The 72,089-nt window shown below is 41.5% G+C and overlaps 1 long non-coding RNA gene across 1 annotated transcript; it reads left to right on the top strand.

Annotated features, from left to right (window-relative positions):
• The first annotated feature begins 29,455 nt into the window (after positions 1-29,455).
• On the top strand, positions 29,456-58,769 carry LOC309551483. Its single transcript, XR_014225087.1, has 3 exons — positions 29,456-29,553; positions 38,913-38,993; positions 58,702-58,769. It is a non-coding gene; the product is annotated as an uncharacterized lncRNA (long non-coding RNA).
• Positions 58,770-72,089: the final 13,320 nt, after the last annotated feature.

Here is a 72,089-nt window from a genome sequence, read left to right as displayed (position 1 = left end):
CTTTTTAAGGGACCAAAAGTATTGGGACAGATTAACAATCATAAATCAAACTTTCACTTTTTAACCGCTTGCTGACCGCCGCAAGTAGATATACTGCGGCGGTCAGCCCCTCACAGGCAAAGTGACGTATATATACGTCACTAGCCTGTGAGGCTCTGGGGAGCGAGCGCGCGCTGCCGGCGCCGTGCTCCCGCTCCCGCGCGGTCACGGACCCCCCCGCGCGTGTGACCGGCGGACCCGATGTCCGCCGGTCACTCTGCGATCGTCGGGGGAGAGGGAGAAAGGCAGGCAGCTTGTGTAAACAAGCTGCCTGTCATTCTCCCCTGTGTAGAAACACTGATCATACGGTTCTACTATGTAGGACCGTTGATCAGTGCTCCTACAGCTCAAGCCACAGCCAATCACAGTTATAATCACGCCCCTAGGGACACACACAGCCCCTCCCTCTCAAATAAAGTTAACCCCTTCGCTGCCAGTGTAATTTTACAGTAAAAGTGCATATATATAGCACTGATTACTGTAGAAATGTCACTGGTAACCCCAGAAGTGTCAAAAATGTCAGTAAAGGGTCCGATCTGTCCGCCCCAAAGTCGCAGTACCGCAAAAAATCGCAGATCGCCGCCATTATGCGTTAAAAAAAAAACAACAAAAATTACAAAAATCTTTCCCTTTGTTAGTAAACACGATAACTTTTGTGCAAACCAATCAAAATACGCTTTTTGCGATTTTTTTTACCAAACATATGTAGCATAAAACAAATTGGCCGAAAATGTTAATAAATTTAGATTTTTACTTTTTTTTGGGGAATTTAAAAAAATTTGAAAAATATTGTTATTTTTGCAAAATTGACGCTCTTTTTTTGTTTATAGCGCGTGATCAAAAAATCGCACAGGTGATCAAATACCACCAAAAGAAAGCTCTGTTTGTGGGAAAAAAAGGACGTCAAATTCGTTTAGGTACAGCGTCGCACGACCACGCAATTGTCCGTTAAAGTCACGCAGTGCCGAATCGCAAAATACCCCCTGGTCTTTTAGCAGCCAAATCCTCCGGGCTTAAGTGGTTAATACTTGGTTGCAAATCCTTTGCAGTCAATTACAGCCTGAAGTCTGGAATGCATAGATATCACCAGACGCTTGGTTTCATCCCTGGTGATGCTCTGCCAGTCCTCTACTGCAACTGTCTTCAGTTCCTGCTTGTTCTTTGGGCATTTTCCCTTCAGTTTTGTCTTCAGCAAGTGAAATGCATGCTCAATCGGATTCAGGTCAGGTGATTGATTTGGCCATTGCATAACATTCCACTTCTTTCCCTTAAAAAACTCTTTAGTTGCTTTCGCAGTATTCTTCGGGTTATTGTCCATCTGCACTGTGAAGCGCCGTCCGAAGAGTTCTGAAGCATTTGGCTGAATATGAGCATATAATATTGCCCGAAACACTTCAGAATTCATCCTGCTGCTTTTGTCAGCAGTCACATCATCAATAAATACAAGAGAACCAGTTCCATTGGCAGCCATACATGCCCACGCCATGACACTACCACCACCATGCTTCACTGATGAGGTGGTATGCTTTGGATCATGAGCAGTTCCTTTCCCTATCCATACTCTTCTCTTCCCATCACTTTGGTACAAGTTGATCTTGGTCTCATCTGTCCATAGGATGTTGTTCCAGAACTGTGAAGGCTTTTTTAGATGTTGTTTGGCAAACTCTAATCTGGCCTTCCTGTTTTTGAGGCTCACCAATGGTTTACATCTTGGGGTAAACCCTCTGTATTCACTCTGGTGAAGTCTTCTCTTAATTGTTGACTTTGACACATATACACCTACCTCCTGGAGAGTGTTCTTGATCTGGCCAACTGTTGTGAAAGGTGTTTTCTTCACCAGGGAAAGAATTCTTCGGTGATCCACCACAGTTGTTTTCCGTGGTCTTCCAGGACTTTTGGTGTTGCTGAGCTCACCGGTGCGTTCTTTCTTTTTAAGGATGTTCCAAACAGTTGATTTGGCCACACCTAATGTTTTTGCTATCTCTCTGATGGGTTTGTTTTGTTTTTTCAGCCTAATGATGGCTTGCTTCGCTGATAGTGACAGCTCTTTGGATCTCATATTGAGAGTTGTCAGCAATAGATACCAAATGCAAATAGCACACTTGAAATGAACTCTGGACCTTTTATTTGCTCCTTGTAAATGGGATAATGAGGGAATAACACACGCCTAGCCATGAAACAGCTGAGCAGCCAATTGTCCCACTACTTTTGGTCCCTTAAAAAGTTGGAGGCACATATACAAACTGTTGTAATTCCTACAGTGTTCACCTGATTTAGATGTAAATACCATCAAATTAAAGCTGAAAGTCTGCAGTTAAAGCTCATCTTGTTTGTTTAATTTCAAATCCATTGTGGTGGTGTATAGAGCCAAAAAGATTACAATTGTGCCGATGTCCCAATATTTATGGACCTGACTGTATACATATATATATATATATATATATATATTTAATAATGCTGATCATAAAATAAATAATCAAGAAATGAATAATCATAATGTGCAAATAAAATCATGGTATAGTAAATTCAGATGAAAAGACATATCGTAAATTGTCCAATGACCCCCCTAGAGGACTATGTGTTGAAATTGAAATCCCTGTTGGACAAAGCTATTTGCACAAGGATTACTAATAAGAGGAAATTTGAGTTTCTTTTTAGTGATTTGTTCAAAAATCCTTATGTCTAATATTTGTCTAAGGTTCACAAGGACCCCACCCATCCTGGTAGGCCTATTATCGCTGCCCCAATATGTGGACTACTTTCCACAACTTCCTTGCAATTACTTGGTACGTTGGATAGTTACCCCTGGGAAAATACCTATCTTTAGCTGTCTCTAGATGTGAAACCCCTTTACACTTCTATCCCTCACGATGTGGGCCTTGCTGCTCTTGGTCATTTCTTACCCAAAGAATCCAATATACATGACCTCCAATCACAATTAATCCTAGACAGTACAAAGTTTTGTCTTGAACATAACTACTGTACCTTTCTCAATATTATTACATCCAAGTACAGGGCACTGCAATGGGGACATTCTTTGCAATATATATACAGTAACTTTGTCCTTTTACTATTTAATGCAGAATTTTATTTTATGAGAGAGAACTTAGAGCACAAAAATAGGACAGGTATTCTTGCAGTAGTAGGCCTTGTTATTTGGCCCTGGGACAGCAGCCAGACAGATCTAATATAGGTAACCACAGTATTTCTTCATTTTTAGCAGATCTCTATAACTAATCTCTCTATTGAACCATTGATAGCAGTCAAAATAAACAATTAATCAGAGCAGGGAAAGGAGGGGTTGGTGTGCAAATGTGAGCACAGAAGGAATCTGGGATGCAAAGGTAAACAGATAGGGGTTGGGATAAGGTGCAGTGGTAAGCAAACAGTGGTGTTTTGGGTATAAAGGTGAACAGGGAGGTGTAGAGTAAAGCGGATGGTTTGGGGTACAAAACTTAACAGAGGGTATATCAGGTGCAAAGGTGAGCAGAGAGGGGGAAATTGGAATGCAGAATAGCAGAGAGGGTGGGGCTGGGGTTGGGGTGCAGATGTGAGTAGAGGGGGATTTAATAATCACTCTAAATAACCCTATCACATATCTGGTCAGGGTAATTGTCTCCATTACATTGATGATCAGTGTAAACACCCCTGTTAAATTCATGGTCAATATAAATCTTCTCATTACTTTGGTGGTCAGTGTAAAGTTCCCCATTGTACACTGCTCAAAAAAAATTAAAGGAACACTTTGAAAACACATCAGATCTCAATGGGGGAAAAATATCATGCTAGATATCTACACTGATACAGACTGGGTAATGTGTTAGAAATAAAAGGATACCACATCGTGATGGAAATGAAAATTATCAACCTACAGAGGGCTGAATTCAGAGACAACCCGAAAATCAAAGTGAAAAAATGATGCGGCAGGCTAGTCCATTTTGCTGAAATTTTATTGCAGCAACTCAAAATGGGTACTCAGTAGTTTGTATGGACCCCATGTGCTTGTATGCATGCCTGACAATGATGGGACATGCTCCTAAGGAGACAATGTGTCGTGGGGTATTTCCTCTCAGATGTGGACCAGGGCATCACTGAGCTCCTGAACAGACTAACCTGGCGGCGTCGGATGGATTGAAACATAATGTCCCAGAGGTTTTCTATTGGATTTAGGTCAGGTGGGTGTGGGGGCCATTCTATGGTATCAATTTCTTCATCCTCCAGGAACTTCCCCATGGCTTGTCCAGACCATTTCACATCTGTCACATGTGCTCAGGGTGAACCTGCTCTCATCTGTGAAAACACAGGGCACCAGTAGTGGACTTGCAAGTTCTGGTGTTCAATGGCAAATGCCAATCGAGCTCCAGGGTGCCAGGCAGTAAACACAGGGCCCACTAGAGGATGTCGGAGTCCTAAGGCCATCCTCATGAAGTCTGTTTCTGATTGTTTGGTGAGAGACATTCACACCAGTGGCCTGCTGGAGGTAATTTTGTAGGGCTCTGGCAGTGCTCATCCTGTTCCTCCTTGTACAAGGGAGCAGATACCAGTCCTGTTGATGGGTTAAGGACCTTCTACAGCCCTGTCCAGCTCTTCTAAAGTAACTGTCTATCTCCTGGAATCTTCTCCATGCTCTTGAGACTGTGCTGGGAGACACAGCAAACCTTCTGGCAATGGCACATATTGATGTGCCATCCTTGAGCAGTTGGACTGCCTGTTCAACTTCTAAAGTGTCCAGGTATCGCTTCATGCTACCTACCAGTAGTGACATTGACCCTAGCCAAATGCAAACTAGTGAAAAACAGTCAGAAAAGATTAGTAGGGAAAAAATCTTAGTGGTCTTCACCTGTAAAACCATTCCTATTTTGGAGACGGTCTCATTGTTTCCCATCTAGTGCACCTGTTGTTAATTTCATTAACACCAAAGCAGCTGAAACTGATTAACAACCCCCTCTGCTACTTAACTGACCAGGTCAATATCCCAGGAGTTTAATTGACTTGATGTTATACTCTTGATTAAAAAGTTTTCCTTTAATTTTTTGAGCAGTGTATTATAGCGCTGGGTAGTACCCTTGTTACATTAGTGGTCACGGTACCAGCCCTATTTAATTGGTGGTCATTTTGAATGCTCCTGTTACATTGTTAGGGTCCTTTCACTTGGGCTTTCTACCTGGCCTACTCTGTTTTGCTCAGCGGCGTTCGATGGTTTGATCCACCGATCCCTGCTGAGCAGGCGGATGATAGATCTGTCTCCGTTTACTTTGCAGAGATGGTCCTGTCAGATCCCTGCTCCCCTCTATGGAAGATCTGATGAAAATGGACCGCCTGTCCGTTTTCATCCAATCCTATCTGATCTGATCCTCCAGACGGATGGAAAATAGGGTTTCCAATCATTTGGATTTCATGGACAGGATCGGATAGCAGCGGGTGTCAGTAGACATGTCACCGCTGACATCCGCCGCTCCATAGGGGTGCATGGAGCGTCTGATCAGGTCTGCCTGAAAAACTGACAGGCGGACCTGATTGGAAAGCCCATCTGCAAGGGCCCTAAGTCAATGTAAATTTCACCTTACATTGGTGGTCAATGATACATTCACCCTTACATTTGTGGTAAGGGTGGAATCATCCTAATGTTGGTGGTCAGTGTAAATGCTCCATCATATTGAAGGTCAGCGTAAAATTCCCACTTATATCTGTGGTCAGTAAAATGGCTCCTTACATTGGTGGTTAGGGTAAAATCCCCCTTTACATTGGTGGTCAATGTAAAGCCCCCATTATATTGGTGGCCAGTGTAGAGATCCCTATTACATTTATGGTCAGTGTAAAGCCCCCCATTACAGTGGTGGTCAATGTTAAACTGTCCTTACATTAGTGTCAATGTAAATTTCCTATTATATTTGTTACTAGCGAAAAATCCCCCGTACATTGGTAGTCAATGTAGAAATCTGGCTTACACTGGTGATCATTGTAAATTCCCCATTACATTAGTAACCAGTTACATGCAAAAGATTTACAGATACGCTCTTATTTTTTTTAAATCCGCTGCATTATAATGCCTCCTAACAAGTTTTTTTTTTTTATACAAGATTTTGTCACCTGCAAAAATCTTCAATCCATTAGCAACCACAACATGTATCCCAGCTGTTGGGTTGCTGCACTTGAAATAAACTGCACAGAGCAAAAGTGATAGCTAGCTTGACAAATACATAAAATCTTTTACTAATGAACAATACCTCCCTGGCAGTGACCTTATTACTGACTTTATTAAGATAAATCTTCCTGTACCTACAATATTTTAAAATTAATGTGGTTGTAAAGCCTTAAGGATTTTTATCATAATGCATTCTATGCATTAGGGTGCAAAACCTTCTGTGCTGCAACTCCCTCCAGACCCCCCCTCCCGTGAGCCCATCTAATCCAGCGATGTGCAAGAGCGCAGCGGCTCCAGCAGCTGCTGCTTTCCCCAATGGACAGATTGATAGCAGCAGGAGCCATTGGCACCTGCTGCTGTCAATCAAAAGCTATGACATGGAAACGGGGCCGGGCTTGAATCCTGCTGTCTTTGTCACTGGACGCAGCATCGGGACTCTGAAGCGAGCCCGCACAGGTGCCCCAATGGAAAGCAGCTTTCCATGGAGGGCACTCGATGTAGAGGAGGGGCATTGAGCACTGGCGGAGGACCCCAGAAGAAGAGGATCAGGGCTGCTCTGTGCAAAACCATTGCACAGAGCAGGTAATATAGGCATGTTTGTAATTTTTTCTTTTTTAAACAAACGTTTATAATCACTTTATTATATAATAGGCTAACGAACGATATGTCTCCTGCAGAACCACACCAATTTTAAAAGAATGCTCAGCTACTACTTAAAATCTATTTTTCACCTATAATGGCTTGCTGGATGCACAGCAAAAAAAGCGTCCTTAGAAAGTTTTTTTTAAATGTTGGCAACCATGTGGCGTGCAAGAATTATCCTGAAAAATCGAAATCTTAACTCAGGACAAGCTAAAACAATTAGGTTACTGTAGAACAATCCTACATGAGCTACTAGGGGCTAGCAGCAGATTGTCAGACCAAGAATCATACTTCAAGGTCCAGATTCATCTCACTTTCCCAACAGAATCATTTTGATTTTGCTTTACACTCAAGACTCACCTGCTTTGCTTTAAATAAAAGAAGAGAAAAACAAGTAAAATTCGTCTTGAAATCATTTTCTGCTGTAGCTTAGAAAATGAAAGTAAGCATCTTAGAAGTTGCTATGTACTACAGTTCCACTTTTCTCTATTTTCAGTACATTAGACCCAGTCATATTTTTAAAAGACTGTTAGATTTGAAAGAAATAATTGTGTCAAGGTTGTACAAATAACTGAAAAGCAGTAAAATAAAGATGAAAAACGTAAGAACAGTATACAGATTGTGCTTTAAATTGAACACACATGCTTAAGCAGACAATTCTGTAAGTGCTCTTTGGAAGTGCACATTTTGTATTATGAAGTCAGGGAAAGCAATAAAAAGAAAAAAGGGAATTGCAAGTTTGTAGCTCAACTTTTCAAACAGGACTTGCTTTTAAAATTATAGGCTTGTGCCAATGAAAACTGCTGAAAGAAAAGCTAATATGGCTCGAGAATCAATTTTTATTCATCAAGGTACCAGAGAGGTAACATTTTCGGGAATATTAATTGTAAGGATAACCTTGGCATCTACATTTATCTTCTGTTATTTTAAATATTTTCTGTTCAATCGTTACCTAAAAATTTCCCAACGAGTATTAGACAAGAACAAGCTTTAACCTTTTTATCACCCTTTCGGCAGGTGACAACCAAAATCATTTATTAACTCTTATAATACTTTAAGAGGTTTATTGACATAGGCTTATAGGAAAGTCATTGAGAGCTTGTTCTAAGGTTCTTACAGATCACTTCTATGGAAGATAATCATACCTGCTTTCCTTTATTGGTTATGCTACTAAGCAGTGGGTAAGCACTAAGCACACACCAGATGAAGCTGAGACATGTCCTGCTACATTACAAATAAAGATAGATGTGTTTGTGTGTCTTTGGACTCTTGGTTGTTTTCTTCACCTGCTCACTGCCCACAGACATGCATGGGAGTTCTGTAGTTTTCATCCAGTGGTAATGAATACAATATTTTTTGCTTAATAACTTTTTAATAAAAATTTTCAATAAATTAAAAAAAAAAAACAATTATAAAGTTCTTTTGTGTACACTTAGAACAAAAGAAATGGCACAACATAATGTACAACATATACGACAAGATGAAATCACATGCTAGATGCAACCACAGTTGCAGCCATAGGAGTTGAATTAAACTTTTCAACTAAACATAACAATAACACTATCCCTTAAATACTGATATGTGTTTATCGAAAGAGAAAGGGGGAAAATAAAGAAGAAAAGATAGAGGACAGGGGAGAGGGGGTGTTCCGAAACTTATGGCACCTAAAACAAATACCTAAGTAGTAGGATTAGCCCCTGGTTGTTGTTCATGGAGGAGTGAACCTGCAATAATATATAAATACAAAGAACCTTGAATCAATGGCCCATACCTTGATGGCCTGGGGAGGAGCAGAAGACATAGCTATGTTATTGTGATAAGCTTTTCTAGGTGTGCCTACTAACATAAATGTTCATAGTAGCCCATCATACTTTTTTGTCTCTGTACAGGCATGAGCTCTTTACCAAGAACACAAAAGATTATTAACTTAGTCAACAAACTGTCTTAGCATATATATTATATTCATATTTAGAATGTGAATTCAGATGACCAGGGGGTATTCCCATGTTTATGGCCTGCATAACCTAACACGGACATATATATGTCCCGGGGTCACCTGAGCCAACCCAAAACCCAAACCTGCCTTTGTCCCTCAAATAAGTGAGAGCACACCAAGGCTGAATTTGATTTGGTGACCAAATAACATTTTTATAAACAAAACTAAACTACCAAAGTTAGTTTAAAGATCTTTGAAGGTCATCTTAAAAATAAATCAACTAGTATCTACACACTAGGCCCCCAGCTGCACAACATTACAATCATTCTGCAGATACCAAATGGTTCTTGACATGAACTGTTGCCACAGGGATGCCATACATGAAACGGCTCCCCAATCTCAGTAGATTGTTAATTGCAAATCCTGTCCTTTAAAGACCCTAATACCGTGCCTGGTTGCAGTGACAATAGGAGCACAATATACCGCCTACAATAAGTGCAAAAATGACCATCCTAAAAGAAGAATCTAAAAGGGCGTGAGGGTGAAAAGGCTGACCCGAAATGCCATCTGAAGCTGAAACCTTCTTTCTCAGGGCCCTTCTACAGCTCCTCCTCGCTTTTCTTTTTTCCATCAATCAGTTGGGTACATAAGTATTGTGAGGGATTAGCTCGGTGGCGGGTGTGGATGACCCCTTGGGGGGTGCGTTTTCCCAGAGAGGTAGCCGACAAGTGCTTGCAAACAAACAGTGTGGTTTATTAAATGGTGTTTTCTTCACCAGGCTGTATGCAGCAAAACATCCAAAATAAAATAAAACAGAAAATAAATCCTTGCCTCTGTGGGTGGCTACCTTCTCACAACTGGAACCTGCCTAAGTGTCTGTCTCCAACCTACCGTCGGGCAGACTTCCTTGTCCTACAGCGGACACTCAATAGTCCTTTTATAATAGCTTCGCAGGGCAACACAGTCCTTTATTTCTTTCACATCAACAGTTCGTCTTCTCACCTTTGAGACGTATTCACCCTTGGTTACCGTCCCGGGCACACATCACTCCGGGGGGTCTTCTCCCAGGCCCACACATCCTGTCGGGAGGCACACGCTGACTGTCCTCCTGCTCCCAGCCCACATGGCTTCAGGATGCAGCTTCTGGAGGCAGCAAACAATAGGAATTTCTCTGAACAAATTATAGAGCCTTAACTCCCTCATTCTGAACAGGTGAAGGCCTTTCAACTTCCTGCTGGCTAGCTCTGTAGCCAACACCCTAAATTAATTAATGGACTTTCTAAATCAGGTAGAAATGTATCTCCTTCCTGTGACTACATTCCCAGATTTAGCTGACTTCCTGTTACATACCCCCCCCTCTTGTTTCAACCCTAGGGTTGGGACACAGATTTCCAGGCACGCATGTGTCAAGCACTGCTGACTCACTGATAAGCCTCCTATTATCCTCAAACTTCCGGATGAAACTGTTTTGTCATCTTCATTGACGGATTTCTCATAAATGCCACACAGTTTGTCTCTCATCTCATATACACATTCTTCAACTGCATTTTTGGCATCATTTCGCTCCTTCTCGTTTCTGTCATCTTCATTGACAGCTTTCTCATAAATGTCAGACAGCTTGTCCCTCATAACCGTCTGTCCAATCCACCATGGAGGACCGTGATCCATAGGCAACTCAATTGGGCTAGTCTTAATGTCTTCAACATTCTTAAGACGCCTCTCTCTGCAATCCATAAATGTTTTCCACAAAACTTTGAGAACCTTTGCTTCACTAAGCTTTGTTCCAAGTAGGGACTCTTGACATCCCTCTGTGACTTGAGTTGCCTCTCCATACAGCTGTACACAATCATTGACTTTTTGTTGTAAAAGGGAATGATCTTCCTTCTTGAGCTTTGCTTGCTCTAAGATGCTGTGCAGAGGATTTTCCAATTGAGACAACAGGCTGTCACACATTTCTTCAAAGTGACCCCTGTTCCTTTTCCCAGAGATATCAATATCATTCAAACATTTCATATTCATAGGCAGATCTGAAGCATTTGCACTCATCAACTTCTTAAACTTTTCGCCCTCCTGAGCGAGTCGCAGTAAAGGCCTACTATTTGATTTGATATTCAGTTTATATTTCTTGCCAAACTCTTCACAGAAGAAGCCAACCAGAACATCATCAACTTTCCTTCCACCAACATAGGGGTCAAAGGCAACAACACAGTTGAACCCAGCGATCTGGGTGGTATCCATTATAGACCTCCTCTCTGCATCAGTGAAGAAGCATGGAACTGCAACACATTCTTTTACAGGTTTCTTCAATGCACTTTCTGCTGAACTATTTGACCGCTCAAGGTCACCTAGTTCTTTTTCTCTATCTGAATTCCACATGGAATGCATCTCAAGATCACGATCAAACTTCTGCCACCCGTCTTTCACCAGTTCCATTTTGGAAACACTCCCTGAAAGGCACTTATTCATTTGCTTCACGTTTTCACCAACAGCCTTAGTTTTCTCCACTAGGTTTTCAGCCTGAACTGAGAAATCACCACATTTCTTACTCAGCTCCTTTGTTTGCTGAAGTTCTAATGATACATTTTCCAATGCTTGAAGTTTTTGAAGGAACGGTTTATTCCAAAGGGGTGATTCAAGCCACATGTCGTCACATTTCTGAGGCTCACTCAGGACAGACCCCAAAACACTGATCCTTTTAAAAACTGCATCAGGCACACTATCCCCTCTTTGGGACAGATCCTCTGTTGCCTGGAATTCCTCTTCCAGTTCCTGCAACGGAATCTTCATCTCTTCTACTTGCTGTTCTAAGGCTCGCTTAGACTTTTCTAGCTCCTGAACGCTTTTCACAACATCATCCTTGGAGCTGACCAATTCTTCCATTTCTGTACGCAGCTGTTTAACACTTTCTAGTTCAGCCTTACACTCTAGAGCTTCCTCCAAAGAGCGAGCCAAGAACAGGGCTTTGCTCTCGTTATCACGCACCTCCGTTTCTGCACGTGCGCGTTCTTCTGCATATTTTGCAGACACCTTCTTCTCTTCACCAAGCATCTGATCAAACTTCTTTTTCACATCTTCAACACACTGTAATGAACCAACGCTTTCTTCCATGCGTTTTTTCATAACCGCCATCTGAGCTTGCAATGTTGCGACTTGCTCTGATAGGTTTTTCTTTGCTTCCGCCTCCTCTTTTAATTGTTCCAGGAAGCCATTTTTCTCATCTTCCATTTGTTTGAGCTTTGTGCTAAAACTCAGCCTTTGACACCTCTCTTCCTGTAAGAGTTCCTGCGTGTCTTGCAGCTGCGATTTCAAGATAGAAAAATCTTCCGCAATTTCTCTAGATTTGCTGTCTGCTTGAGAAAGCTGATTTGTAACATTGTCCAACTCAACCTGCAGTCGGTTTGCCTTCTCTGACAGCTTAGCACACAATCGGTCACCTTCTGACACCTTGACTTGCGATTCCAGAAGCTGTGCCTCTACTTTTTCCCTCTTATGTTCACAATCTTCTTTTCCCTGCATAAGAGCCTTCACCTCATTGGCTAGCATCTGGGAATAAGAATGTAATTCTGCCACACAGGCTTCTTTCTCCTTTAACTGCTGCTGGACACGTTGGGCTTCCCCTTTCCAACTTTCACAGTCCGCACGCCATTCATCTACCACATTGCTTAAAGTAGTGAGCTCATACACAGTACTCAGTAATTTAGCCTCTCTTTCACTTTTCTCTTTGTCGCTGAGAGACAATGTCGCTTCCAGAGCAACATTCTGTTCCTGCGACTCCTGCAGGTCTATTTTTGTAGCTCCCAAAGACTGAAGACTTTTTTCCAGCTGATTACGCAACTCCAACATATCAGCCATACTTTGCTTCTGCAAAGTCTGAATTTCACTTTCCTTTTCCATGAGGATGGTATCTTTCTCCATTATAGTCTCTCTGCGTTTTTGCAACTCGACCAAAAGAAGAGCAGTGGATTCTTCCCACTGTGACACATGAGACTTGAGTAGTTCATTTGTTTCCTGCAAGTTTCTATGCTCCATTTTAAGCAATTCCAAGGCTTGTTCCTTTTCTTCCATTTTCCGTTGCAAGGCATCCAACTCAGCCCTGCACACATACTCGGTTTCCTCCAAACCGATGGCCTCCATTGGCTGCTGGCGTCTCTGTTTCCAGCCTGCCATGCTCTCTTGATGAGCCTTTTGTTGAGCTGCAAAGCTCTGCTGAAAATCTGCATTTGCCTGCTGTTGAGCTGCATTTGCTTGCTGTTGAGCTGCATTTGATATAATCAGATGTTTCAACATCTCCTCCATTTTGAGTTTACTTTTCATCTGAGCACACTGCGTCTCCATAGCGGTTTCATCAGTGTTGCTAGGGACAACAACCTTCCTCTTTAGTAGACTCTCTTTAGGCATGGATGGGGCTGGTTCAGACGGCAACATCCCCTCCATCCATAGAATCCGGTCTCTCATTTCATCTATCTTTGCATTCTTCAGGCGTTTTGAACGCCCCATCTTCAATAACTCCACAAACAAATTTTTCACAGTCCAGCAAAAATTTTTCAGACCACTGTCTCTTTAACACATGTAGTTTTTCTCTCTCTCTTGCAAGATCTCTTTTCCTGCACACACAGTTTGTGCAGTCACTTGCACCAGACACAACAAAGTTCATCAAATAATTTTGAGACCGCTGTCTCTTTAAAACACTTTTTTTTTCTGTCAGGATCTTCTCTCCTGCACACATAGATTGTGCAATCTCATGCACCAGATAAAGTTCAACAAACATTTGCACTTCCTTGCAGGGATCTCTGCTTATGCCCGCATCCTCCACCATATGTGAGGGATTAGCTCGGTGGCGGGTGTGGATGACCCCTTGGGGGGTGCGTTTTCCCAGAGAGGTAGCCGACAAGTGCTTGCAAACAAACAGTGTGGTTTATTAAATGGTGTTTTCTTCACCAGGCTGTATGCAGCAAAACATCCAAAATAAAATAAAACAGAAAATAAATCCTTGCCTCTGTGGGTGGCTACCTTCTCACAACTGGAACCTGCCTAAGTGTCTGTCTCCAACCTACCGTCGGGCAGACTTCCTTGTCCTACAGCGGACACTCAATAGTCCTTTTATAATAGCTTCGCAGGGCAACACAGTCCTTTATTTCTTTCACATCAACAGTTCGTCTTCTCACCTTTGAGACGTATTCACCCTTGGTTACCGTCCCGGGCACACATCACTCCGGGGGGTCTTCTCCCAGGCCCACACATCCTGTCGGGAGGCACACGCTGACTGTCCTCCTGCTCCCAGCCCACATGGCTTCAGGATGCAGCTTCTGGAGGCAGCAAACAATAGGAATTTCTCTGAACAAATTATAGAGCCTTAACTCCCTCATTCTGAACAGGTGAAGGCCTTTCAACTTCCTGCTGGCTAGCTCTGTAGCCAACACCCTAAATTAATTAATGGACTTTCTAAATCAGGTAGAAATGTATCTCCTTCCTGTGACTACATTCCCAGATTTAGCTGACTTCCTGTTACAGTATGTAAATGGGAAAGCTGCGCTACAACAATTGATATACTGTGAATTAAATCAGCAATGACACAGAAAAAAATGTTGGACTACAATCCAAACACATAGCACAGATTTAACATGTATAATGGTTTAGGACAGTCCAAAGAAAGAGGATTCCAAGGTGCAGATGCAAGGATGGTAAATCCGCCACCAAAAGGTCACTCCAAATAGCCACGGTGAAGCATGCTAAGGGTGTACGCTTACCAGAAGGAGAAGGGTTAAGGGCCTTGTAAAGCCTCAAGATGACCAGCTACAGGGGAACACCTCTCTTTACCAGGTCCTATTAGGTCCAGGGATCCTCCACATCGAACCAATGCAAACCACCAGCCTCCTCATCCAACTCAGTGGATAGTCACACGTGTAAAAGAGAGGATACCACAATAGTGCAGATGGTTTTGATATTTTATTAGATATCGTAAAAATAGAATAACACTCACAATTTTGATGTGAATAAGCGCTTTGTCAAGAAGTATTCAAAAACACCGCCGCCGCCCGACTTCCGGATGCAGAGTAGTGACGTCAGCACGCCTGTCCCGACGTACGTTTCGTTACAACTAACGTCTTCCAGGGGAGTACATGCCTAACTTCACTTTCTTTCCTTTACATAATTTAACTCCCGCTACACCTTACCTCTCTAAACCCAGTGATGCATGCCTTACACAGATACCTCTATCTACTCTTTCAGGCCTGGCTGGATGAGGAAAAGAACTAGGGCTGCTAAAATGTTAACTTCAAATTAGAGTATTAGCACAGATATATAAACGGTGCCTATTCAACAGGGTAGGTCACATACAGCAAAGGGTGTAATTTACCTTGTGATTCTTTTTGAACTTGTACATGCAGTGCAGTAGGAACATAATAATATATCAATAATATACTGCCTACCCTGATACCAGTAATATCTCATGATAATATCAGGAGACCTCATCATGCTTTATGAAGGCTGAAGAACATGTATTGGCAATTGTTATAAATATCTAGTGGGGTTATAACATCAGTCTTCTTAAGTAATCATACTTATTTAATGTACCCTGTCCAAAGTAGCCTTACCGCACAGTGGCTGTTGAATAGATAATGTGTAAAATAATTTATGAGCAGGTCTTAATTAGCAGTAAAACAGCTAAATTAGGGCTTAACTCCAGCAAAAACTTATTTTAGTATTTTGGATATGTAGCAGAATTCCCAACCGTTTTGCTGGATATGGGTATGCCAGGGTTACCGCTAAGAACAGCAGCACAGTTAGGCATATTTTCCAAGTGTGAGCACTGAGACAAGAATCAGTCCAGTATTTTTGGGTTTTTAGGTTTATTGAGAACTTGGATGGGAGAAGGGATGAGTGGGATACTCTTCTGGCTCAACTATGCACAATATTAGGGGGACAACTGAAAAATGCCTGCTGACGCTGACTTGACGCTGGCTGAATGCCTGTCAACGCCGGTTGGCGCTAATGAACGCTGACTTGCGGTCTGTTAGCACTGAACTGACTCCTGTCACTTTCTTGTGGCACAAAGTCCTTGTAGAAGCTCCCTTCAACACTTTCCTTTGAGGTAGCTACTTGTACATCTGCTGCAATGCTTAACACTTCAGGGCCCGCAAAGGTGCCCTCTTTACACACACACACTTCTCTTCAGGGCTTAGACTTTGGCACCCCCTTCTAAGCTTCCTCCTGGTTAGCTGGCTCCTGGATCCCTCTGACCTTCCCGGAGTGGTCCCCTATCCTAGGCAGACCCCTGGGCAATTTACAGTACTCATGACACTGCCGCTTTCCTGGAAACTTCTGCCCCAGCAGCTCCACTCGGTCCACAGCACACTGGACAGTGGCGGCCTGTGCATAGGGGGCCGCCCCCCCCCCCCCCCTAAAAAAAAGGAAAGAAAAAAAAGATTACAAAAAGAGAAATAAAGTTAAAAAAAAAAAAAACCCGGTCGCCGGTCTATGTGGTGGCTATGGGAATGGTGAGGTTTTTGACCCAGCAGAGGCGCCGATTGGCTGCCTTCTGGGGCGTAACCTGGGTGCAGGTCATAGCGCTAGGACACCCCCACTTTCGTGATATCCTGGCTGTGATTGGTCCAGTCTCCAGCCTGGACCAATCATAATCCAGGACATCCGATTGCTGACCCCGCTGACGTCGCAATGGGGGCGGTGCGTGCGTCAGTCACGCACCGTCACCGCCCGATCTCCTTCCTGCCGGACAGATCAGAAGACAGAAGAGGACGAGAGGAGCAGCGCCGTGGACGATTCCCGCTGGTCCGGTTCCGCGAATCCCGCCGCAGTCAGAAGAAGAGGACTCGAGGAGAGGAGCAGCGCCGTGGACGTCTCGCAGGCAGCCCAGGAGAGCAGGTAAGTGATTGAAGCCGACCTGTGACCTGACCTTAACATGACCTGTGCCATGCATATACCATCACCTGTGCCATGCCGATACCATCACCTATACCATCACCTGTGCCATCACCTATACCATCACCTGTGCCATCACCTATACCATCACCTGTGCCATCACCTGTGCCATGCCTATACCATCACCTGTGCCATGCCTATACCATCACCTGTGCCATGCCTGTACCATCACCTGTGCCATGCCTGTACCATCACCTGTGCCATGCCTATACCATGCCTATACCATCACCTGTGCCATGCCTGTACCATCACCTGTGCCATGCCTGTACCATCACCTGTGCCATGCCTATACCATGCCTGTAATAATAAAAAAAAACATTATAAATACCTTTTTTCTCTTTTTTATAAGTGATCACATCCCCTCTGTTCTCAGCTGCACAGGGGGGGGAAGCAGCAGGACAATGTGCTTCCCAGTGAATGGTTTTGCAGCGGGGGCGTGTCAGGACAAGTCTGATGATTGGAGATGAGTACACTGAGTTCCCAGCATAGCTAGAGAACTGACCACGATGTGTTCTCCTGCTTAGTTTGGTCAGTTTTTATTAGGAAAGCAAGGGGACTGACAGGAACACCACAGATTTCACATAAAGGAAGCAATACAAAGAGAAGAGGGTGCTTTATCGTAAGTAAGTATAGTATAAGTATAGAGTACAGCAGGCACGTATCGGGAATATGAAGCATCATAAGGTATTGGTTTGGTGCATACTTTAGATAAAATGGCTAACACACAAAATATCCAAATAATTGTGCCAAATTAGTAAACATATTTTAAATGCTCATAGTGCGCCTTGACAAAAATAAATAAACCCCTAGTAGAATACATAATACAGTAAGTGGTGGTTTTGGCATTCTGAGTTACTCACTTTGAAATGTACTCTTACGAGCCGTGTAAGCTCATGTGTAAGCAATTTGTTATGTAGTCCTTGCTTACACTACATTGGCAGATGGTATTTACTAGCTGGCTGACACTTACAGTATCATGAAAGACGAGATAATTGTCTAAAAATCCCATCTTCTCGATGTGTTACGTGAGCTTCCTCTACACTTCCGAGACCATGTTTGCAGCTATTGCATCTGTTGCATCTTTGCCACATTCCTGTATGTTTACGTGTATCAAGGCCACAGGGAGGACCATGTGACAGGACGTGTGTGTTACTAACTGGTTCAAAGCCAAAAGAAGGGAAGAAACAGGCAAAAACAATGCTTTAAATAACATCTGAGATTTCCAAATATGGACAAGCTTTGTAGTATTTGTGTGTATGGGTTGCTAAAGCATCTTGTTTTGTCATGCATGTCTTCCTCCAGACATAAACAACTTCCAGAAGCAATAATGGAAGCACACACGTAGAGCTGCTTTTTTTGATGTATGTATTTGTCTTCAAGGAGCATTGTCATACAAAATAATATGAGTCTATTAAAGAGCAAACTAATTTAAAAGAAAATCAAATGTGGCACAAGCAAATACATACTTGATTTCAATTGTAAAATAAAGAAATTGTGTAATGACCATCCATATTTGTAAACCAATAGGAGTTGCTTGCAATTCAAAATATAAAATGTGAAGTGGCATATGGATCAGAAAAAAAAAAAGTTAATAGTATAATTAAATTAAGCAGCCCTATATACCTCATATAACGCAATACCCATGTGAAGGGTTCTCCAAGTAGTGTTCTCCAGGGACGGCCAATAATGTATAGATGTCACTTCACTGCCATATTTTGAATTCAAGTCATTCAGTTATTGCATGACAGCGCTGTCCACCCATTAATATGGGACATATTTCTCTAAAGCACTAAAACCTGATCAGCCTAACCACTACCAGCCCAAGGACGTCATATGATGTCCTGGAATTTGAGTGGGGATATCTAAATGATGACTGCAGGCATCATTCAAATATCATCTTTGCATCTGGCGATTCCCTTCACCATAAGAACAATCATATCGGCAGTTCAGCCGCTTGATCATTCTTACAGGCAGCGGGAGGGAACGCCCCCCCCCCCTTCCCACTGGCCTCCAATGCTTCTACCGGCTCGCCTGTGCGATCGGCAAGCCGGAAAAGAAATCCGCCTGCGGTGGAAGTTCACCATAGAGGATGCCGAGGACCAGATGGTCCTCAGCAGTCTCTATGACTCTCGGAGGCCTGGGTGCGAAGTTATGATGTCATGTCCTGCCTGGCAGCTGTAAAAAGTCTTTCCTGCCTAGAGAAGAAATGTGGGGACTTATAGACCCCCACATCTCTCCATAAAGAGGACCTGCCATGCCCTATTCTTATTACAAGAGATGTTTACATTCATTGTAATAAGAATAAACTAAAAAAAAAAAAAAATTTAAAGGAAAGTGTAAAAATATGAAAATAAAAATAAAATAAACAATAAAAAAAAAAAAAGCATACGTTCGTCACGCCCACATATGTAAATGGTGTTTAAACCACACATGTGAGGTATCGTCGAGATTGCCTATGGAGATTTTTAAGTACCGAAGTTTGGCGCCATTCCACAAATGTGCACAATTTTAAAAGATGACATGTTAGGTATCAATTTACTCGGCGTAACATCATCTTTCACATTGTACCAAATATTCATGAAAAATTGTTGCGCAAATACCGTGTGACAAAAAAAGTTCCAACAACTGCCATTTTATTCCCTAGGGTCTCTGCTAAAAAAAACCAAAACATATATAATGTTTGGGGGTTCTGAGTAATTTTCTAGCAAAAAAAATTATGATTTTTACATGTCGGAGAGGTGTGCCAAAATAGGCCCGGTATGAAATTGGTTAAGGGGATTTCAAAAAAGTAATTCTCACCTAAAGTGAGCATGTAACCAGATGGGTAATTGGTTAAATTAGTAACTGTAACAGGTAGTTTACCATACAGGTGAAAAGTTAGAATCAGTAATGCAAAATAGAAAAAGATGGCAAAGAACATGCCTACACAGCAAAATAATACATGTATCACCCTCTAGTGTGCTATTACCTTAGTGCAGGCAAATTTATGTATTGTATTATAATTTGTAAGTGTGAGTCTGGAATCCAGGTCAGGGTATACTGCAGGTCAGGCTGGATGACTCACAGAGGCAGGTCTCTGGTGCCTCTCCCTGGTTCTGTAAATTTAAAAAAAATAATAGAAGTTAGTGGGCAGAGGCCAGGAGGGTTAATCTGCATATTTAGGGGAACCTGGCCAATCCCCAGGCATATTGTCCTGGCAGGGTGGCTAAGCCAGCCCTTAAAGGAGTTGGAAAGTCAGAAGGTTTTTTTTTCTTAATGCATTCTTTGCATTAAGATAAAAAGCCTTCTGTGTGTGGCAGCCCCACTCAGCCCCTCTAATACTTACCTGAGCCCCATCTCTGTCCATCAATGTCCAAAAGTCCCTTGACCGTTCCAGGACTCTGCCTCCTGACTTGCTGAGACATAGCCACGGTGCCATTGGCTCCCACGGCTGTCAATCAAAGTCAGTTAGCCAATCAGGAGAGAGAGAGGGGGGGCTGAAACGCAGCTCTATGTCTGAATGAACACATGGAGCTTCAGCTCAGCTTAGGTGCCCCCACAGCAAGCTGCTTGCTGTGGGGGCACTTGACAGGAGGGGGGGCCAGGAGCAGGAACGAGGGACCTGAGAAGAGGAGGAACCAGGCTGCCATGTGCAAAACCAACTGCACAGAGCAGGTAAGTATAACTTGTTTGTTATTTAAAAAAAAAAAACGAGACTTTACAATCTCTTTAAATATGAATGAGTCATGCTAGCAAATCGGGTGGAAGATGGAGTGCTGAGGAGACTGTCGGCGGCCTAGGAGGGGTCTCCTAGACCTAGTGGAGACCTCAGCTCCAGGCTCTGGCTCAGGCTGGCTCAGGAGGATCCATTCAGCAGAGCGGTTTGACTTGGAATCGTGGATGAATTGCTTGAATAAACATGTGAGTCAATTAAAAACAACATCTTAGAAACCAAAAGATGCTATAAATGCAAAAATGTAAGCACCATTCACAAGTTTGACATACAATTACTCCTGAGTCATTCTATAGCTTCAAAATACAAACTTTATTTGGTTTATCTAAGAAAAAAAATAAAATTGGCCCAGAGTTTTCACAAAGTTTTTTTTAATCGTATCAACTTTTCTGTGGAGAAAGTTATTTCCTTGGTTAAACAGTCTAGACAGATACTACCTCATCTAAAAATACATTTAGGTCCCACAGAGAAAAGTAGCTAAATGGCAAATTTCAATGTGCTACTAAAGGGTATATACTGTAGAAACATAGACACAATTGATTATACCCTTACAGCTCATTGAAACAATGCTTCATTCCCTCGAAAGAGTTATAGCAAGAAAGGCTGATTGCTCACGTATGCCTGCATGCCTTGTCTTTGATATGTCATAGATTAAAGCAAAGAAAGTGTTAAAGGAGATATATTATCACTTTTTCTACAAAGATGTTCTAAAATGGCCTTTCCAGATTTGTTGGTACCCCTAGAAAAAAATATATCATTGGATCATTGTGATATTTCACACTAACAATTTTCTGTTTTCCATTTTTCAAAGAAAAAACAAAGTTTACATCGGTTTTTCATCCGTTTGTCATCAGTTTTTCACCGTTTTTTTTTTTTTTTTACATCTGCCAACTAGAGTCCTTAACTGCTTGCCGACCAGCCGCCGTAGTTTTACTGCGGCAGGTCAGCTCTGTCCCGCGAAACTATGTACCTGTACGTCGCTTCGCGGGACTGATAGTGGGGGCGCGGGCCTGCCCCGATTGGCCACAGGGGGAGCCAATCAGCAGGTCCAGTGGCCACGATGTCCTCCGGGTACCCGCGATCACTCCCCGTGGAGACAGAATGGCAATCTTCCGTTGTAAACACTGCAGACCACTGTTCTATCAGTTATAAACGCAGGGATCCTGTGTTCCTCCTTTTTAGGAACACAGGTCTCTGTGTTCATTCAGCAAGCCCATCCCCCATACAGTTAGAAAGCACCCCCTAGGGACACATTTAACTCTTTGATCGCCGCTGGTGTTAACCCCTTCCCTGCCAGAGTCAAAAGTACAGCAACAGTGCATATTTTTTAGCACTGATTACTGTGGTAATGTCACTGGTCCCCCTCAAAAGTGTAAAAAATGTCAATTAGGTGTACGATCTGTATGCCACAATATCGGAGTCCCGCAAAACATCGCTAATCGCCACTATTACTAGTAAAAAATAAATACATCAATAAAAATGACATAAATCTTTCCCCTAGTTTGTAGACGCAATAACTTTTGCGCAAACCAATAAATATACACTTATTGGGATGTTTTTTTTACCAAAAATATGCAGCAGAATACATATTGGCCTAAAATTATGAAAAAATTTGATTTTTTAACTTTTTTAATGGGAATGTTTTATAGCAGAAAGTAAAAAATATTGTTTTTTTTTTCATAATTGTCGCTGTTTATTTGTTTATAGCGCAAAAACTAAAATTGCACAGGTGATCAAATACCACCAAGAGAAAGCTCTATTTGTGGGAAAAAAGGACATCAAATTTATTTGGGTACAGTGTCGCATGACCGTGCAATTGTCAGTTAAAGTAACGTAGTGCCGTATCACAAAAAATGGCCTGATCATTAAGAGGGTAAAACCTTCCGGTCCAGCAGTGTGAAATCACTTGAGTCCCGGAGCCATTTTTTCATGCAAAAATGGATTGTTTGTCCGTTTACATCCATTTTTTGTCCGATCCTTTTTTTAACAGATGAAAAATAGAGCTTTCATCCGTTCATAAAAAACGGATGTTCACCGAAGCATATAATCATCCACTTACATCTGTTTTTCAATAGGAATGCATTGATGTCCGTATGAACAGTCCGTATGTGTGAAAGGGGCCTAACAGTTATAAAAAAGAAATAAACATTTTTCGCACACGCCAAATATGATTGCACAGAATGTGAATATTTGATCTTGATAATCAGGTAAAGAAAATAGGGACAACAGATATTAGAATTAAGATTAAAACAAATGTATTGAATTCCATGTTGTCACTTGAATATGAATAGTTACGTTTTTAGTTACTTTACTGTTACAGTTAAATTGAATGTGCACTCCTGCTAGTTACATATAGCAAGTATTTTGTTCTGAAGGTGCCCATTGTGTGGGATGATAATCACCCAGAGCATGCTGTTTTTAACCTTCAAGAAGTGCATAGTGCAGAAATAAGTTTTCAATTTTCTGAAACTATAATCTGCTTGGCCAATAGATATATGATTTTATTTTCATGTTATTAAATATATCTCCTAATTTGCAAGTAATTAGCCTGAATATAGTTCAAAGATGACAGTCCTATCTTAATAAAATCCATTTGATCATCAAAGGAGTGAAGACTAGGTATGATTTTATGACAGAGGCGAAACTACAGGGGTTGCAGTGGTTGCAATTGCAACCAGGCCCCATGCTCCAGGGGGCTTGTGCAGCTCCCCTGTACACCTGGATAGGAGGGGCGGAAGGGGCAGCATATAGAGTAATCACTGTCCTCCTTTTTCCTCCTGTAGCTGCAGGAGGAAAATGGAGGAGATTGGTTCCTCTGAAAGCTGCCCCCCCACTCCTCCTATCATAGGCATGCGCCCAGGCACACCCTAATCACCCTTGTGCCCTGCGGTCCTTCCTTGCATGCTCCGCCATGGCCGCCGGCCCACCGTTGAGTCTGCTCTGCCCCTGGGCTGGCTCATTGTTCGGCTTGGCGCCGCTCAGCTCTAGACCGAATCCGAGTCGGCGCCGCCCACTGTGGAGTGGTGGAGGAGACAGGCGTGCGGTGCCGAGAGGGACTGTCTGGGGGAGGGACTGCCTGTGCAGCGGCCGCCCAGCGCAGCCAGCATGGGAGAGAACCAGGCAGGAGGAGGCAGCAGAGAACTAGCAAGACGGCGCAGTGAGTAGGACCAGACAGTCAGCAATTCTGCATCAGCATTCAGCAAGAAGGAGGGGGAGAGCCCGGAGAGGCCAGAGAGAGAGCCTGAAGTGTGGTGACGTCACGTGACGGTCTGTGGTGCTGGCAGCAGGAAAACATTGCCTGGGGAGTCGGACAGGTGATAAAAAAGGTAAGTAGAGTAGTAGTACTAGTGTGTAATGAAAACGGAAATGTTTTATTTAAGAATTTTACAATTTCACTATCATTTTGTTGAGAGGGCAAGAACCAGGGAAGGCAAAATATAGGCAGGTTACATTTTATGGTCCCAACTTGCTATGGTACATAATGCAGTGACACCTTTCCCCCATCAATAGGCTCCTGTAAAAAAAAAAAAAAAAAAAGATTCCAGCTACAAGCAGCCTTGTTTCGGGTCCCGCTGCATCCTACAACTGACCAGAAATAATTCCTCAGCACAAGCCACCTGTCGGTGCAGTTTTTCTACACCATGGATGCAGAGCAGTGTTCCCAAGGTTTTTGTGTGGGTTATACACTTTGCCATACACTTTGCCATACACTTCTATTATGTCCCATGTTTTGATGCCCTTTTTGAAAGTGCACCAAAACTGCCCTTTCAGTTTTTGTTTTCAGAAAGCGCACCAAAACTGCAGGATTTAATAGAAGTCTATAGCAAAGTGCAACAAACCCATACGAAAACTGTAGGTACGCTGCACTGGATCCATGTAAACCATATGGCATCAGTGTGAATGCACCCTACTACGGGGAGGGAAGACCAAAAGCAAATTTTATGGGTACAGAAAGACTTTTGGTTTATTTAACCACGTCATCTAGGCCCCTCCCACTGAAAACAGAAAATTATCACACCCACCATTCACCTCGGCTTTGGGGTGCACACCCTAATGCAATGGGCTGCGCACACCTATGCCTCCTATCCAGTTCACTTGTGTTCTGCTGTCTCTGGGCCCCTTTGTGCTCCCCTGGTCCCCCTCCCCCCTCCCTCCCTGCGCTCCCTTCCCTCTCCTGCCGGCTGCACAGGTGTCACAATAGAGAACCAGGAAGGGGTCAGTAAATATGTAATTTACCAGCTTCTACCTTTTCTGAATGGACAGAGTCATAGTGAGTGACATTGTAAAACAAATAAAATAAAATGATAATACAATTAAAATACCAAAAAATAAAATCTACTGACACCAGTGGGTGAACTTCCAGGATCGCAAAGGTCACACTTGCGACTGGACCCTGGCATTCCACCACCGTGGGGAGGCCCCAAGATGGCAGGAAGGGGGCCCACTGCAGAATTTGTGAAAGGGTCCCACCGTGGGACCATAATAAAGGGCCCCGCAACGAGAGTAAAGGTCCCAGGCTGAAGGGAAGGGCCCCAGACAGGGGTCCAGGGGGCCCTTCATGGTTTCTTTCACTGAAGGTTCTAGTTATGCCTTTGTTTTATGATGATCTTTTTCAATAATTTATATACACACATTTCTTTTGTCTCTCAAACCATCTAAACTGGTTTAGATCCACATCTTTTTTATTTCATGTTCTGTAGTCTCTTTTATTTTTATTATTATTTTTACTCAATATACTTCGGTCTCTGAAAGTTATGTGATAATGCTAAAACTCCTCCATCTGGCTAATGCAGCATAATAATAATATGTAATATTTCACCTAAAATGTATTTTTTATTTTATTTTTCATTCCTGACTATAACAAATAAAGTAAGACAATTTATATAAAAGGCTACTTGTCTAATAAATAAACCACACTACTCCTTATTTGGATAAATCATGGCCGTGACTTTATTATTGGTTTTAACCAAAATTACAATTAAAACATTTAAACATACTATTGAATACTTTATTTATTCACCTCAAAATACCGATTCTCATATACCGCAACTCCTTGCATGGGAGAAGTTTGCTAGCTGCAGATTCCTCTTCTCCCATGCAAGGAGTTGCGGTATATGAGAATCCATCCCCAGCGATAAGGAGTTATACAAGTGGATATTCTGAAGTGTATTGGAGGTGCCGTTGTATCCTGGTTATTGGCTGAAATTGCCATTGGTGTCCTGTCTCTGCTTGAATTGACCCCCTGTAATTTAAGGGGTCCATTCCATCTGGTAAGCCTTGAGTGCACACCAGGTGATCCTGTTATTTTGGTGGAGGTGTTGAAGTTAATTAAGTGCTGAATTTATCATCACCAATCATCTATTCAGATATATTCATATTGGACATTTATTTTGTTCTTTATTCATTAGGATCCATTGTGGACTGTCCATTTTTTGCAATTTATTTATTATTTATTATTTATTATTTATTATTTATCCAACCTACATTTGCACTTGTATTTTCTGTATGTACTGCCAAGTGATTGCACAGTCATATATTATTGTTTGCATTTGCACCTTTGACAATTGCACTTTAATTAACTATAATTTATTTACATATGCACTTTATCACAAGTTTTGTGGTTTTCACAAGTGTAATTTGGTTGAGCGCAACCTTTATTTAGTAATATTTACCTATTTTTCACCTTTATGGTTGCCAGGAACCCTTGCTGTTTCATGTGATACAGGAGAAAGGTATGCTTTTTTTTATATGGCTTCATTTGATCCATTGATTTGAACCATCATTTTAATAACATGGTATTAAAATCTCTAAATCACAATATATGAAGAGAAAGGGAGGTAAATGGAAGAAAAGGAATGACAGCCAGTCAGGATACAGATGTTATTTTCTAGTGCTAGATAGAAGAGCATGTTCTCTTCTAGTACAGTACTATGGCAACATTACTTTTTCCTTCCCCCAGCTTTACACACTCTATTTCTAATACAAATTTTCTTGCTTTTTTGTGTGTCCTATGATGGTGCTTGAATGTTTAAGGGGTATCTTAGGTAAAGTCACTAAAGTACACAATAAAAAATTCAACGTTAAAAAAAGAAAAAAGTGCAACGTAGGGCAAACACATGTGTGTTAACATCAATTCCTCCACACGTCAGGTATCTTCATGAGCATCGAAATCAGAGTAATAGTTCTGGGGCCATAATTCATGATTACCTCCAAACCAATGTGTTTCCATAGGCGTGCACAATTTTAAGACTTGCCATGTTTGGTATCTATTTATTCTACTCAACCCAATCTTTTATAGTTTACCCCAAAAATTTTGTATAATATTGTGTTTGTTTGCACTAAATTTCATTTTAGTGTTTTATTTCCCTAAATATATGTGTTTGATAAATAATTGTGCAACGATCATGTAACATAAAAAAATTGCAACTACAATTTTATTCTCTCTGCTCAAAAAACATACACTTTTTCGGGGTTTACAATCATTTCTAGCAAAAAAATCTGATTTTTACATGTGTGCAAACATTTTTTTTTTTTTAATTGTCCTGATAGGCAGGTGCTTGTCCAGTAATATTTGTGTATCAATTCTTCATGATCCAGGTTCTTTGGTGCCTCATAGGGTGTGTCCTATTGCCTTTTGTTTCACTTGACCCTCCCTTCTAGATTGTAAGCTCTAACGAGAAAGGCCCTCTAGTTCCTCCTGTATTGAATTGTATTGTAACTGTATTGTCTTCCTTCACATTGTAAAGCACTGCGCAAACTGTTGGCGCTATATAAATCCTGTATAATAATAATAATAATAACAGCATACTAAATGTGTCCTTCTTTCTCATCTCCAAAAGTTGGGAGGTATGGCTACTGTTCAACTGTGCAAAACAACAAGGAAGAGAAAAGACAAATGGTTTAATGTTTCCTGAACTATAAAGAGTCTGCTGACTCCTTTTAAAAACGACTGAGCTCCTTTCCCCCTACAGTTGTTTTACTGAATTTAGCCACAAACGTGACCAGAAGAAAGAAACAAAGTAAGTAAAAAGGTTATCACATGTTGTAAATTCTCTGGATGGATCCTGCCACCTTTAACCCTTAGAAGTTTCCTATGACAAATATACTGTACTGTAGTCTTGACTGCACAAATAGGTGCTCCTAGTTTAAAGCCCCTCTCCGGCATAAAGATATTCCCCCTAACACCCACCCGCTAACTGATTGCTGTAATAAAAATGTGCTATCTAAGTGCCCCATTATACTCACCTTAAAGTGGTTGTAAACCTCAGACATGAAAAATGAACAAAGTGGGTACTAGCCTGAATTTAAAGTACTGAGTGTGGTTGCTCTCTTGTCTCTTCTCTCTCTGCTATCTGCAGGAGTCACTGAAAAGACTCTAAGCTGACACAACTGCCTGCGTGATGTTGCCCCCTATTTTTGGATGTCCAGCTGCGGGGGTCTTCCCAAGATCCAGATAAGGGCTGATGTCAGCAGAGGGGAGTTGAAGGTACCAGAGGATTTTGGGCACCATGTTAACATTGGATTAGCAGTCCCCTCCACTCAGAAACCGGGGAGGCAGGTAAGGACATGGACAGGGGATGTAGATGAGTATAGCCAGCTTCAGGTAAGGGAAAAAAAACCTGGTAAGAAGAGTGGTAGGGAGCACTGGTAGAAAGTTACTTTTTAACCAGAATGTGGCTTCAAAGCAGTACTTATCTGTTTTTGGCCCTGTGCCATAATGCATACACAGCATACTCGCACTTATGGCAGACTTAAAGTGGAAGTCCAGGCTGTTCCTAAATATGCTTAAACCTGTTACAACCCCCCTTCTAAATCCTATACTAATTACTCTGTGAAAGAAATATGCACATACTTACCTATTCTGAGGGCGCTCTGGTCCGGACATGTGATTAGCTCCCAGGGGTGGCTTCAGGGCAGATGTAGGACAGCGGATAATGGATGTCCCATAGTAAGCCTATGGGTGACATCACCACACAGTCATTTCAGCCACTGTCGGCCATATCTCCTTTTCCCTGAAGCCAGCCACTTGGGAGATAATGTGGCTTGATTGGAGCACTCAGAGTAGGTAGGTATACTCTTCTTCCTTTCATAGGATAATGAGAAAAGGAATTAAAAGGGGGCTGGGAGCAGGTTTAAGTTTAGTTAGAAATAGCATGAACTTTCACTCCTTTTAACTCCTAGTGTGCCCTTCTTCAACGATGCAAGGTCTGCAATCCCCCTCATTGCTCCATCACTGCCACTGCCATCTTCCTTTGGTATTCCTCTGGATCCAGAGTCTTCTGTCTCAGCCATTGGTTGGCCAGGGATGATGTAATTCCTGTACATGTTTATGGAAGCTGCATCATCCCAGCGCCCAGGTCTAAGTCCCGAGTCCCAGCCTCTGTACTGAACATGCACCACAGTCATTTTACTCTTTTTAAAAAATTGTTAGGAAAAAAGAAGAGGCATACAGAGGATGCGCCAACATATTTTCATATTGTACATTTAGTTCTGCTTTAAAAGAGGCCTCATAAAGGAGAACCACTGTTCTACAGACAGTCCAGAGTAGGGATGATCAAAGACAGGAGCCTGATTGGCTGAACAGCCTACAGCAATGAGCGATTATATAGAAGTTGAACTGCCAATAGGTTTATAGACATGGCTGAAGCTGTGATCTCCAAGCCATCAGAGAAAATGTAGACTCTTACAAAGCATAGACATATTTCATCCTAGACAACACATGTAACAAACACCTGCACCACAGTATTTTATGTTTGTGTTCTCTTGCATGAGGGTGAGGTAACAAATAAGATTATCCCTGGATAGCAAGACAGTCTGTTACAGCGCTGTCACCATTGTTCTCCTTTATGATGACAGTGTCATGCAAAAACAGGAAAATAGTTAAGAAAGCTGTACAAGCACCTTTTTCCTTTGTGGCTGTTTTTCAGTGAGGAGAAAATGACAGTCTTGATTGTGTTTGCTCGGCATACATTACACAGTTCCTCCTTGTGTCATGCATCCTATGATTGTGATTTATTCTCATGAGTCATTGTTATGTCAAAGACGTCTTCCATGCAGACATCTGTTTTTGTGCAAAGCATGTAGTAAGATTCAGGTACTACACAGCGGCTTCCAGAGATTTCTTTTGGTATCTTTATTGTGGTATGTTTATTTTCCACCCACTTCTACTGTCCAAAGACAATAGCTTATTTGTTTCCTGTGCTTTTTGATTCTCACTAGGGATACTGATACTTATGTAAATGAACAAAACCCATTCATGAAATTATTGCTTTGGTGCAGATACATCCTGTCTGTATTATGTCGTATTTTTCCACTCAGGTGCCGTAGAAGAACAGATCCATAACCTTTTTGCCCTGTTAATGATTGCTGTGCACTCACCCCATACACGGTTTCTTCTATCTGGCCAATTTTTTTTGACAAGTGTTCAGTGCAATGATTTTTCCTTTTTACATGGGGTAAACAATTTCTAATTAGCTGCAGAAATGTATGCACCAGACAGAACTTTGGTAATTCTGTATGCACCAGGACAAGATCCAAGACAAACAAGGCTTAAATATAAGGGGCTAGAATAAATGGCAACTTTATATTGCTGTCTGGTTCCCATATGAGGACATCGAACCTCATCACATGTCCCAGGGGACAGAGTATAGCTGGCCATACATTGATATCATTTTGTGTGAAAATTTTCGTTTTTGATATTTGTTACATTTTCTGATGGTTAGTGGGCTTAAATAGACCTTTATTTTCAACTGTAGTAGCAAGAAAATTCAAAGGAGCAGGATATTCGCAAAGGGAAAATAGCAGGAAACTAGCAAAATTCGAATTGTGAATATGGTTTTCATTTGGAAAAAATTGTACGGATTGTAGTAAAAACGATTTAATACATCTGGGATTTTGTTCAAATAGCAGGTCTTAACAAAACTTTAAAAGCTTATCTCCAGCTTTAGTTTCCGTTTACATAGTTAATTCGGTCCAAGTTGGCCCAAATTAACTATTTCCCTCACTAATGTACAGTCGCTGGATGTGCTGTATAAGCTGTATGTAGCCTTAGCTACATACAGTATACCTTACTGTGTTCTAGGTGTGAGACGAGACCTTCCTGTCTCACACCCAGAACAAAATAGCAGCTGTCTGAGTGGCACTCAGCTATTTATAGGCAGATTTGTATTCGATCAGTGATTACAAAGTTTCCTCTAATTGGCTCTGACTTCAATTAATGGATCATGCGTGCATTGAGGGTAAATTGGTATCTTCTACAATAACTGTGAAATATTTGCTCTTTACATTGGGGTTGCTTTCATTCTATATTAAGCTGGCTGTGGCAAGTGATAATTGGCAGTGTCACGTGACTATGGGGAGGTGGGATTCACCCTAAGGGTGGGAGGTGTGAAGAATTCTCATGCCAAGTTTAGTTGCATATAAAATGCTAAGCTGTAAGGATCTGAATGGTTTGGCTCTGAGGAAAAGGGTACTATCTTTGAAATGCGTAAGCCAGTTGGGTTCCAGGTGGTGTCCTAACCAAGCCCAGGAGCATGTGAAGTGAACTGACTAACTGTGATATTTTGATAAGCTTTATCTGATTTGGTGTCTTTGAGTAGATTTATTTTTATCTTAGAATACATGTTACATTAGGATAATGCACTAAACTGATATGCTCTGGTCTTTCTTTTGTGTTTTCACAATGTTTGGGCTCCCCCAGTCCTAAGAGGTCAGCAATGCATGGTGTGTCCATATTTACAGTTGAGAAGTGGATGTATTTGAAGAACTGGTGCCGGACCACCACCTCACTTATGCATAGGAAGTGTTTTGTCTTGTTATTGTCAGCTTCCGCCTGCTGATGGAGAATGTATCTGACAACAGTGTAAGAGGATCCAATAATAAATATTATAAACAACTATGTCTTTCTGGTCAACCATTACTAGAGAGTTTATTGCCAATGAGGCATGCTGGGGTGGACATAGATATTTGGATTGACTTTCCAGAGGCTCTCTTGCCTCCCAGGCTCTGTTCTCTTCAGGGAAACCTCTCCTGCCTTCAGCTAATAACCAAATCTTTTATTTCTCAAATCAGTTCATCGCTCTCAGTTATTCCCTTTTGTTCCACCAGCCCCTCCCTATTAGATTGTAAGCTCCTAGGAGCAGGGCCATCCTAACCCTCTTGTTTTGAATTGTATTGTTGCTGTATTGTCTCCCTTTATATTATAAAGTGCTGCACAAACTGTTGGCGCTATATCAATTCTTTATATAATAATAATAATGTGTGATGCTGTTTCTAACCTCCTGGACCTGCTGCCTGGAGAGGCCACATGTGCAATGGTATAAGGAGCACAGCCTATGTCTGAGGCCTAAGCTTGCATTGGCTTAATGTAGGTGTTTTTTTCCAGAAAGTATGGAGCTGATTCTGTGAAGCATTGTCAGGAATAAACTTTGGCTGCTATAGGTGCCTGGGAAGGTTGGAACTTGGCTTAGACCTTGTAGGTAGTCTAGTGTCTCGCCTGGGCAGTTCTTGTTGCATCTGCACTAAAATCATTTTTCAAGAATAACAGGGCATTGGTCTGACTTAAATATCTTTTACCTATGAAGACTGTAAGCCCAATGACTGATGCCCATCCTTCCAAAAGTCCACTATAAGTCAAGGACTCAACCCTGAGATGAAATGTCAGCCCATCTGATCTCTGGGGGTCTTTAATAGGATCCAGAGGATAAGGCAGGATGCTTGACATGGTTACTAACATGCTTCTCCAATGCTAGTTGTTTGGTTGTTATACAGAACCATTAGCTCTACAACACATGTGCAGATTTGTTAAGTCATAGAAAATTCAGTATGGGCTCTTTCACACGGCCGTTCCGTATGTCCGCAAATCATCCTATTTTTTTGCGGATGATTTGCGGACATAATGTAAGTCAATGGCATTGCGGATGTCAGCGGAATACCATCCGCTGACATCCGATTTTCTTCCTTTTAGTTCTGTTCCGTTTTTTGGAACGGAACAGAACCCTATTTTTTCATCCGTTCAAAAAACGGAAAGGAAGGAAAATCAGATGTCAGCGGTGTCATCCGCTGACATCCGCAATGCCATAGATTTATATTATGTCCGCATATAATCCGCAAACGGATGGGATGATATGCGGACATACGGAGGGGATGACACAAATGTCATCCGCTCCGTAAAAAAAAAAAAAAAAAAAGTCCCGCAGCGTAGAAGAAATCCGGAGCGGCCGTGTGAAAGAAGCCTATGGCTTATTTGCAAGCTTTTTTCAGGTCAGTGAATCAAAGAACTGATGCAAACAAGGCAGCATGAAAACTAGGCAACCAACATTTTTAGAAGGATAATTAAGTAATGGCATCCTCCATATTTCACAAATGTTGATTTACTTTAAACTTATGGCCACTATAGTAAGAGGTACAAGCCAAGGCCATAGAGGACAAGGATCTGCTGATGTACAGTTTACATGTATGTGGATGAAAACTCCAAGTGAGTGCTCTGCACTCTGATGTTCTGGGGGGGAGTCTGCAGAGTCTTGATGAGGCTTTTTGTATTTTTATGCATCTGGCATCTGGTTATACCCCAGAAACCTTATTTTATAACGTTTTTCCCACGTTTGCCTTGCATTTCTTCCTGTGCCATATGGGTGTATTATCCACTCTCAGTACTTTGCATGATCTACAGTATCTCACAAAAGTAAGTACACCCCTCACAGTTTTGTAAATATTTTATTATATATTTTCATGTGACAACACTGAAGAAATTACACCTTACTACAATGTAAAGTAGTGAGCGTACAGCTTATAACAGTGTAAATTTGCTGCCCCAAAAAAAAAAACTCAACACACAGCCATTAATGACTAAACCGCTGGCAACAAAAGTGAGTACACCCCTAAATGAAAATGTCCAAATTGGGCCCAATGAGCCATTTTCCCTCCTCGGTGTCATGTGACTCGTTAATGTTACAAGGTTTCAGGTGTAAATGGGGAGCAATTGTGTTAAATTTGGTGTTATCACTCTCACTCTCTTATACTGGTCAGTGGAAGTTCAACATGGCACTTCATGGCAAAGAACTCTCTGAGGATCTGAAAAAAAGAATTGTTGCTCTACATAAAGTTGGCCTAAGCTATAAGAAGATTGCCAAGATCCTGAAACTGAGCTGCAGCACGATGGACAAGACCATACAGCAGTTTAGCAGGACAGGTTCCACTCAGAGCAGGCCTCGCCATGGTCGACCCAACAAGTTGAGTGCATGTGCTCAGCATTATATCTAGAGGTTGTCTTTGGGAAATAAACGTATGAGTGTTACCAGCATTGCTGCAGAGGTTGAAGGGGTGGGGGGTCAGTCTGTCAGTGCTCAGACCATACGCCGTACACTTTCAAATTGGTCTGCATGGCTGTTGTCCCAGAAGGAAGCCTCTTCTAAAAATGATGCACAAGAAAGCCTGAAAACAGTTTGTTGAAGACAAGCAGACTAAAGCTGGATACACACTATCCAACTTTTGTGGTTAGATTTCCTTCAGATTTACCTTTTCTATGTAGTGCAAGGGCCTGCCAGATTGCATACAAATTGAAAGTGTATAGGTTTGACCTCATATTATATGGTTTTGGTAAGTCTAAAGGAAAAAGTCTTCAGAAAATATTATAGTGTGTATGGCCCTTAAGGACATGGATTACTGGAACCATGTCCTGTGGTCTGATGAGACCAAGATAAACTTATTTGGTTCAGATGGTGTCAAACATGTGTGGCGGCAACCAGGTGAGGAGTACAAAGACAAGTGTGTCTTGCCTACAGTCATGGGAGTGTCATGGCCTGGCGTCATGAGTGCTGCCGTCACTGGGGAGCTACAGTTCATTGAGAGAACCATGAATGACAACATGTACTGTGACAAACTGAAGCAGAGCATGATCCTCTCCCTTCGAAGACTGGGCTGCAGGGCAGTATTCCAACATGATAACCCCAAACACACCTCAAAGACGACCACCACCTTGCTAAAGAAGCTGAGGGTAAAGGTGATGGACTGGCCAAGCATGTCTCCAGACCTAAACCCTATTGAGCATCTGTGGGGCATCCTCAAATGGAAGGTGGAGGAAGGAGCACAAGGTCTCTAACATCCACCAGCTCTGTGATGCTGTCATGAAGGAGTGGAAGATGACTCCAGTGGCAAACTGTGAAGCTCTAGTGAACTCTATGCCCTAAAGGGTTAAGGCAGTGCTGGAAAATAATGGTGGCCACACAAAATATTGACACTTTGGGCCTGATTCGGACATTTTCACTTAGGGATGTACTCACTTTTGTTGCCAGTGGTTTAGACATTAATGGCTCTGTGTTGGGTTATTTTGAGGGGACAGCAAATTTACACTGTTATACAATCTGTACACTCACTTTTTTTCATTGTAGCAAAGTGTCATTTCTTCAGTGTTGTCACATAAAAATATATAATAAAATATTTACAAAAATGTGAGGGGTGTAGTCACTTTTGTGAAATATTGTATATGTAAGTGTTCCATTGTAAATTAGGCATACATCTATTACAATATTCTTTGTTTGCCATTGGCTCAGACCCAACAATACCATACATGGAGTTGTGTTCCGCCTTGGTACAAACAACAATATTATCATGTGTCTGCATCTTTCATTATCACTGTTTTCCAAGACAAAAGGAGCGCAGCTGAGATGAGAACAAAGGAGAATGCAGGGAAAGGGTACAGAGTTCATCAAGCAAGAATAGTATTAAAGGAGCCAAAACTGGAAGAGGAAGTCTAATTCTGTCAGAGTCCGAGGCAAAAAAGTTTTGGGAGAAATGTAAACAAATCAGGAAATCCTGGCACTCACTTAAGTTCCGATTTGGCAAAACACCCGGCTGTGTGTGTGAGAGCTGCTGTTTATGAATGAAGTCCAGATCAGAACTATTCACTCTATCCTGCCAGCAACATGGCTTTAAGCTTTCCTCTTGCCTATGGCGTATCTTCTCAGACTTTAAAACAAAATACATATGCATGTTATTAACTCACATATTCAAATGGAAATACAATGCTATCATAAATCTCCCTTTTTCTACATGAATTCCTTTCTCTCGCATGAAGCCGATGCAGGAAAACCATTGTATCACCATAATCTAGACATGAAAAGGGAGAGACTTTGCTTCAAAAACAGTTCTGATGAGAAAACGTGTTTTTCATGGAACTGAGGCAGAAATGATGGTCATAAAATGGAGGGGGCTGGGAGACGTTATTGGTTGCTCAACTAATGATTAGACACAGGACTTCAAGGGCAAATTATATAGCACAAAAAGGGAAAGATCTCTTCCAGATAACGAAAAACAGCTCCAATAAAGAGACATAAAAGATGCACTGTTTAAGTCGAGGGGGCTTTTCCAATATATAACCCTTGCTTTCTATTCATAACATCCCTGACAATACACATAATGATGTGCAACTGTGAAATTAAGTCATATTTACACACTGTTGTTCATTTTATTACACACACGCCAGTTGGCCCCTTGAAAATAAAATCATTTAATTTTATCATGAGTAAAAAAAAAAATATAGTGTGCACAATAATTCTTAGTGGTTCAAGTACATGTCAGTCCAGTCATTGAAATCTCATACAAGCTCTAACATGTTAATGTATGTACAAAAGATATATATTGTAAATTTATATTGGAAAATGTATATTTAAAAACTAATACTTAGTGATTCTGTCATAAAAATCAATTTTCAGGCACTTGCTGTTATAGGGTGACGATGCTGTTTCCCAATTGTTCTTCAGCACTGTCACCCTGTTACATGGGCTTTCGATGAGTTGTATGACCTACAGTCACACTTGTATAAAGTACTCGAAACCCATACTTGAGTAAAAGTACAAGTGCTCGATCAAAAATTGACTTGAGTAGAAGTGGAAGTGCTCTATCAAAAAGTGACTTGAGTAAAAGTACTAAAGTATTCAACATTTTTTTGTACTTAAGTATTGCAAGTAGTTTTTTTTTTTAAATTTTGCTACTCAAGTACTGAAAGAAAAATTACAAGTACTGTGTTATGTAGTTATTAAAGAAAGAAGTCAAAAGTTTGAACATCATATTGATTTTTATTATTTCAAATGATTAACCTAAAGGACAATCACAATTCCTTTGGCTGTAACTTTTTGTAAACAAAAACAGATAAAGTATGTCCCTCCCTTTCCCCTTTAAAGCATCCCTCCTTCCCTTCCCTACATGTTTTTTTTTCTCCACAGCTTATTGGTGCGCAAAATCATATATAAACCAATGTGATATACAACAATATATTCCAATAATGAAATAAAGGAAGAGTGTATGAAATCAAAGTCAATAAAAAGTCCATATATATAATGCCATAATGCCATAATACCATATATATGTGACAAAACAAGATGAATATATTTTCAAAGGTGCAGGAATCAAACAGGTGCTATTCCAAATAATAGGTGCAGACTCCCACCACCTTGTGGATTTCCCCCTTACCCGGCGGATGAAGGTACGGTAAGTGCAAAATAATATCCAAATAGACTCTTCCATGAAACAAAACTGCAAAACCTGTGCTCTCAACTTCCAGTGAAAAAAGCAAAATCAGCCTCTTACCAGAAAAAAGGTCTATGTACGCTTGTGACTCTCCTTGGTTGGGGGAGGTTCTCTTTCCCCTTAACAGCAGATATGTAGACCATTTTATTTATACATACAGTAGCATTTATTTTCGTATGCGCTGATTTACACATGACATTATACACATTTTTTTGAACTTCATGAAACCTGCCATCTACTGTTCTGGCAGTGGTCATTTTATAATTGTAACGAGTAACTATGCAGCACAAAAAAAAATATCAGAGTAGAAGTATTGAAATCATTGAAAAAATGTAGTGAAGTAAAAGTGGAAGTAGGAGGAAAAAATTCTTCTCCAGGAAAGTACAGATACCGCCTTTCGGTACTTAAGTACAGTAGTGAAGTAGTTCTACTTAGTTACTATACATCTCTGCCTACAGTATATGTAAAGCTGATATTTTTTTTTTTTTTTTTTTAAGAAGGTTTGTTTGATTTGCTAATCGTTAGTGGGGTCAAATCGATGTTCATTTTTCAGTGCAGTCATAAGAAAATTTAAGCGGGGTAGAAATTGTTTCTCAAACAAATTAATTTTTAACAGGGAATGTGATTTCTGTTCGGGAAAGTCCATTCATTCCAAAATCCAATGTTAAATGCAAAAGAAATTTTGAAGTACTTTTGAGGAACATTCGGCAAGTTGTTGAATGTTCAGGGAATTTTCATACGAATATTCTCATGAACGTTTTTTAAAAGTCTACTAGTATTTGGCCAGTTTTGCTGTTCCATCCATTCTGTAAGGGCTTAGATTTATTTTAAGATCTGATTGAATATAAAAGCTGATATTTTATAGATATTGGTACAACTTACCACAATTGCTACCTACATCACACTTCTTATTCTACCAGTGGATTCTCAGGCAGGCCCTGACCACTAAATATGTTGACATGTATAATATTTGAAAAAAGAACTAAATCATAACTTTGAACATCTCACAACTGTTAAATACTGTAGCAATGTTACTAATCAATTACAGTGATAAAACATATTTTTGGCATAACAAATTCTTGATCCTCTAGTGAGCCTCAAGGCTCATCTTATTCACGAGTAACCTTTTTACCAGTGGGTCCTGCGTATAAGAGCCCAGTACTGGTTGCATACTGTATGTTTGTCTGAATGTGAGTGTGGGTTCACACTAGCTGCAGCCGCAGCTCACAGCAGGGGATCCGGTGCATCCATGTTCTTTGTTTCAGGTGTGAATCAGGCCTGAATTTGTGCCTGAATTCGGACCTGAAATGGACCCAAAGACGCACAGGACCCTTCTGCAATTCAGACCGCGGCAGCCCCAGAGGTGTGTGAACCGGCTCCATTGAGGGCCGGTCACACTCTCTGGTTATGCGGATTTAATGTGGGGAAACCCACATCCAATTAGCATAAGTGTGAACCCAGCCTAACACAACATTGTATGCTCTGTTTGTACAGCATGCAAAGTGCATGGCTCAATTCTCTCCATATCAAGTGCAAGATTTCGTAAGGCTGTACAGCTTTTTATGGATTATAAATTATTGTAAACAAGGAATATTTTTAAAGCAGTAAAACAAATGACAATTTGTTCCTCTAATTTTTTCTTCCAACTGTATAGTTTACACTATAGGCAGCCATTTGTTCCATCTGTGTAGTGATTGGCTGCTACTTTTAGTGATTTATCACTAGCCATTTTAACAGCAAGTTTCAGCCACTAAAAATCTCCCCTAGCTCTGGACTTCATCTAATGCCTGGCCAGGTCTACAATTTTTGTTTTTTTTTGTTTTTTCATTTTTATATATTTTGTTTTTAGTTTAAGGTTCCAAATCTTTAATTGCTATTTTTATCTGTACTGTATATTGTTAGCTAGATGAATCTGTCATGTGAGATTTTTTATTTTTCATGGCCAAAATGTTCCCATATAATCTTCTCTGTCCTAGGAGTGTAGCCCTGGCTGGTGGTCCTTGAGCCATTGGGGTGTATATACAGCTACCTGGAATTAACCTTCCCCACTCAGCCAGGTGAGTCAGTGTGTGTGATGCTGTTTGCAGAGTTGTGGGCACAGGAACAGGGGACCCATACATACATACATACATCCAGTGGCTCCTTTGGGGTTATTCTCTTCACCTGTTAGATTACAGACCTATACCTCTGCCTTTTCGAATATCTATCTCATAAGGAGCAGGGATTATGTAGTCCAGCAGGAGAGAACTAGGCAGGGTTGACAATACTGCTTCTGATTTCAGTGCAGCTGAGGCAGTGACGTCAGCTCACTACAGGACATTCAAGCTCCAATGTCAGCTCACTACAGGACATTCAAGCTCCGATGTCAGCTCACTACATTTCTGGAAAAAATAACAGGCATTTTTCCCTATTTGCAGTTTTTTTAAGATTTGCTGCATATTTTTTTTTTACATTCCCCAAAATAAACTTTAGGCCTAGGTTCACACTAATGCAGTGCAGGAAACCCCGAAATCAGTACACATTTCCAGCACCACACCCGAATCGCACTGCCCTTGCAGTCTGCAGCAGGTGTCAGTGCAATCCTAACAGCACCCCAAATGCAGGTCACAAAAGCAGTGAAATTGCCCATGTACCTTGCATTGTGACTCCAAAACTGCTGCATGCACGACCTTGGTGAAATGCGGTGTGATTTGAGCCCATTCAACATGAAAGGGCTCAAATCAGACCCCACTGAATCGCATCTGAATTGAACAGGAATGCGGTGCGGTTCCTGTGCAATTCACATGCAGTTCATAGTGTGAACTGAGGCTAAGAGAAAGAAGGATAAATTGCCAATCAAAGCCCTTCTCAAAGCAAAACTTAACCCCCCTTTCACCACTTTCTCTCACCTTTAACCCATTGAATTTTTTTTTTTTTTTTTTTTGCATTGTCCATTTCCCTTACCAGGATAAAGTTATGCAGGGACTGGTAAACTAGAGCTGCAAATGTTGCCATGCAGGATTATCCCTTCATGCTGACATCATCACTCCAGTCTATTCTTTGTATACTGAGTGGATCCCACATCACATCTGGACAGCCAATAGGAAGTGTCAACATCATGCAGGCGGTGATGTGTACATCTGCAAAAGGACCCCCCTAGTGTGCACAAAAGAAGAGAGAAAACTCAAGGTCATAATATTTTGACAGCAAGGGTTTAGGTAAAAGCAATGTAAGAAAACATTTTAGCAATTAGTTAGAGGGGACTGGGGCTGTGGTGTGTTGGAGGGGGGGGGGGGGTGATGTCTACATGAAAAGTAGCTTTATGTGTTGGTTTTATATGTACATTATTAAACCCAGACTATGGAAAATTCTCCTTACATTCTATATAACAGAGTGTGCATACTCATAAAACCACTAAAGCATTTGTTTTGTGTAGAGTGAAGTATACATGGTTGATCCTGTCTTCAGCTGTCCCTCCTGTATTCTCTGTGTTCCCATTGCAGGCTGAGTCTGTGTAAACCAGCTGGTGTCCTCTACTGAGCATGCTCTTTGTTTCGCTCCCTTCTAAGCTCTTCATTTCCTCCTTTTTCTTATCTGTGCAGCCAACATGAGTACACATGTGGGCATATGCACAGTAGTAAATGACACTCTACTCCCTCCCTCCTCCTCCATGTCCTCCTATTGCTAAACATTATGGAGGTGGGATATAGTATGCTGATTGATTACATTCACTAAGAGACTCACAAAAAAGCTTGGTTTTAATATAAATCAGTATTAAATATATCTAATGTAATTGCTAATACCTGTAAAGTAAAAAAAAAATAGCCTTGGATGCAGATGCCGTCTGAACAAAATGAAAGCTACTATCTACACTAGCTTTGCCTACACCATATTAATGCACAAATAATACACATTTGAAGTTTGCTAAAATTGTAATGGAAGCTTTAAAACAGTTTTTTGATATTTATAATTTCATTTAAATTGCTCTTCTGAAACAGTTTTTTTTTTTGGTCATGTGACTGGCACATCACCAATCAGGGCTGGCCAGACATATGCTCACACTGTAGAAAGCATACACAAGTAGAATAATATAGGACCCTCTCAAGGATCTTTTCCTGTAGATGCCAAAGAACAGAGAAAAATCATTTAACCACACAACAGGGCTGCAGGAATAAGGGACTTAAAGGATTTTAAAAATCCAGTGGCATGATATATAGGTAAGTGAATTATGGCAATTAACACTTCTCTATTTAGTATCACACAACAACAACAACATACAATGGATTAGAATGTATTCTAAATGTATCTAAGCACGTCAACAATAAAAAAACATATTTAAAACTTTTTGGTTTCTCTTTATTATACTTGTGATTCAATGTACAGGAAGTACTATTCAATTAGATTCAATGTAGAAGGAAGCAGGTGTTTTATTTTCTAGGAACATCTGGCCCAGCAACAATGTAGACTCCACCTGTAATTCTAAGCTGGACAACGGTTATTTTAAAAGAACTTTTAAACAATTGTTGTAATTGTTGATCCATGAATGTAAATTATGTAACACAATTATTTTATAGATCCTATACCAGCTATGATTTTATTGAAAGTCAAACCATCCTTGAACTCATGGTATTTTGAATGAAATTTGCAATCAAGTCTTGTCTACACAGTAGAAAAAAAATATACCAACCTTATCGTAAAATACATACCATATTAAAACAGCCATTGTGGAATCAAAACTTCTAGGAGGTATTCTAAAGACATTGGTATTCCATGAGATGCCTATGTATTAACCTGCTTGGAAGCATGGAGGATAGAGCAGGAAGAGTGTTTTGCAGAAGAACCTATACCAATATAGTCTCCCAAAATCTTTCTTGCTTGTTTCCACATTACAAGCTATACCTTTTACACATCTACACATTCTTATTTATTAACTCTCTTCAAGGTTGGATTAGCAGGTGCCTGTAGCCTGACTGAAGCCAAATTCCAAGTTCCAGAACAAGTAATAATACTCCAGCTGTAGCCAGTGCTGTATTTTGGCCTAGGCCAACAAGGCCCAGGCCTAGGGTGGCACTTTGCAGGGGGGCAGCAAAAAAGCCGCCCCCCCTCCACCTGAGACTCTATTGGCCACTGGTTGCTAGAGCTGCCTCTCTCATTCCCCCCTCTCTCTCACCCCCCCTCTCTCTCGCTCTCATTCCCCCACTCTCTCACACCCCCTCCTCTCTCTCTCTTTCATCCTCTTCTCTCTCACCCCTCCTCTTTCTCTCTCTCACCCCCCCTCCTCTCTGGCCACTGTTTGCTAGAGCCGCCTCTCTCATTCCCTCCTTTCTCTCTCCCCCCTCTCTTTTGCTCTCATCTCCTCTCTCTCTCACCCCTCCTCTCTCTCTCTCACCCCCCCTCTCTCTCTCACCTCTCCTTTCTCTCACCCCTCCTCTCTCATTCCCCCCTCTCTCTCTCATCCCACTCTCGCTCTCTCATCCCCCCTCTCGCTCTCTCACTCACCCCCCTCTCTCTCATCCCCCCCATCTCTCATCCCCCCTCTCTCCCTCTCTCATCCCCCCCTCACTCTCTCATCCCCCCCCCTCTCGCTCTCTCATCCCCCCCTCTCGCTCTCTCATCCCCCCCTCTATCCCCACTCGTGATATCTCAGGGGTTAATGCTGGGACTTGTAGTCCTTCAACTTTGGAGGGAGCCACATCCGTTAAAAAAGGAGTGGGGCAAATTTACATAGGAAGGGGAGGGGGGCGCCCAATTTTAGTCTTGCCTAGGGCAGCACAAAACCAAAATACACCACTGGCTGTAGCACAAAAAGGGAGACTAGGCAAGAGCAGTTTACTACAGGATAGAGCAGCCCTTCTCAACCTTTTTAACACAGAGGGATCCTTGAAATAGCTTTCTAGTCTCAGGGAACCCCTGCTAAAAATTACTATATCTACAACATGATACATTAGTGTGATGGTCAGTGGGATGAATACTTCTTACAGTTGTGGTCATTGTGAAGAAAAACCCCCTATCAGATAGCTATAAAGATAAAAAATGTCAGTGGGAACGTATCTGAAAGACAGAAGTTGCTCATTGCTCAAGGAACCCCTAGAAATCTCTGGAGGAACCCTAGTTGAGAAACCCTGGGCTAAAGCATAGGGAGCCATTTTCTCCATCTGGTTAGTGATCAAATGCAACTTTCAGAGATTAATCACTGGTGATTTTAGTGGATGAATTAAGCTATTAAAATTGCATGTGTAGCTCAACCCATTCACAGATATGTGTGGGAACATACCTGCATAAACATACATACTTTGGGGCAGCACAGTAATTGTTAATGTTTTTTCACTGCCCCTCCGCAGATATTAAAAATGTACCTGAATTATTCTGGAAAATGTAGCACACCACAGCGCACAGATAAAGTGCATTATTGAACCAATGCATTTTTGTAACTATATAGGTGCTTTAACATGTCATTTAGAGTCAATGCCAGTGTACCGCAATGCACATATACCTGTGCATTAATGGACATTGCACTAACATGCGTTACAGTGTGGATGTGTTGCAGCACTGTGCAGTTTATATGCACCCTTAATTTTTTTTTATTTAAAAGAAGCTTGCCCTCTTTCTTCAAATCCCTCACCAGGTCCTTTTTGTGTGTGAACATTCTAAAACTGTATACGGGCATGTCTCAGCACTGGTAGTGTACTGGCCAATAAATTGCAGAGTGGCAGCAGTTGCCCTGGCACACTGGAATGCACTTGGTGCAGTCAATAGCCATTAATGCTGGTAGGGACTATTGTTTCAGCCAGTCACTGACCATCAATGGCATGGAGGTTAATTTTACCGTCTATCCAGCTTTCCAATGACCACAGATGTTGGGGAGGTATATTTACAGGCAGGGACTGACCACCAATGCTGGGGGGTTATTGTTTCAGCCAGCTACTCCTCACCAATGCTTGGGGGTATTTTTACAGAAATCTGCTGACCACCAATGTTGGGGAAGTTTTTGTTCCAGCCAGCTATCGACCACCAGTGTTTGGGGGATATTTTAAAAGCAAGCCCTGACCACCATTGCTGGGGGGGGGGGGGGGCATTTTTCACTCAGCCACAAACCAGCACTATTGGCTGAGTTATTTTTACAGCCAGCTACTAATCACCAATTATGGGGGGATACTTTTACAGCTGGCCACTGACCACAAATTCTGGGGGAACATTTTTACAGACAGCCAATAACCAGCACTGCTGATTGGGTTATTTTTAACTACAGCTAATGATCACCAATGCTGTAGGGTAATGTAATATTCTAGCCTGCTACAGACCCCCAATGCTGGAAGGGATACTTTTACGGCCAGCTACGGACCACCAATACTTCTACCTAGATGAATGTGATTTTTTCACAACAATTGCTGGTTGACAAGTAGTCAATGACTACACTTTATTACCAAAAGTATTGGGACGCCTGCCTTTACACGCACATATATATGAATAATGGCATCCCAGTCAATATTGAGTTGGCCCACCCTTTGCAGCTATAACAGCTTCAACTCTTCTGGGAAGGCTGTCCACAAGGTTTAGAAGTGTGTCTATGGGAATGTTTGACCATTCTTCCAGAAGCAGGTTTGTAAAGTCAGGCACTAATGAGGATGAAAAGGCCTGGCTCGCAGTCTCCGCTCTAATTAATCCCAAAGGTGTTCAATCAGGTTGAGGTCAGGACTTTGTGCAGGACAGTCACGTTCCTCCACCCCAAACATGCTCACCCATGTCTTGATGAGCCTTGCTTTCTGCACTGGTGCGTAGTAATGTTGGAACAGGAGGGGGCCCTCCCCAAACTGTTGTCAAAAAGTTGGGAGCATGAAATTGTCCAAAATGTCTTGATATGCTGATGCCTTAAGAGTTCCCTTCACTGGAACTAAGGGGCCAAGCCCAACCCCAACAACCCCACACCATAATCCCCCCTTCACCAAATGATTTGGACCAGCCCCCTGCCATTCTCTTGTGATGAGTTTGTCCTCTTCTGGATCTTAAGAGGACCCCGATGCTGGTCATCAAAAAGGACGTGTTCATGTTTTGCAGTCACTGACATGTTCACACAAAGAAGGACCCAAGCATGAAGTAAACAGAAGAGAAGACTTGGGCTGTGGCATTATGTGACTATAGCAAAATAGAGAGTTTAGTTAGGGTTTTTTTGATCCAGCGTTTAGATAGAGGGGGTGGAAAGGAGGGGTAAGGGGATGGTAAAAAATATCCCAGAGTGGGCTTTAAAAAGATTTTAAAAATAGTGTAGATATATGATTATTTTCTCAACACTTGTGATGAACACATCAATGCCACTAAGGCACTGAATATATGTGTTATAACTTGAATTTGGCGTTAACCAGTGTATCCAGTAACACTAGATCACTAACACAATACGGAAGGGTTAAGGACAAAACAGCATGTTTTGACTGCAATCAGCCAGTTAGCCCCAGGATAAAATTGACCCAGAAGTTTTCATCTGAAAGTGAGAATTGGAGTTTTGCCAACTCCTTGAAGGAACTTATTATAACTCTGTGAATGAAATATTTGTGCTTGTCCTCTTTACTATAATAAAGAAAACATATGTCAGGGCACGTCTGAGGCCACAAATACTACAAAGAAGAGAACAAAAATGAAAAGAAGAGTTGAGCAAAAATATCAAAGTACAAATTAGCTAAAATGGTTCTTACTTCCTTGTGTCTTGCTATCAATTACAGGCTCGTCAGACAACTGACAGTAAATGACAGAGGTGAAAATGACGCCATACAAACATTCTACTAGCTATGAGAAATTAAAGCATATGTAAACCCTTAAAAAAAATATATATATATATGTATATACATATATATATATATATATATGTATATATATACAGTATCTCACAAAAGTGAGTACACCCCTCACATTTTTGTAAATATTTTATTATATCTTTTCATGTGACAACTGAAGAAATTACACTTTGCTACATTGTGAAGTAGTGAGTGTACAGCTTGTACAACAGTGTAAATTTGCTGTCCCCTCAAAAAAACTCAACACACAGCAATTACTGTCTAAACTACTGGCAACAAAAGTGAGTACACCCCTAAGTGAAAATGTCCACATTCAGCCCAGTTAGCCATTTTCCCTCCCCGGTGTCACGTGACTCGTTAGTGTTAAAAGGTCTCAGGTGTGAATGGGGATCAGGTATGTTAAATTTGGTGTTATCGCTCTCACTCTCTCATATTGGTCACTGGAAATTCAACATGGCACCTCATGGCAAAGAACTCTCTTGGCATCTGAAAAAAAGAATTGTTGCTCTACATAAAGATGGCCTAGGCTATAAGAAGATTGCCAAGACTCTGAAACTGAGCTGCAGCACAGTGGCCAAGACCATACAGCGGTTTAACAGGACAGGTTCCACTCAGAACAGGCCTCGCCATGGTCGACCAAAGAAGCTGAATGCACGTGCTCAGCATCATATCCAGAGGTTGTCTTTGGGAAATAGACATATGAGTTCTGCTAGCATTGTTGCAGAGATTGAAGGGCAGGGGGGTCAGCCTGTCAGTGCTCAGACCATACGCCGCACACTGCATCAAATAAGTCTGCATGGCTGTCATCCCAGAAGGAAGCCTTTTCTAAAGATGTTGCACAAGGAAGCCCGCAAACAGTTTGCTGAAGACAAGCAGACTAAGGACATGGATTACTGGAACCATGTCCTGTGGTCTGATGAGACCAAGATAAACGTATTTGGTTCAGATGGTGTCAAGCGTGTGTGGCGGCAACCAGGTGAGGAGAACAAAAACAAGTGCGTCTTGCAAACAGTCAAGCATGGTGGTGGGAGTGTGATGGTCTGAGGCTGCATGAGTGCTGCCGGCACTGGAGAGCTACAGTTCATTGAGGGAATCATAAATGCCAGCATGTGCTGTGACATACTGAAGCAGAGCATGATACCCTCCTTTCGGAGACTGGGCCGCAGGGCAGTATTCCAACATGATAACGGCCCCTAAACATACCTCAAAGACGTCCGCTGCCTAGCTAAAGTAGCTGAGGGTAAAGGTGATGGACTGGCCAAGCATGACTTCAGACCTAAACCTTATGGAGCATCTGTGGGGCATACTCTAATGGAAGGTGGAGGAGCGCAAGGTCTCTAACATCCACCAGCTCCATGATGTTGTCATGGAGGAATGGAAGAGAACACCAGTGACAACTTGTGATGCTCTGGTGAACTCCATGCCCAAAAGGGTTTAGGCAATGCTGTAAAATAATGGTAGCCACACAAAATATTGACACTTTGGGCCCAATTTGAACATTTCCACTTAGGGGTGTACTGACTTTTGTTGCTAGCAGTTTAGACATTAATGTCTGTGTGTTCAGTTATTTTGAGGCGCCAGCAAATTTACACTGTTATGGAGAGGGAGGTGTCAGAGCCCCATGCATCTCTATGGGGGAATCGGAATGAGAGTGGACTGCGGACTGCATATGGCAGTGTGAACTGCCCGCGAGATAAATGCTATGCGGGAACCCGCAGTGGATTCGCAGGGTGCCTGCATCGCATATGTGTAAACTCAGGTTACAGGTGGGTGACAAGGTAAATACTGCAAAGGCATATGGAAATTGTAGTACCACAGTATGTAACGACCAATGACAATCTACTGTGGTTTAGCTTCTCCCTCAGCCATGCAGGACGCATAGTACAAAAATAGCATGTGATTGCTGAAAAATAGGCAAAAAAAAAGAAGGTAAAACTGTCTAATATTATTTATCAAAAGAAAAAAAAATCCACTTTGTGCATAGTGTACACCTATACTACACTCTGCAAAACACAGGATTCACATTTACTTTAATACTTTATTATATAGAGATTACTCCTATGTAAAATAAACAAAATGTCATGTGTACAAAGTTCTATGGTTATGTGGCCAGCACAGTAAAAGTAACCTACTGTATAGAGTGTGCAACAAGTGGGTACAGGTGCATTATAGTTCTTTGCTTTTCCTGTCCAAAAAGGTGCAGTTCTGTGATGATTCAGTGGTGACATGTAGCAGTGAATGAGATTCTCAAGCACCCTACCACACAGGAAGCCCCTTAGAGTATTAAAGCTGTCAAATTCTTTGTAAGAGTGAGAGCATTATTCCTCAAAAATGTACTCTGCGGATTCATGGCCAGTTCACAGAAACATCATTGCATAACCTTTTGGCTTCCAGGTTCATTTTTCCATTTTTCAAACACACCAAGTACCCAAGTTTAGATGTATTTGTCATTTAACCACTTAAGCCCCGGAGGATTTGGCTGCTAAAGGACCAGGGGTTTTTTTGCGCTTTTTTACTGCGTGACTTTAACGGACAATTGCGCGGTCGTGCGACGCTGTACCTAAACGAATTTGACGCCCTTTTTTCCCCACAAACAGTGCTTTCTTTTGGTGGTATTTGATCACCTGTGCGATTTTTTGATCACGCGCTATAAACAAAAAAAGAGCGTAAATTTAGCAAAAATAACAATATTTTTCACATTTTTTTATATGAAATTCCCCCCAAAAAAAAGTAAAAATCAAAATTTTTTAACATTTTTCGGCCAATTTGTTTTATGCTACATATGTTTGGTAAAAAAAATCGCAAAAAGCGTATTTTGATTGGTTTGCGCAAAAGTTATCGCGTTTACTAACAAAGGGAAAGATTTTTGTCATTTTTGTTTTTTTTTTTTTTAACGCGTAATGGCGGCGATCTGCGATTTTTTTTCGGTACTGCGACATTGCGGCGGACAGATCGGACCCTTGACTGACATTTTTGACACTTTTGGGGTTACCAGTGACATTACTGCAGTAATCAGTGCTATACATATGCACTGTTACTGCAAAAATGACACTGGCAGGGAAGGGGTTAACTTTATTGGACAGGGAGGGGTTAAGTGTGTCCTAGGGGCGTGATTCTAACTGTGTAGGGACATTCCTATTGGTGTAAAAGCAAAGATCAACCGTTCTACATAGTAGAACGGTCAGATCTCCACTTTTACACAGGGAGAACTGACAGGCAGCTTGTTTACACAAGCTGCTCTGTCTTTCTCCCTTCACAGGAGCGATCGCAGTGTGACTGGCGGACATCGAGTCCGCCGGTCACACGCACTGACTTGCCTGTGAACGAGCCGCGGCGGGCGCGCGCCTCGGCGGGCGCGCGCCCGCCCGCGATAGGCTCGCAAGTCAGTGACAGGCGAGTGACGTACCGATACGTCACTCTGCCTGGCCGGGGCTGACCGCCGCAGTATATAGTCGTGCGGCGGTCGGCAACCGGTTAATACCTCAACACAGTCTCATCTTACATGTTAATTAGACATTTTGTAGATGGTATTGGGCTTGTTTGCACTGAAATTCATTTTAGTGAATTTTTTTATTAAAATATAGCTTTGATCAAGCGTAGCACATTATCATGGGACATACTAACCTGGGTATTAAAATTTAAATTTACCTAAAATAAAAATACAATATAAGCCCAAGAGGCATTACTTGCCTTCAGTGTAATGTGTCCATAATGCTCATGTCTTCTAGTTCTGTAGTATGCTTCATGGCCATATTACCAAATGGGCACGCTGGAAAGTTGCCCCGGGGCACCACTTGCCCAGGGGGCCCCACCCGCCCAGCGACCCAGCCAAGCATTAGTCCCGATTCCTGTGTGCATCCCGCTGCTGAACTTAGCAGGTGGCAAGTGCCTGTCGGCCCTGTGCTGCTGTCAGGCCACTTGGGCCGTGGATGGGGAGCCCACAACTGCAGGAAAGCCTGTCCGCCTCCACTGGAACAGGCACACACAGGACAGTCGAGTCTGACTCCCATCCGTGCGTGTGTTCACTGGACCCAACCGCCAAACTTGGAAGCTGTCATTAGCCTGGCACTGCTGTACCAATAAATATCGTCTTATCGATAATTTGCATTTTTATTCTCGTGGGTGATTGTGTAGGCACGGCCCCAGTGCACTGCATTGCCCCGGGGCCCTTTAATTCTCTTAAGATGGCACTGATAACCTTTCTCTGATGATGCTATTCATAGGTCTATTCATAGATCACATTTTCATTAATTTAATTTCATTCATAACAGCCATAGTACGGCTTCTATGAATGGGGGAGGTTGGTGTAAAAGGCGGGCGTAGTTTAGAACTCTTAAAGATTACTCTGACTGCTACTCTATTAACCCCTGCCATATCAGAAAGGTAAGGGGAAGCATCAGAGGAGGAGGATTACTACTGAAATAGAAGAGAGAAGCACAAGGGACACATTACACTGAAGGCAAGTAATGTCCCTTGTGCTTTTTTTGTATGTTTCTTAGGCAAATTTGGGCTGTCCATACATAGATCAAAGCTCAGCAGGTCAGCAGGAACCATCCAAAATACAATCTATGCATGGGCAGGTAATTTTTACAGAAGTTGATCTACTGACCAACTTCTGTACAACCGCTATGTTGGATTTTTCCAAGCTCAATCAGTGTTGCCAGCTATAGCCAGCAGAGCTGATCAGTGTATGTTGACGGTGGAGAAGCCTCTCCTCTCTCCGAATACAATGGCTCAGTGGAGTTGATTCCCGCATTCCACATCGAGTGTGTGAATTAGCGAATGGAGTCATTTTTTTTTTCTTCAACCCGCTGGGTAAAGAAAAAAAACAGACTCATGTGTGAGCTGCCTTAGGCTTTAAGTCCCGGTTCACACATATGCGATGCGGGAACCCTGTAAATCCACTGCAGGTTCCCGCATCACACTACACTCGCAGGCAGTTCACACTGCCATATGCGAATCGCTGTGATCAGTTCACATATCGCAGTGCGAACTGTCAATTTGGACAGATATCGGATCACATAGGTGTGAACATCCATGAGATCCGATTCTGGTGCGGAACCAAAGAAGGGTCCTGTGCAAGTTTGGTTCGAATGCGATGCAAATTCAGCCAAATTCGCATCACACAGACATCGGATGTGATTTGCAGAGCAGTGCGCTCCGAATCACATGCAATGTCTGTCATCGTATATGTGTGAACCAGCTTCAGGAGAATGTTTCTACTAGAGGCACTCTGTACATTTTTTGCAATCTTTTGGCAAGCAATGGATTGCCCTTGTCTGTCATACAAGCAAATATAGGAAGCACATTTTCATTTATTAGTGAAACAGTTTAATAAAAACATGAAATATACGCTGGTAAGTCAAAAATGAATTTCCCACCAAAATCTCTTTTAGGCAAATTTTGATGTTTACCTCCTTTATAGCCTGATGTAATGATCTTCAATCAACTCCATCCTAGATAATGACACCGCTGACATAAAGACAGGAGGTACAAAAATGATCACACTCCAGGGTGATCATGAAAAACACATTGTCGAACCAACAAACTGTGGTCCTGAGCTATAGCAATATTGCAATCATTACCACTTGCCGACCAGCCACTGCAGATATATGGCAGCTCCCCGCGAATCGCTGTACTTGTACGGAGCTTCGCGGCAGCGATCATGGGGGCCTCTGGCCACGTATGTGCCCATTCGCCAGCAGGAAAGCTGATCCGCGGGGCCAGCGGCCGCGATTGCCGCCGGGCACCCGCGATCACTCCCCGTGGAGAGAGAATGAGGTCTGCTGTTGTAAACACAGCAGACTGTTGTTCTCTCAGCAATCATCACAGAGCTCCTGTGTTCCTCCCATTTAGGAACACAGGTCCCTTTGTTGATTCTATAAGCCCACCCCCCCCCCCCACAGTTAGAAAACACCCCCTAGCCATACATTTAACCCTTTGATCGCCCCTGGGTTAACCCCTTCCCTGCCAGTGTCATTAGTACAGTAACAGTGCATATTTTTAGCACCGATTACTGTAGTAATGTAACTAGCCCCCCCAAAAGTGTCAAAAATGTCAGTTAGGTGTCAGATCTGTCTGCTGCAATGTCGTAGTCCCGCTAAAAATTGATGATCGCCACCATTACTAGTAATAAGTAAATAAAAATGACATAAATCTTTCCCCTAATTTGTAGATGCAATAACTTTTGCGCAAACGAGTCAAAATACACTTACAGGCAGTCCCCGACTTACCAACATCCGAGTTGCGAACGACTCCTACTTACGAACGGGGCCCCGTGACGAACGACTCCTACTTGCGAACGGGGGCGTGACGAACGACTCCTACTTACGAACGGTGGCGGCGCCCGTGTGACGTCACTGCTGGCTTCTTGCGGCTTATTCTCGCTCCTGTGCTGGATAGCATCCATCTTAGTGCCGGCCACAATGCACGCTGCATGTACTACATGTACTGATTGCCCCACACTGCCCAGAAGCATCCCACTGCACAGGCAGAAGCTGGTGGAACTGTCTGGAAACTGGTGAGATTACATTACTCTGTATTGGGAGCAGGACCACTGTATTGTACTTGTACTTCTAGCTATGTTGAATGTAACTATCCTTCTGGGTCTCTTTTAGCCTTTTAGTTTTGGCTAGTACAGTACTGTATGGTGTGGGGTTAGAGCCACAATGAGGTTTGTACTGCTGTCTGTATCCTTATGAATTTTTTGGGCTGGAGTTACACTTAAAAAGGCACATGTTCCGACTTACAAACAAATTCGACTTAAGAACAAACCTACAGTCCCTATTGTGTTCGTAACCCGGGGACCGCCTGTACTGGGATTGTTTATACCAAAAATATGTAGCAGATTACAAATTGAACTAAAATGATGAAAACCTTTTTTTTTTTTTTATTTTTGGGAATGTTATGTAGCAGAAAGTGAAAAATATTGTTTTTTTTTTTTTTTTTTTTTCTTCAGAATTGTCGTTTTTTTTATTTATAGCGCAAAAAATAAAAATTGCAGAGGTGATCAAATACCACCAAATGAAATCTCTATTTGTGGGAGAAAAGGACATCAATTTTATTTGGGTACAGCTATAGTAACACAGTGCCGAACCGCAAAAAATGGCCTGGTCATTAAGAGGGGAAAATCTTCCGGCCCAGAAGTGCTTAAAGCCCAGCTCTAGTTAAAACATTTTTGGATGAGATTTGGGTAGGGAGGGGAAGAATTATAATATCTGTTGAGTCTTTACTCAACTGTTGTCACCTATCAGTGACACTTCCATTCACTTTCTACTTGACAGGTGTCAGACAGAAAAGGAAGGGAAAGGAAAACTCCATAATGAGGACAGCAATACATGTAGAGTTTAGTAGAATATGGAGAGGTTAAATTTCACATATTGCACATATGTTCCAAGTGATAGATGTCAGACAGAATCAGAAGTGAGGCAAATCTCTTGAATGGTAACACAGATGGCATTTAAAAACTGACATAGGTCAAAGCTCTTCCTCACGTTTTCTAGAACTAAAGAAAAGAAGATCTTTTATTTAGAGCTGAACTTTGATTATCATTGCTCTTTTACTAAAGTTTGATATCCTGTTTCATATTTTTAAATGTTGATATTATCTTTTGCCCCTTTCATAATGTTGTGGACTCTGCTAAGATGATTGGGGGAAATATGAACTTCAATATAATTTGAAGATATCAGAATGTACAATACATGGTACTTTTTTTTAGTAATTTGGATAAAGTAAAAGCAGCAGTCTATTAAAAGAATGATAGACAGCCACGATTATTCAATTGTTTAGTCTACCCATAGGATAGTCAAGACTATCTGCAATAAAATCTGTGAAATGTTTTTGAATGGGCTTTTGACATTAGTAAAACAGCAATGTAGGAGCTCTATACAGTGACTATATATATATATATATATATATATACATGCAAAATTGATTCAGCTACTTACACCCTTTGAACCCCTGGAAAGGCACACCCATAGGAATAAATAGGATCGGATAAGAGAACCTAGTAAGGGGACTCTTTTGCTGCAAAGGCTGTGTTGCACGGGGTGGAGGCACACAGTGAGGATTGCAGGAACAGGAAGGAGTGTATATTATTTTTTTTAATGTAGCGCTACCTCTGGAGGAGTTGCTTTGTTTGATGGGTCCTCTGTTCTGATACGACTTTTTAACCTGCTCGGTCCCCGCCAACACACCTGTATATGGGTGACTCACACCTGTGTAACTTAAGTGTTAATTTTCCACTGTTCTATGATAGTGCACAGAAAATGGACTACAAGCAACCTGAGAATTAAAAGGGTGAATTATTGAAGGGTAAGCACATGCAGTGCATAAAAGAAATAACATAACAATAGAAGACGTTTGATTAACTGATGGGCAGGTTAGCCTCACATACAGCCATTTATTTACATCACAGTAAAGCTAAACCTCATTACACTAGTTCACATAGTATCAGTAAGAATAGCATCAACTGTGAAAGCATGAATAGTATAAAAGAAACCTCACTGTAATTTATAGTAATAGCTAATCAAACAACTTTCCTGGGCGCACACAGCCCTTTAGTGGGTGAGTACCCACATTCTTAAAAAAGGGGATATCCCTGGAGATGATGTACCTGGCGCCTAAATGTCCATGTTGGCTGGCTTTTGTTGGGGCCCTATTGTAGATTGTGCACATGTAGCTGTTTCTTTAAGACTGTACACAAGGGATGACTGATGGGCTACTAAGTAAGGGGCAGTCTCAGTTGGCATTAACTGTCTGCAACAAGAGGTTAAACTTGGTAGTTCCCCTAACCACAAACAACATGTAACAGATCAGGTCCAGTATACTTGATGATAAGTTGTCCCAGAAGTCTCAGTCCTCACAGTCAGTTTCTCCCAGGTGTAACAACAGGTCTTTCTAGCTTTGGTTCCAAGACACAGCAGCTCTCTCTGTGGCTCAGTCTCTTGCTCTGGTCCTCATTAGCTCTGTGCTCTGGCTCTGGCTGGCACAACCTAGATACCCCGCTTTGTACAGGCTCTGTCCTCTCTCACGCAGTAGTCAGACCCCAGCAACAGGTCTGCACTGTTCCATTCCCCACTGGTTTGCCTTAAGATCCTGTGGTCTGCTCACGAAAAACCCTGTTCTCTTGTCCTCTCGTCCCAGGGGATCCTGAGTATTGTAGTTCTGCAACTCATAGAATCCAGACACTTGTATTGTACTGCACTCCCAAAGGAACCGTAAGTCCCAATGTCCTTTGTTGGAGACATCATCCTCCTTCTCACTGGACCCAATCTTCTACTGAAGAAGGGAGGGGGAGAGAAGCAGGAACAAGCGGGGAAATGAAACTCAGCCTGCTCTGTTCAAAACCAGATAGGAGTCCTAGTGCCATCACAACATCCAGGAAGGCAGGAAGGGAGGGGGATAAGCAGTTGATTCTTTAGTAAGTCCCCTTTCCCCTCCAGGGGGGGGGGGGGGGGGTATTACCTCCACTGCAGACATCCGGGGGGGGGGAGCAATCACAAAGGATCAGACACAGCCTGCAGCACAGCCATGGGGGAACAAGAAAAAGCAGGCACAAGCCCAGCCCACTTGGTGGCCACACATGGGAGGATGAGTAAAAATCATAAAAGAGTTATATAGTGCCAAAAGTTAATGCAGCGCTTTACAAAATGAAAAGAGACAGTACAGTTACAACACAGTTCAATACAAGAGGGATCAGGGGGCCCTGATTGTTAGAAAATATAACCTAAAAGGAATAGTCTAGTGATACAAAAGGTAAAAACTATGAGGGATGAGTTGATGTAGAAAGTAAAAGTACAGATTATTAATTAGAGGCAAGATAGGCCTCTCTGAAAAGATGGATTTTCGGTGGTGACTCCATTAAATAGATTGACCATGACTAAGTCTTCTATCCACCACATCCTGTCATGCCTATGTGTTAAATAGCATGGCCCAATGGTGTTCCACCTGAGCCACTGATAAGGCAGTACAGCCAGTCCTTCTGTACTAGGCCCAGGCCCCATCAGTTTAAAAGGGAAGCCCAGGCACCTGTTGAGCAGGAGGGCCAACTGTACTGCCTCACTGAAGATGGACACTGATCCTCTTCTGCCTGCCTCTGCAGCGCTGTCGGCTTCTCCTCCACTCCCTCCCTCCAACTGTGCTGCAGGAGGATCAATTCTAACATCTACGTCCCCCATCCCCCTGCTTTTTGGCCACCTCTATGCGTCTCTTTTCCCCGCAGCGTCACTGACTTCCCTCCTCCACTGAACACTGCACACAAGGGGATGTTTCAGGATGGAGAGCGGAGGAAGGGGGCAGTAAATATGTCATAAAATAATGATTTTAGTGTATTTTGAGCAAAAATATAATTTTATGTTTTCTGGAGGTTGGGGGAGGGAGCGGGGCCCTGTAAGGTAGGCAGTATGGGGCCCTATAATTTCTAACAGCAGCCCTGCGTTCCACACCCGTTATGTTCCGCCATATGTGACGTAGCCTCCCGTGCCATGTCCCCCCTGGATACCGGAACTGGAAGTAAAGCGCAAGGAAACATAACCACACTGCTGGACCTCCAGACTAAGGAGAGGGCAAGGCATGGGGGGGGGGATAAAAGGACCGCCCACCAGATACAAGGCACCCCATCAAATACAACAAGCGATACAATGTATATCACCACTTAGCGGGCAAATACATATATAAAAGTCATACACTATACACCTAAAATCTTTTTATAATCTAAATTCAGCAATAATAATAGGATGATACACCCCTGGTGAGCCCATGGAAAGGATACTATTTAGACCCAATCTATGGGGGAGGGGGGTACCCCAGAAAAACATACTACAATCAAACCTCCACATGCCCAAGAGCCACCAGCATTCCCAAATGAAAAATATATAATAAAAATGTATTTTTAAAAAAATGTATTTGCATATTACATAATTACCAATATTTATAAAAATAACAAATATCTACAATACAGACACCTAGAATCCCTAACTAGAGGAAGTTAGGTGTCGAAAAGCCTTGATCCATTACACCAATTTGGAGAAACACATATGCACAAATAAAATATAATTGTATGTACCAGCTATCACTGGGATTTGCCTTTATAATAATGTTTTAATTGTATAATAAAGATGTTGCTGGTTTTATTCATTTATTTGTGTAAGTTTTCCTTGTGGCACATTTACGTTCCTATAAGTCTCCATTCTTTCCCCATATGTTAGGAGATTGGAGAAAGTGCTTTGTACTGTATACTTTAGAGTTGTAAGTGACATTAAAAGGTGCTGTTAGATAGCTAAGAAGAGAACCAGCAAAGAGCAGAGTCACAGAGGCCAAGGGAATGAAATTTGTGTGAGCAAGAAGGGGTGGTCAATTGTATCAAATGCAATTGGGTCCACCTGTCAGTTTTTCTAGTTTACATCTGCCCACATCCAATCTGATCCGATAGGAGGTCTGTTTACAATCGACTGCCCATAGAGGATAGCGGGCTGTGTCTGTGCTTGCTCTGCATAGGTGGAGCATACACAGATGAGAAATCTGCATGCTCAGCAGGGTTCAGCAATGAGGTGCCCTGCTGAGCTTCTGGCGGAGCCTGCCCTATGTAGAAGTGGCCTTAGAGTGATGACCATTGGTTTTAGCAGTTAGTCATTATTAGGTTTTAGGAGAGCGGTGTCTGTGGAGTATAGCAGGTAAAAGAGGTAAAAAAATGTTTTCAGTAAGGTGGTAGCTGAGGCAGTTGTAAACTAGGCATTCTAGGAGTTTGGAGGTTAATGGAAGCAAGGAGATGGGTCCTAGGTTGTCATGATTTGTGGGGTCTACCAAGGACTTTTTAATAATGGAGGTGACTAGTACATGCTATAGAGCAGGGGTCTCCAAACGTTCTAAACAAAGGGCCAGTTTACTTTCCTTCAGACTTTAGGGGGGCCAGACTGTGGCCAGGCTAATTAGAACATTTTCCAGGCATCAGTGGGAGTAAACAGTGTCCCATCTTTGGGGAGGAATAGTGCCCCAAGGGCCAGATAAATGCATGCAAAGAGCTGCATCTGGTGACCCCTGTTCTAGAATGTTGACTGCCATCAGGGGCGTGAGGCAGAAAATAGAGGACAAATAGCATAAAAGGTATATTTGCCCTTGAAAAAAAATATGCAAAGGCATTGCTGATCTTATTCTGAAAATACTAGGCTGTCTTTGACCTAAATACTTCCTGGATCAATAACCTAGAACAAACATTAGGCAAGTATAGTTAGAGGAAATTTAGGACACCTTATTTAACTCCCTTAGTGGTAACCCCGAGCGAGACTCGGGGTGGTTTTTTCATGCTAAGATCGGTATCCCCGAGTCACACTCGGGGTAGATGTGCAGAGCCTGCAGCGGGGTTCCTTACCTTCTCCTGGCGATCCAGCGATGATCTCCCATTGCTGTGATCGCCGCCGAGATCCCTGCCGCGCCGTCCGTCGCTCTGATGACTCCCTGGTTCCGTTCCCTGCAGCAGCAATGGTGCATAGGAGCGGAACTGGGAGGGAAATTCAAATGTTGCACAAAACACAAACACATAAAAAGGAGGTGATACAGTGTAATCTGAGAGGATTACACTGTATCACCTTAGTATCAGAAAAATATCAAATATTATAAATTGTAAATTATATTATTAATATATATTATATATATTATAATATTTATATTTTATAATATATTTTATATTTTATAATATATTTTATATTTTATAATATATTTATTATTAATATAATATTTATATTTTATAATATATTTATATTTTATAAATTATAAATATCAAAAAATTGTACTGCTTTTGGTACATAATTCCTGACATAATCATACCGCCAGGGAGGTTAAATATTTAATCTGAGTAAATAAAAATTTACTGAAGCCAGTCGTTTAGCATAACAGATTTTTAGTTAAACTGATAATTAATGGCAACCTACATATTTTTTCTGCATACGTTTTCTTCGCTATCATTCACTTTCCGTTTTTTTTGGGGTTTTTTTCGGAATGAAAGCAAGTTTTTATGGCTCAGTGAGGGTGACTAAGTTATTGATACTGAAGAAAGAAAAGCATTAAGGAGGAAACATGTGTGAAAAAAAAAAAGTCTCAAGAGAAGAGAAAAGGGGAAATCAACTTTAAAAGAAAGGCAGGAAAGTGTAAAACAAAACACACTGATAAACTTAAAGAAAATGAGTTGACTCAGGAAGGAAGCCCAGCAGAGCACAAGAAGGGACACTAAATGCCCAGTCACAACAGAAAAGGAGAAGGAAAGTAAGAGTGAAGCACGTCACATGCAACGCTTCACTAACTTATGTGCTGCAGGGAAAAGTCAATGCAAAACTGAATAACATTTACCACACTATTGGCTTTTCTCAAATACAGTGCTATTGCTGTCCCCACCCTCATTGCTCAACTATAATTGACTGCAAATTTCCATCATGTCCCCATGCTAAATGGGACAATTTTACACAGAAGACATTAAAGAAAATCAAGCAGAACATCTCTATCATTGCACACTAGCAATTCACTAAAGTTGTAGCTCCTGTTACATGGTTTACAACAGTAGTACTTTCATATACATATAAGCAGGGCTTTCCATTTTAATTGAAAGGAGCACCCAGGGTTCCACCATCAACATGTCTATGAGGACACTGCTTTTACATTCATTAGCCCCAGTTCCTAAAGGCCTAATCCATGTGGTATTTCATCTCTGTGCAAAATTTGGTGAAAAATTTGAATTGACTAAGGCCGGCCATGCATGGTTCGAATCTCGGCAGGTTCAGCAGCAACCCACCGAGATTGGAATCGTTAATAGGCAGGCTGAATGTACCAAGTTGATCGATCCACTTGGGTACAACCAGCCTGCCGGATTCTATTGCGATCATCGCTAGTGGCTGCTATAGCCACTAGCGATGATCACTGTCTTCTCCTGGTGGGGATAACTTCTGCCCACAGGCCCACACCTGAACCCCCCCTCCTCCCCTTCACCGGGAGCAGACATTTGCTCGGCAGGAGGGATTCCCCTGTCAACACTGCCTGTGTTGATGAGGGAATCGTGTAAATTTCTTTGGGTTGCAGGAAAAAAATTCACACTGGTGTATGGACTGCCTAAAGATATAATCAGATAAATCTGCTGATATGACTAATATGTATGTGATACTATTGATCTTTGTTGTTTTCCCTATGAAAACATCAAAAAGATAATGAAGTATTTTTTGCTACTAAATCAATTGCTCAGCCTTCCATGGGGAACTGTTTGAGGTTTTGATAAAATAATTATTCGTGATACAAATGTTTTGATGCGAACACTTCTATGAAATGAAATAATGATTATGTGTAGAGCTACCCACGCAAGAACCACTGGATTTCTAGGTCCCCCCACTTCTGCGCAGCCAAGCAACATGTATTTTCAACTCTTATTCAGAGATAAGGAAACAGTCACAAACTTGTTTTTGTTGTTTTATTGGAGAAAACACTTTGGTTAGGGTATAAGAATTATGGGATGCCAGACTCGACTTGAAGAACAAGAGAACAAGAGAACTTCTTTCTCTATGTGATCCAGTAAAGTAAACCTACACTTGACTGTATTATGTTTAAAACAGCAACAGTTTCTATGAATTTAGTAAATTAATTTGTAGCAGAAACTCAACTTGCAGGAACTCTAAGTCCCCTTTCTTAAAAATACCAGGCCACCTGGCTGCTAAGCGAAATGTCCCAGGACAAGGGATTGGGTCACAGCTTGCTACCGCAGTCCCAGAAAAGCTTGCTTGATATTACATCTGGCAATTTTAACCATTTCTGCCCTATGAAATATTGAAGTACTCTCACTGTCCCTGGAAATACTGCTGCCTGCCCAGAAGTGATGCCTTTTTAGGCCTCCTGCTGTAAAGGTCCTTCTCTACAAGCCAGATAGTGGGATAGTGGAGATCTCTCAGTACTTCTTCCTTTTTCAGCTCCCAGCCTGGAAGCAGATTCCCCCTCGACCTGGGGTCCCCTCCTAAGCTGCAGGGCACACCTTTCTCTTTCAGATGCCTGCCTGGAGGCAGAGCCCCCCTCAACCCGGGGTCCCCTCCCAGGCTACACAGCACAGCTTCCTTACTCCATCTTCCACCCTACTCCCCTGCTGGCCAGGCTCCACATTATTTAAGGGCTGATCCAGCCACACTGCCAGGGCCTTCTGTCTGGGGAGAGACCAGATTCCTTCAAGTATGCAGATCAGGACCTCCTAACCCTCGTCCACTAACTTCCAGAAGCTTCTCCAAGCTTCAAGAACCAGGGGAAGGTACCAGAGACCTACCCTGAAGAGCCCTTCAGCATGACCTAGAGTAACCTGACTCAACTGCAGACTCACACAACTTCCATGAGTCACAAAACTAATTTATCTACACTAGTTGCACACTAGAGGGTGCTTCATATGTATAAACACATGCAGCTTTGTGAACTGATGCCTACCTATCCTGTGGTTTTCACAAAGTTCCGTGGCACCAGAGCAGAAACCTTGGTTTTGCTAAAACTTGAAAATGCAGCTTCTGATAAAAAAAAAAGGCAATAATGTCAGAGTGGTCTCCAGTATTGATCAAGCTATTAGTTAATCTAGTATAAAATATTATTAACAAGCATTGTATACAATTTAATATGCATTTAGGATACACAAATGTGCATAAAATCACACTTTACATATGCATCACAGTTATTATATAACATGATGAGAGTTACATGAAAGTAGAATCTCTGTCTTTTTTTTAGGGCCAATTCGGGCAGGTCTGCTATGGTAACATGCAATGCAGTATTCATTTTAAATTTTAAATCTACAACAATGTAAGTTTTAACAGGCCTGTAACATTTTTTTTTTTCAACACAGCACACCATAAAGCACATAATATTCACATATGTGTGCTGTGGTGCTCTCAGTCAATCCTGTGGCACTGTGTACCCGTCAGGTGCACTGGGAAGCCCTTCTAAATGAATGTCACTGCAACACAATGGGGTTGGTATACTAAAACAGGAGAATGCACATCTGGTTCAGCTATGTGTTACTGCATCATTGTAGGTAGTGACACAGTAAAACATGCGTTCTACTGTGCATTAGTAAAGCAAAATAGTGTGAATAAAACCATGATGCTTTGGAAAGCATAAGGCAGCATTATGAACTCTGTCAGCTACACTAAGGAGATTTTACTTCCAGTCCCAGTAACCACTAAGGGATACAGAGAGCAGAAACCTGACAGATTTACACCCTAAGGCTGGTCATAGATTATACAATTTTCTTATTCAATTTCCCTCATATTTACCATCAACTATGTAATGCAAGGGCATGCATGATTCCATACAAATTGAAAGCATTTAAAAGGTAACTCCACTTTCGTAAGAAAAAAAAAATCATCAAACAAAGAAAAATCAATATAGCGTATACAATTGTGACACAAATCATATTGTAATTGAATGTTATTAAAATATCAATCTGCAGCTGTTGTCATTTCTGAAAATGCAATATGGCTACCTGGAGCTGTTCTGTACAGAGAATGTGTACTGACCACACCCCAGAAACATCATTTCCTGCTTGTGTGATTGGCTCACCAATTTTCCCAGAAGTCTGCCTAAGATACAAGTCAGATTTCTGGCACATTTTTGGTGAGATACTCCCATCAGGAACACGTCTAGAGGGATGCAGGCCCAGCAGCTTTCCTCATTATAGCCTTGCAGCTGCCACAGCTGATAGATAGTTATGAAACCACTCCCATTAGACCCACTCAGCACAGAGGAACAAACAGGAAAAGGTAGGAATCTGCAAAAAAAAATATGTTAAAATCCTTGCAATGTACATAGATCATCCAGAGGGGAATGTTTTTTTCTCAACAAAAGTGGAGTTAAGCTTTAAGTTTGACCTCATATTATGTGGTTTTGGTAAATCTAAAGGAGAATTTTACAAGAAAATTATATATTACATATAATGTATGGCCAGCCATATTCATTCTTTAGGCTGCAGATGCAATTTTTTAACCTTTATTACTGGACGGAATATCTAATTTCACTTTACTAGCATGCTTGAAATTCACCCCTGGGCATGGAGATTTGTAGTACATTGGTGTAAACCTTTCTGCTAATCCTAGAAACACTAATTGTTTTAAATATGTGCTCTTAAGTCTGCTATATGCAATGGCAAGATAAGGTACCTACTTTACTCCACTATCAAATGATCCTTAAACCCAGGCCTTGGAAAGCCCCGGGGGGATGTTAAATAATTACAACTGTATTATTCCAGATTAAAAAGTCATGGAGTTTTAAAAAGAATGTGAAGACTCAGTAGCTATAGCTGGCCAAAAACTATCCTATCTTCATTGTCGATGAGTTTGACTCTAGCATCACTACTAGCAATGTTCACCAGGCAGGAGAAAACAAAAGACAGTGGAACATTAACATTTCTTCAGCAAAGCATTATCCTATTCCTTCTTCTGTATTCATATTTAGAGATAAATATATGTATATGCTCCACACCTCCATGCTCCCTTTAGGCTCTTGTTCCCATGTTAGGGATGCCTGTATTTTTGCAAAACCCTACACCTCCCCCCTGTTTCTGCTGCTGGGATTACATCTCTCCCTCATGGGGCAGTAGGCAGGATTGTTCTAGCTTAACCTTACTTGACTATAAAATAAATGACACCACCCATTTTTATAATTTTGGAATAAAAGAGGCCGCGGCCGTTTATTATTTAACAATAATAAAATTCAAAACTCTTTAAACTTTAATAACATCATAAATATCAAAAAACAACCCGGTCAGCACGACCCAGGTTGTCATTATCAGAATCAAATATCAAAAATAATTCATCCAAACTTTATATAAACATAAAACGTCCCCCTTCGCAAAGAGCGAAGGGGACCCTAAAATAATAAACTGACCGCGACAATAAACAGGGGGAGGGGGGGAGGGAACCGCTGAGATGTCTTCTCTCTTCTTCTGTGTAGACGATGTGGAGAATCCGTCCGTGAGGGGACCCCTTAAATGGCCTAGCTGGAGACCCCTTGACCAATCAAAATCCTGACCTCCCAGCGGGAAAAAACAGGATTAAACAGGTAAGGGGCTTATTCTCCCCAGATACTCGGACAGCTAATGTTATGACTATCAGCCAATCATTTTAAAATATTAGCTGACAGGAAAACTGCCTAACAACTAGCTCTGAACTTATCACTGACTGTATTAACCCTTTACCTGCCACAGCCCCATAAACAAAATGGGCTACTGAGCCCATTTTCTTTTTATTCTTTAGACTTGGGGGGATTTTGCTTTCTCATGGGCTCCCCTTTTTGTCCCCATTATGCTCTTCTGAACTCTGGCCGTTCTAACATGGTTGCTTAATATGATCTTTTCACTATTTTGGGTTTGATTGCCTGTGATCCAATGTAAGCTGGGATAGTTGTCAAATGTTATGTTGATGTTATGCCATTGTTCTCCATTTCTGTTTGTATCTCCATCTGCATTCCATGCTTTCTGTAACTGCTCATTTTATTACCAATAAAATGTTTTGGAAAAAAAAAAAAAAAAAAAAAAAAATATATATATATATATATATATATATATATATATATATATATATGGTATATATACACTATTTCAGCCCTGGATTAATGCAAAGACCAACTACCAATAAATATTCAAGTCAAATAAGTTTGTACTATTTGTGATTGCTTTAATGGCAGCTATAAAATGAATGAACAAGCCAAACTTTTACTCAGATGGCATAAAACATTATTCAAAGTTGTCAAAGGTTTACGCCTTCTAACAGAGTGATGTCCTTATTTTTTAGAGAACTAGTGGCAGTGACACACAGGCCCTATAAAGTCATAATAAGGTGTTTTTCTATTTGGAAGTTCCTTGCTTGGGTGGTATAACTCTTCCAATTAAAGGCTTAAAGGAAATGCTACTGAAGACCTTAAAATACCCCAGGGCCATACAGAGGAGAAGCTCCAGGAAAGGAGATCAGTGAACGGGAAAGAGGGGGCAGTAAAACAAAAGAGGAAATCCTTTCTGACAAACACTCTAATGTGCAAGAGCAGGTATAGTCTTCAGGACAGCTGACAGCCTTCCATCTTCTTTACCTTACATTCCTGAGTTTGAAATGTGCTGCTTTCTTGTTTAGTAACAATTTAAATCTTTAAGTCCAAAAAAAACCATTATCTTCTCAATGAAAAGCTGATCCCTTTGGGAATTCAGAGACCCCTCTTAAAAAACTATAGAGTGAGGTGTGATAATTCAGAGGCAAACAAATATGTTCTGTTCTTTTTTTGTCTACGTTCTTTGTAAATAGCTATAAATGGAAGAGAAGTGAAAGTCAGTCTACAGTGGCTTTTAAGAAATTAATTATTTATTTTAGAGGACTCATGGAACCTGTTTTAATAAAATAATAGATAAAAAAAAAATAGATAGATTGTTTATTATATAGCTTTTTTTTAAAGCCTAATCAAACCCATTTAATTTGTTACTGTGATGAATTTAAGGTGCATATACAGAAAAAAATATGCTGCTCTTTTACTTTTAGCTAATAGGTTCTGAAGCAAAAGTTAAAATACCAAGTGCTAACAGCGTACAGGAGAATTGAGGCACTGCTCTCACACAATGCAGTGGCCCAGCTCTCTAGCCGTCTGATATGCCCCCCTGCATCGTTCCAATTAAAAGCACTGATCGAGCAAGAGCATTATTGCTTAGAGCAGTGTTCAGGGGGACATGATGGACTGCAGGAAAGCTGGGCCGCTGCATTGTGTGTAAGAACAGCAGTCCAACTTTCCTATGTACTGCCAGTACAAAGTAGTATACCCTGGCAGCAGCAATTAGCAGGTAAAAGTAAAAGAATTGCAAATGTATTACTGTATATAAAGCCTTACGCCATTAACCACTTCGCGACCAGTAACATTGACTGTACTGCGGAAAAGTGGCTCGATTCCGTCCAGCGACGTAGACCTACGTCGCTGGACTCCTCCCCCTGTAGGCGGCGCTCGTGCGCCGCCAGAGGCGCGCTCACGCTGTTTTCAGTCACAGCGGGAGTCGGGCCAGGGGAGGAGCGGCGGCGATCGACGCCGCTCTTCCCCGATCATCGGGGAATCGAGTTTGGAGATCCGCCCGCTTGTGTAAACAAAGCGGGCGGATCTCCTAAGTGACAAGGAGTGACAGATTGCAGTGTTCAGCATAGCTGAACATGCGATCTGTCCCTGTGTCACTCAGTCACCTCCCCCCACACACGTTAGTAAGCACCAGGCATACATTAACCCCTCCCTCTCCAATAAAGTTAACCCCTTCCCTGCCAGTGTCATTTTTACAGTAACAGTGCATATTTATAGCACTGATTACTGTAGAAATGTCACTGGTACCCCCAAAAGTGTCAAAAATGTCAGTCAAGGGTCCGATCTGTCCCCTGCAATGTCGCAGTCCCACAAAAAAAATCGCAGATCGCCGCCATTACGCGTTAAAAAAAAACACCAAAAATGACAGAAATCTTTCCCTTAGTTAGTAAACGCAATAACTTTTGCGCAAACCAATCAGAATACGCTTATTGTGATTTTTTTTACCAAACATAGGTAGCAGAAAACAAATTGGCCAAAAATTTCAAAAAATTTTGATTTTTACATTTTGGGGGGGGGGGGGGAATTTCATATAGAAAAATGTTAAAAATATTGTTATTTTTTCAAAATAAACGCTCTTTTTTTGTTTATAGCGCAAAAAGTAAAAATCGCACTGGTGATCAAATACCACCAAAAGAAAGCTCTGTTTGTGGGAAAAAAAGGACGTAAATTTCGTTTGGGTATGACCGCGCAATTGTCAGTTAAAGTCGCACAGCGCCGAATCGCAAAAAGTGGCCTGGACGTAAGACAGCAAAATCCTCCGGTGGTAAAGTGGTTAAAAAGACATGCTGATATGTTAATTGGCTCCTGTCTAAATTGTCCCTAGTACAGTATGTGTAACTGTATGCATGAATGTGAGTTAGGGACCTTAGATTGTAAGCTCCTTGAGGGCAGGGACTGATGTGAATGTGAAATATATATGTAAAGAGAATAATAAATTACAGCAATAAAATAAAAGGGTTAAAGCAGTAGTATACTCATTTTTGTGACTTTTACCTACAGGTAAGCCTATAATAAGGTTTACCTGTAGGTACAATTAATATCTCCTAAACCTGCACGGTTAAGGAGATATTTGCCCTGCATGCAGCCGCTGACGCTAGTGGCGCATGCGCTTTGAAGGTCCGGCAGACCTTCAGAGTTCCATGCTGGGCACTTGCCGGAAAATGACTCTCTGCGCGGGAGTGACGTCATGGCGGCTCCGGCCACTCACAGCGACAGAGCCGCCGAACCCGGAAAATACGCAGAGGGAGCATGTCAGCTCCCACAGCGGTGTCTGGGGGTCCATGTTGGGGCTTCGTTTTAAGGTAAGTATTTCATAATGATCTAGTATGCGATGCATACTAGCTCATTATGCCTTTGTCTTGCAGGGTTTGTTTTTTTTTTCTGTATACAACCGCTTTAAATTGGGCTTTAAAATCTGGGCAATAAAAAAAGATTTACCCAGAATAACATAGTAACATTTATGTGTAGAATATCAATTTTATATTTATGAGTATTCTTGCCCCAAGACAACATAATGATGTACAGAGTAAATGCTTATTTCTGTTTGCCAGCTACGAAAGGACCGGGATGAATATTTTCACTATAAGCAAAAATATGAATCAGACAGATATGCTATCATCATTGAAAAGAAGCTGCAACATAGTATTGTGGAACTAAACTTGTGCTAAATTTCATAGAAATTATTCAGAAAAAGAGGAATACATTCTTTCACCACATTTTCTACTTTGATGTCATCTCACTCGAACATTGTCATACAAAATGCAAATCAGCCACAAACGTCATCTAACAACTAATTCCCATGTTCTGATTTCCAGCACTCAGCACCACTCTCATTGGTGGCTCATTTTTTATTTTTTTTTTTTAAACAAACTTATGAAACTACACAAGTAAGGAGTATTAGTAGCTAAAGGTCCTAATGGTGCAGTTTACTAACTGCTGCTGAACTCATGACCTACTTCTGCAGTTGACAAATTTCTGTTGAAGACAAATTAACTGGTGATGCTTTGCATATTTTCTGATTTACTGCCAAGCAAGGGTGTCCTGTTTTTTATAAATAATTAAATTTGCAGCTTAAATTTTTGTTTATAAGATAATGTCACTATAAGCAATAATTACATTGGTATCACAGTACCAACAATATGAACAAGAGAATTTTAAATACAAGATAACATGAACTGAGATCTATACTACAAAGACGTCAAAATTCATTGAGGGTTGAAGGTTTCATTGTAGGTATAAATAATTCCATAATTACTTCACTTATCTGTACAAAGTTAGCTGTGGAGTTTTTACTACTATGAAAAAGTTTTTCCACATTATCACACATGATGGTCTGCCTGCAGTTCAGATAAGTATTGGTATATCTCAGTAGATTAAAGCCGGTTATAGACGGTTCATATCTAAGCCAGTTTAGCAGGAGCCATACAAGATTTAAACAATGTATGGGCAGGCTGAATGTACCCAAGTTGGATTGATCAACTTGGGTACAACCAGGCTGTCAGATTTTACATGCGATTATTGCTAGCGGCTTTTATAGCCACTAGTTAATCAAGCGATTTTCTTTCCTGCAAACCGTAGTGTCAGGAAAGAAAACTGCTCCATCTATGGCGGGCTTAAGACAAGCAGCCAAGACAATGGCACAGTTATCTCTTTTAATTATAGGAGCGCGAGGTAATGGATTGATTTTTATATATGTAATGAAATGTTGGTTTACTCAGACCTATAACAATTTCTACTGCACCATGCATTTTGCATCTGTGAATATTTCTAGACATCTTCCTGCATCACTTTTTGCTCAGTAGAAAAATAAGCTAAGTCTGGCCATATATAGCTCAATTTCTCTCGTTTAGCTTCACAGGCTGAACAAGAGAAATCAGTAGATTCCCCATCCATGCTAAAAGCATGGATGGAGGAATCCCCACTGCTGGCTATTGTATTCAGGCAGCTGCAACATCCATTGCTGTCTGAATACCCAAACAATGACTTTATCTCATAGGATGCAGCCTCTAATCTCATAGGATGCAGCATCTACTCAGCCAATTTTCAATCAACTTTTGTTGAGTTGGGGGTGTTGCTTGCAGGGCCACCCACAGCTCGAATTTTAGCCAAACCAGCAGGAATGAGCTGATATTTAATCAGTCTTGTATCAAAAAAACGGAAAGAAAAAGATGGGGCTTTGTGGAGGCCAATGGGAAGGGGAGGATCACAACTCTAACGCAATTGTTGCATAAAATACATGTTTATTGAATCAAAAAGAATAAAATCACCTAGACATATATTAAAAAGAGCACCCAAGAAAAAAACGCATGTGTAGAAATATGCTCCCAATTGTGAGTGCCGATACTACTGTATCAATAGATGGTAGTGGTCTCTATGTTGCACGGTCTAGGGGTTCCCAGCAAGCCGACGCGTTTCTCAGCAAGGCTTCCTCAGGGTCAGAGAGACCAAAACAGACCGATATTTCCCACTGCATCAGAGACCAGACCGACCACATGAGCTGAAGGGCAGGCACCCGAGGCAAATAGATGGAAACAGCTCCAGACTAAAATAGCTACACCGATATGAATCCACTATAGCGTTCCATTAATCCTTTGGATATCAATAGCTAGCATACAGCTCAATATTTTCATATTGTGGGGACATCACTCTCACATTCTGTAGCGATGATAATTGAGCCTTAGCATAATAGGCTGTCCATATGAGGCAGGCAATCCCAAAGCGAATCCAGGATACTTTATAAGACAAGTGTCATGGGTAATATTTACCTTAGCCACAAAATCAGGGGTTTCCTTCACTCCACCAGCAACACACGGGCCTGCCAAACGATTAATGGAACGCTATAACTGGAGGGTGAAAAATCTGGTGCAGCTGTGCATGGTAGCCAATCAGCTTCTAACTTTGTCTTGTTCAATTAGGCTTTGACCTGGAAGCTGGTTGGTTTCCTTGCAGAGCTGCACCAGATTTTGCACTCTCCATTTTTAGTAAATCAACCCCAGTTTGTCTCCCAGAAAACACCAACTGTCAGCTTTAATTTATATTTCAGATATCCGTGACATAGATCTATGGTGGAAAGGAAGCACAAAATGTAACTTAGCATTTTTAAATTAAAATTAATGAGGGCTGCCAAGGTGGCAGGAGAGCTCAACTGATCTTGATTCTGCTTGGACAACAGCTAAAAGGTTTATAGGTAAAATTCAGTTAAGGCAATGACTTACCTGAGAAATATATACATACGTTTTATGGGACACCTAAGATAAACCAACAAAGAACATGACTCTAAAACTGTGGCGCTATAAATATTCATAAGAAACAACTATATTTATGATGTTATAGAGTGAAACACAACCTACTGTGTGACAAACGGAACATGGGAAAATGGTGCATTTGTTCTTTACGTGTACATCCCATGGTTTATTATCTAGTTTTACTTTGGCGATTGAATGCACCTATGAGATTGGATCTGAACGTTTTACTTTTGCAAACACTCCAGCAGTTCACATAAGAGTTAACAGTGATTCAGTGTGTAATCACAAGTGTTTGTTATATAAGGGCTTTTTGCAATTAGGTCATGTGCCTTGCACGTATCAGAGGTTTCAGTGCACTGACAGATTGGGTCACAATAGCAAATTGCTTTGGAAAAAAGCTATTTACTGACAAGAAAACATCCGCACACCCACTAAAAATGTCTTTGTGCCACTGTGTATATTTAGACTTTTCCTGAAATATTTTGATTGGCAGATATATGACAGAGGATGGCGGATGGAGAAACATCTGTGTCTGCATCACTGGACAGCTGGCATCCACCAATATTTTCTCAAAAATGTTGCCAGTTTTTTTTTTTTTTTTTTTGTTTCTTTTTAGAAAACGAAAAAATGGTGTATTGGTATGTTGGAAATATCTGTATGTATGATAGCAAGCACTCTCAAGGTTTGCTTGGAAGTAATTATTTGCTATTACCCCCTAGAAGTTTGCTTGGAAGCAAATGCTTGTCATTTGCTTAGAAGTGAGTGCTTGCAATTACCCCCCCCCCCCCGAGGTTTGCTTGGAGGTAATTGTTTGCTATTACCCCCTAGAAGTTTGATTGAAAGTGATTGCTTGCTATATCACCATAGATGTTGGTTAAGAAGTGATTGTTTACTTTTACCCCCCTAGAAATTTGCTTGAAAGTGGTTGCTTGCTATTACCCCTGGAACTGCGCTCTTACCCCCTTGAAGTTTGATTGAAAGTGATTGCTTGCTATATACCCATAGACGTTTGTTTAGAAGTGACTGCTTGCTATTACCCCCTACAAGTTTGAATGAAAGTGATTGCTTGCTATAAACCCATAGATGTTTGCTTGGAATTGATCGTTTACTATTACCCCCCTAGAAATTTGCTTGGAAGTGGTTGCTTGCTATTACCCCTGGAACTGTGCTTGGAAATGATTGCTTACTATTACCCCCTTAGAAACTTGCTTGAAAATGATTGCTTGCTATTACACCCTAAAAGCTCGCTTGGAAGTAATTGCTTGCCCCTTAGATGTCCCTTAGATGTTTGTTTAGAAGTGATTGTTTACTATTACCCCCTAGAAGTTTGCTTGGAAGTGAGTGTTTACTATTACCCCCTGGAAGTGTGCTTTGAAGTAATTGCTTGCTATTACCCCTAGAAGTTTGCTTGGAAGTGAGTGTTTACTATTACCCCCAGGAAGTGTGCTTTGAAGTGATTGCTTGCTATTACCCCCTAGAAGTTTGCTTGGAAGTGATTTCTTGCTATTACCCCTGGAAGTGTTATTGGAAATGATTGCTTGCTATTACCCCATAGAAGCTTACAGAAAGTGATTGCTTGCTATTAACCCCTAGAAGCTTTCAGAAAATGATTGCTTGCTATTACCCCCTAGAAGCTCGCTTGAAAATGATTGCTTGCTATTACCCCCTAGAAGCTCGCTTGAAAATGATTGCTTGCTATTACCCCCTAGAAGGTTGCTTGGAAGTGATTGCTTGCTATTACCCCCTAGAAGGTTGCTTGGAAGTGATTGCTTGCTATTACCCCCTATACATTTAATTGAAAGTGATTGCTTGCTATATCCCCATAGATGTTTGATTGGAAGTGATAGTTTACTATTACCCCCTAGAAGTTTGCTTGGAAGTGATTGCTTGCTATTAACCCCTAGAAGCTTTCTTGGAAGTGATTGCTTGCTGGAAGTTTACTTAGAAATGATTGCTTGCTATTACACCTTAGAAGTTTGCTTACAGGTGGTTGTTCGCTATTACTCCCTAGATGTTTGCTTGGAAGTGATTAATGGCTATT

The sequence above is a fragment of the Pelophylax lessonae genome, assembly GCF_965119305.1.
Source record: "Pelophylax lessonae genome assembly, chromosome: 3".
NCBI classification, from domain to species: Eukaryota; Metazoa; Chordata; class Amphibia; order Anura; family Ranidae; genus Pelophylax; species Pelophylax lessonae.
This window is presented reverse-complemented; position numbering and strand designations above follow the sequence as displayed.